Raw genomic sequence first — 56,606 nt, 5'->3', positions numbered from 1 at the left:
CTACAGACTCTACACAGTCCGACAATCCTCTCATACTTTTTGGGAGTAATAAGAATAATTTTCACAAGCAGACGGAAAGAAAATGCAGCTTGGACAAGAAATACATGAGGTATAGATGTTAGCAAATACTGATTATTATTATTATTATTATTATATTTCAGTGTTTCTGTAAAATCACTTTTGTCAGAATCATATTCAGGCTCAATACATGTTTAGGTATAATTGCTCTGCAATCCCTAATAAAATAAAGTATGGCATACAATGGCTTTTCTAGCTGAAATCCATAATCCCCTATGGAAGACATGACCCTTATCTCTCACACAGGGAGTGTGAATTTCAAATGAGAATACCTGAATGGGTGACTCTATTTGAAATCAACACTCCCTGTGTGGAAGATTAAAGCTGTGTCTTCCATTGGGGTGTATGGATATCAACTGGAATTGCCCAATCTCACAGGGTTTATGCCAGCATATGTACAGCTAAATCAGTTCCAAATAACGCTCATTGTACACTTCCACTGTTCAGTATCAGTTCACTTTGTTATGGGCCCTGCCTATTAAAATTTGGAATTGATTCAATTGTTACACCACTGCATTGTTATGTTTTTAACCTTACATGTCATGAAATAATTATTTTCATAAATAAACTATATTAAAACCTTTTGAAACATGCTGGGCTTATCACATACAAGATGAACTCACTTGTCTTTCAAGCAGACTTTGCAAAAATATATATTTTCAATCTGGATATAACCAACATTTTTCTTGCGGTATATTCAATCCCTTTTAAAAGAAATCTCCTAAAAACATCGAATCAAGTCAGGCAAATTTTCCACCTATTTTTGCCATTCTTGTACGCTATGACAACAAAAAAATTACATCTTTCAAAATCCAAAGAACCCAAAGAATAAGTCAAAATAAACATGGAACTCCCTGAAATGGTGCTGAAAATCTCAACTGCATTTTTTGGCATTAAATACTCCTGAAAATCTTAGTCAAATAAGTTGACCCCATGGGCACTACTGAGATTCTTAGAGGATCTCTGATTGGTTAATTACATAATATACCCATCTGAGTAACCAATCAATATAGACGTTTCAAATCTCTTGGCACTTTTAACCTTCCCCTTTAGCCCAATAGACCACTCTTATCATCTCTCTGATTGGCTCAATAGATGATATCGTAACCAATCAAAATAGTTCTTAGAGGCCAATTATCAGCAGATGGTGCCAATGGGGTTATAAAGACAACAAAGAGTGTTGTGTAATTGATCCATATTTTCATACTTCTCAATATCCTTTGCAAAACAAACAACATATCACCACCAGTGAACACGCTGAATGTCACTGCTTAGTCTAAAACTGTCAAGAAATACAACATTAGGCATTGATATAGCATGTACAGAATCTTGAAGAATGTGCACTGGCATTGATATACCACAAAGGTTCGCTTAATGGCACACTTGGGCTCCTATGCCTTGAGGCAAATTCATGTACAAACAGAGAGCTCCCTCCTCTGAAAATCCCAACAAGAATTAAGAGTACAAACATTTATATTTGCTGGGGGATTTTTATGGGAGGGCACTTTTTGTTTGTGACAAAATTCCAGTTATGTCAAGGGAGCCCATGCCGCCATTAGGCAAATCTTTACGGTATAATAGTATCAGTTTCAGGATTTATGAAGTACCAAAATGGCCCAACAATTTAAAACAATTTTAGAAATTGTGCTTCACCGCACTGCATCTTGTTACCGTATTCAACCTAGTAAGTGTCCCTCCCCTAAGAGGCCGGTCGAGTGGTGATCCGTTGGAACACGTTTTTCAATACGGTGTAAATGCTAACCTCATCGTGACATCATCCAAGCAGCAAAGTTCACTTCCCATTGAAAAAGCGTTATCCGACGGATCTGCAGTCGACTATTCTGCTAATAAGCAACCAATGCATTGCTCAAGTGACAACTATTTAAACCCCACCGTTTCAATGCACCTGTGCAACAAAAAATTCCATTAAATGTAAAATAAAATTACATTGAAATCTTCAAGCTTAGGATTATGACGGTTTTTACTTCAGTATGGCTGTTAGTTTCAGGTACTTTTGGGCCTGGGTACACTTTGTAATTTATGGATGGGTGGGTACCCGGTATATAGCCTTAGACTTCAGATACTGTATTTTTCATAATATTTGTGTATTAATTCCCAATTTTGACTTTCATTTTTAAATCATTTTAATAAGCGCTCCAATCCGAGGCACTAATTAGGTTGAATACGATACTCTCAATTTATAGTTCAAGGCACTAGCATATGAAGTGGATGCCAACTGATGGGATACAATACATAGCAAAGTTTTACTCAGAATAGCCATGTTCATAATGCTATGGTAAATCCACCATACCACTGGATTGTCATGCATGGGACCAAAATAGTGCACATCTGGCATCTATCGGCAAAATGCAAAAATTGAGTGGTCACAAGGTTTATGGATAGCATTGTCACTACAAACATAAAAGCACAACTTCAATTCACATTTGGCCGAAGCATGACAAATAATGTGCACTATTTTACCCTCCATACAAGCATATATGCAAACATAGAAAGATTTTCATTTGTAGCTTCATAATGATACATACATACATAATATAGAATACAAGTTACAATTTACTTTGCTTTCTGCAAAAAAATAATCAGGCCCATACATCAAATTGGCTTTGCCTCAGTTTAGTAGCTTATTAAAAAGATACAGTGGTTTATCATTTTGGCACACCCTGTATATTTAGCTCTGCTTATCTGATAAGGGGTATAGGCCTACATGTATATCAAACATGCCACTAACTGGATTATTATATGACAATTTGGGGCTGTTTTGATTATTGTACACATTTTTTTTAGCAAAGCTTGTAAGCACTTAAAAAAATTTACCATACCATATCATCTTAAAAAAGTATTTTGAAAAAAGTCATGAATTTTTCAAGTACAATGGAAGCATATTTAATAGAAATAAATTGAACACATGCAAAAGTACACTCTCTTCCTAAAATATTATGTTTATACTTCATAGGCAGGGCCTGAATCACAATACTTCTGGGCATAGCAAGAAATAAGACGCAACACACAGAGTCTTTTGAGAAGGGTGAGAGGGGTTACTCTCCTGTACGTTGAGTTGCCATGTGTATACATTGGTACGCCCTCTGTTGGTCCAAGTAAAAACAGGCAAAAGGCGCAAAGTCTGCATGGCGGAAGTTGTATTTTTTTGCATTACGGTACATTTGTTTTGAAAGCAAATGATACTGTTTACAGGTGTAGCTACATAATATCACACATTTTTTGTTTTTGCAAGTTGGTTTTTGAAATGATTTTACGTGAGTGGCCTGCCATACACAGTGTGTATTTATTTAGCCTAGTGTGAACCAACAACAGGGCATTCTGAATGCGACTTCATCGGTCAACTCAAATATTGGCTCCCCTTAAGATTTTATGTGAGTGTGATGTTTACCCACAATGCATTTACTGTGTTGGGTTAACTCCAGAGGATTAGGAAAGCATCTGGGGCACAAGTCATGCAATAAAAGTTGTGTGAATTTAAGTCCTGCAATTTGTCAATGCTTACTCTTGCACAAAAACACTTAACTTCTTCAATGGTGCCATTTCTGACAACAACCATTAAAGCAAAGTCTTAATGAAAAGTTGAGCACTGATATAGGATTCATTTTCAAAATTATTCAGGCTTCACATGAATCAACATCTGATTACTGTAAAAGTGACATTTTTGCATCCATTTGAAAATGTAGGCTACTCAAAATTGACAACTGCAAATCAATTTTACAGAAATCTTTCATTCATTTTTGACAAATATGAACCCCTGTTTGCTTATGAAATATAAACATAATTGAAAATTTTTAGTAAATACCTAATGGCAATACTCTTGTATAGATTAATGTTAAGGTTGGACATGGAATCATCACAGAAATAAACTGGTTGCAGGTAACATTGGCTTCTTTAAAGAGTAAATCAGATGATAATTTGCACCCACATCATGCATGAGTGTTACACAACTTGCATGTTACCGTCCATTCTTAGTCGGTGGTAGTGGTCTATTAGTAGACACATAATCTGATTGGACAATCGTATGATTTTGGGTGACGTCTATCAGGCTGTAGACGACCCCACGTCATCATGAGCGTTGATAACGCGTAACACGCTCATAGAGGTGCGCGTATGTATCGCACAGTTATCAAAATAATATATAACTGACTAAGAATGAGAATAAATGATAGGAATTTTTATTTTGACTATCCTCTACCTATGATAGACAACAGACAGGTCCAATATTTTTATCGTAGTGGATGCCGGCTGCGCCGGCATCCACTGCTCAAAATATTGGAGCTGCCTTTTGTCTATCACACGGTAGAGGATAGTCAAAATAAAAATTCCTATCATTTATTCTATAATTCAAGTACCTTCTTTCAAGACTGGTCTATGCCAGCACATGAAAAAAATTCACATTTGTGCACACATTTGTCTTGTCCTGTTCAGCCATTTGGAAGCCCCATGTGCTACTGACTGAGCCAATATGCATGCAACCAGTGAATCTGGGAACAAATGCTTCCTGTACCCAGTGTTAGAAGTAACCCAACAAGCACTATGGACCATAATGGCCTCATCCCAATGGCATAGTTCAATAACCTCAATTAAACAATCATAGTGCAACATTTGACATCATGTTGCAGCCTATGAGTTTTTGTACCCATATTTTCAAAGGTCACTCAATGAATGTGCAAATGTATTGGAGTTAAGGCGATATAATACCCGATTTTCATCAGTACCCCTCTTCTTTTTTTTCTTGCAAATTTATTAAGTACATATATATGTTTATCACCTCATGTCCTGAACTTATAAAATATATCTACATATAAAGTGACTTTCAACCATTTTAGTAAGTAATTTTAGCCCTATATATTTTTTGTTTACTGTAACCTAGTAACTCAGATCTGTGTTTCATAACAAACCATAATTTATTCTTTACAAAATGTTCAAGTAGGGTACATGAATAGAATACATTAAATCCTTTGTTATACTCTCTATAGAAAATCTATAGTGGTGCATGCAAAATACCTACCATGATATAACACTGAATAAATTAAATAAACACTTATACAATAGATGCATAGTCATTAGTTGTTAGGAGAAGAAAAGGCTATTAGGTCACCGTATGTCAGGTTATAGGTCAATTGGTTCAGGTCAAATTTAAGCATCAATTTTGAATACACATGTGAGAGTCTGTGATATCATATGAGGCATAATTTTGATATTCTGTCTTTAACTGGATATATATCGAGAAGTGCATGGTGGATATACTAATATACCTTGGGATGTAAATGGTGAGTACAATTTAGAATGCCTAGTTGAGACGGATTTCACAAATAAATATAAAATAGTTACCAAAATCACAAAAGTAAGCTTACGGAAAACTACCCAATATGGTTGTATAGGTTACAAGAAATACAATTTTTTTCATCATTGCTGTAGTATGGTTGTTGTAACCTGTTACCTATGGCTTAATTAAGTTTCAGTGCAATAATGTCGCAAGTTAAAAATACAAAATATAGCTCAACATTGAAAATAGAAGCATTTTAACCAGTTCCTTTTTGATAGTTGTGGAGCACCAAGTTCATGAAGTCATAAAAGAAATCAGGAACCACTTATTCCCATTTTACATATCAACTTTATTTCCCTAATGTGTTAGCAACACATACCCAAAATTTTAACGAAATCCGTTGATAGTAAGCTTTCCAAAATGAAGTGAATTTAAATCATCAGTGATGTACCTCCTTTTGGCTTCTATCTGTAAAAGCATGTAAGCTACATTGATACCGATACCACCAATAAAAGCGAGAAGATTTGCCCTTCATTTTGCATACCACTTTGTCCAATTTTTTTTGTAATTTCTTCACAAAATGCAAAAAATGCAAAAAAAAATCAATGGGTGTAGTACCCCCTTAAAGAACTGTGCCCTGATAGATGAGCATGTTGTGGATCCTAGTGAAGGTCATGGCTGTATGTGCCCTCTTCAATATTCATGGGGCTTTTTCATCAACATGCAGCAGGTGTTCCTTCTAACACTAATAGCCTCCCTCATTAACCTGTGCAAGAGCACTGCCAGATAACACACAATAATAGTTGAATATCCTGATTTCATTCTTTCTCTCTCATTTTCTTTGTTATAAAACTAAGCACCATAATAAAAATTTTAGAGTCCAAGATTACATACTTACAAAAAGTAGATTATATACAGACTGTAATATGTACAAAATAGTACAGGTGGCAAGGTATATATAGACAATATTTATGTACATATATGTTGTTATTATACTACATGAAAAAATACACACAACTAATCCTCAGCTGTAGGCAACTAATATCATCAAACCAAAAAAATAAATTCAATAAAAAATCAATGAAAAAATAACACATTTTGTCCATGGAGTGATTTCACACAGATTTTTAAACTTGAAATACTTTTGCCAAGTGACTGACTGTTGACCACTAAGATGTTTTTTTTTTTTTTCTTTGGTTTCATTTCATTGGTCAGATTTTGCTCGTAAATGATTTGTTATTGATTTTGATAAAACCAAACAACCCATCTCATTAAGGACAAGTGGAAGCAAGTGTTTATTTTACCAATTAAATGTATTGTTCTGTTAAAGTAACAACAATCTTCCTCAATCCTCATTGGTCAGAATTGCATGGATTGTCTTCACAAAGCAATAACTAACAATCTATCTTATTGGTCGCACTAGAAAGTGACAAGCACTTGATATTTGACCAATCAACTAGTATGTTCTTCCCAAGGCAACAACAGACAATCAATTTCATTGGTCACATTTCATTCCCAGTAACTGATTTTTGACCAATCACCTGGATTCATCTGTTTAAGAAGATCTGGAAACATGATCAAATCTGTGTGAAATCACATCCATAACTTAAATCTGATCAGACTCACCCTAGATATTTCAAGTAATTCTTGACCCTGACGAAACTCTTTGCAAGCTTGTAGATCCCGCACTTATACACAGAAGCAAGCATGTACGCCCGTACATCCGTACAACATGTACGCATCGGGTACCTTCCAGGGGTAGCGTTAACCCCCGATCGGGGGTGAATGACCCCCTAAATTTAACAAATGTTAATTTTTCACCCTCTATATTGGGAATATGTGCAAGCTGGGGGGGTGAACTCTGACCCTCTACTTTTGGACCTTACTCCTACCCCTGACAACACTGCAAAATATTTAATTTTCACCCCATGTATTTGGATTTTCTGCAAGCTCTGGAGTGAAAAACACGGGAAAACGACCCCCGACTTTCGGGCTTTAATGCTACCCCTGGTACCTTCCACCAGAGCCAAGAATTCCATGAAATATCGATAGTGCAGACATCAAATCATGAGGTACATGCGATTCCAATATTTATAGCAAGTATACATACACAAGTATTAAGTAATAATCTCTACATTATCTAGTACAGATTACCAGCATTTTCTCTAATGATTAACAAACAACAGGCGTAGCATTTGTTTCACCTTGTGAGAATCCATTTGGATTCTGGCAACAGCATTTTACAAGAATCTGTAGATTCTTCACCATTACTGTGTAAGCTCAAAATATCTATGAGAATCTCTCCTGATTCACGCATATCAATTTTGGAAAATCTCTACGCTTGAATGGATTCTCAACAAATGCCTGAAAAGTAATACATTTTACTAAATCATTTTTAAAGCCATTTCTCTCAAAATAAAAGAGCTGAAGATGCACTAAGAAGTAGAAACTCACATTTTATTAGTACAATTTGTTGAACTGTTCAGACAATATCTAAAATCCTTTTATCTTTTCGTCCTGCATATTTTTACCCTTTAGTACCAACAAGGTTACATACTTGCTTGTTTTTTATGGAGTTAATCAGTAGTTTAGCCTGCTTGTTGCATCAACAAGCTAAAATATGTCCACAGAATTTGTGGGTAACATGCAAATGTTACAGCGATGCTATTCTTTTTTTAATTTAACCAGGCTGTAAAGTAAATTTTTAAAATCTTCTGTGGTATGTGCTGGTGATTATCGATCATGTTGAATGGGTCGAGCATCTTTTTATCACGACCGCTGGTCAGACAGAGCCAACTGCATGATCTTTTATCCTTCTGCATTCACGCTCGTATATGTTTGACACACAGCACAACCATGTTTGAGAATTATTTTTTTTTACTTACACATGAAAAATCGCGATATTTTGAATGATGGTTGTAATATTCTGCTTTGACACATCACAAGTTGAATAATTAATGCCACTATCTATGTACTGTAATATGAGTTACATTAACTACGGCATACTGCTAGCATATTCTTGAATTATTAAGTAAAACCTGAGGTGGGCTTCAGAATGTGTTTTTTACATCAACCATTCATTAACTTCAAACCATTTATTCAGAAATTGAATTGAACATGCCACTGGATCATTTGTCTTGCTAACTAGCGGTGGAATCTTTGTGGAAAAAATTATAGTGAAAAAAACCTTTCCGTAATTCTATGATGTAAGTGGGTTGCTGACAGAATACATACCATTATGTATGTCATTCAACTTCTGAATAAACACAAACAGTATACACACTCAACAAATCCTCAAAAGACATCATTTCTGTACAAATCAACCATTGTTTCTTAGTTGCAAGCATAATTTGTTGCTGTTCAGGCAAAACCTCGTAACTCAAATAGCTGCTCTTTGTTAAATATAATACAATACAATATAATCATTTTGTATATATTTTACACCTAGCAGCTATTACGAGGTTTTGCCAAAACACCAACAATATTTTGGCAAATCATTTTTTTTAGTTCACATCAAATTTACATCACAGTGGGCAGCAGTCAATGTGTGTGGATATGAAATACTAACAATATAATTTGAGCTGTACTCTTGTATTTTACCCGATCACCAAGTCTTACTTTATTTACTCCATTTCATTTTCTTGGTATTGATTTTGTTCGCATTTTGTGCTTATATGCGCAAGAATGGCTGTACCAGTTTAGCATGCAGCAGCTTTTTAAAAACTATTTACAGCACTGGCTTTGATGCACATGCCATTATCATAACTTATCCCCATGATAACTACCTGCCGATTGGCCAAAAAAGAAGTTTTTGTTATAAACTGGTCCAATCAGCAACATTGTTAGAATAATTTCACCACACAAAAAAATTGGGGTGAATTATTTTCAAAGCTCCAATCTGATTGGTGACTGAAGTGAAGATATCATGTAATTGACCAATCAGAGGCAATGTTAGATTGGCAGGTAGTACTCACAGGGGGGTTAAAACCTCTTTCTTACATTTATATACAAGGTACATATTATGCTTACAAAAAACCTTCACAGCTCAAGTTCCACCATAATATCGCTCTCTCAACATGATTACCCTTGCCATGCTATTAATATCTACAAACAACAAGTATGACATCATACTTCCTTCTTTCAGCTCCTCTTGGGACTCATTCCAAATGTTTCCTTACCAGACAAGGACAAACATTGGGACCCCACAATATGGACCACAATAGCCTCATCCTAATGGCATAGTTGAATAACCTCAATTAAACACTCCTAGTGCAAAAAACGATCTTTCAATGACTGTATAAATGTATTGGGGTTAAAAACTTTGCCCTGATAGATGAGCATGTTGTGGATCCTAGTGCCAGCCTGATGGTGCACACAGAGCTCCATATGCTGGGCACATACAAGACCACACTCCAGTTTGATCACTCCACACATGCAATCGGTATCATGTAGTAAGCTTACATTAAAGTAAGCTTGTCCTTTCAAATTAATCTACACATGTCTAGTTATTATTATGACGATAGGTTAAAAAGAACAGCAATGTTATTACATAACTTTGTTGATTAACATATGGCGGATACAAAAATTTTCTTGATTTCCAGGCCTTATTAGGATTACTACAGGCTCCTTGTACTGGAGGTTTACTACAGGCTCCCTGTACTGCAGGTTTGGAAGATCTACACATATGAGGCAGGCAGCATCCATCCAAAGTAGATTTCTTTCAGATTTTCTACCAAGATTATGCAACAGATTCTTCTCCACCGGCCATGGGTATTTCTCCCGTCACTCCATGATCCATCAAATATTACAAATCACACACAGATTACATGTTGAATTTCATCAGACTTGACTCAGCACATAAACCACTGTCTCGTACGTGACCATCACGATTGCGGTATTGGGGATCTGCCGTACAAGATGCGCGAAGAGTCCTCCGTACAGGGCGAAAAAGCCCTCTTCGACAGCGACTGTCCTTAGTGTTTGCACAAAGCTTCTGTATTTGGTGCCATGCTCTCTTAACCTTGTTCTTGCTACCTCTGTAGAAGAACAAGAAGAAAATAATGTATTAGAGAAAGCGCATATAGGTAGTTAAGCATCACTTCAGTGTGCCTGCAGCACATACATGCATACTTCCTTGAATATGAAATATAAAGAATATATACAAATGCAACATGAATGAGTGAATTTGCAATATCACTTTGTCTTGAAGTTAGTTACTTACAAAATTGCCTCTGATGAATTACACAGACTAAAAAATAATATTTGATTCTATTGAACAATCCTGAAGCAAGACTTATGTAGTATGTAAATATGACTGCACAATTCTGGAAAGAAGGAAAAATATACAAGCAGTAGTTTTCCCCAACTCCATCTGACTTTCACATTTCTGTGATGGTAAACAGCACCAGAAGTCATCATGCTCCAACACTATTCCTCTTAACATCAAGAACTCAGTGTCCCACAGGGGTAGCACTAGGTTTTAAATCCAGGGGTTCTCAGAACCCCTGAACCCCCTGAAAGTGTTAAAAATATGCGCTCAAATCCTAAAATGAGGGGTTCTCTAGTCAAGTATTGAATGCCCGTTTCAATATATCAGTATCAGATTTTGTGATTTTGGTTATGTGTAAATAGTTTATGGCCTGGCAAAAACGCGATCTCCCTTTCACGCCGCGATTCTCGCTATTAAGGCAATGTCATGTAAGGGACCGATCGTTATTTACGGCAGGGGGTAATGGGCGCTTTGGAAAAAATATCGACAAAAATTTCGCGTTCCCCCTCCTGGTTCAACGAAAAATTTTGTGTTCCCCCCCTCAGGCTCAAGACCCAAAAAAATTCGGATTCCCCCTCAAAACGCCCATTACCCCCTGTCGTAAATAACGATCACTCCTAACCAACTATCTGGCTTTTAAAGAAAGTTCCCCACGCAGTGTACTTGCTATAAAAGTGTTGCTTTATGCCATAAAAGTTCGCCGAATTCCATAAAATGCAGTTCAACTTTGGCAAAGTGCAGAATTCAACAGCATTGCAAGTCACATGTGACGAGTGAAAAAGCCATGATTTACTCAATAAAAAATGACATTTCATTGCTAATGAGTTCAAGTTTAGGCCAAATATCATGATATTTATTGAATTACTGGAGTATTTTGACTATAAAACATAATTCAAGGGCAAATTTTGTCACCTTTTCCTTCTCGGCCTCGTATTTCACCGCTGGCATATCTCTACACACCACCCTTGAAGCATTCCTTACCGATCCCTAGAATTAGAAATTACCAACTCACGTGACGTGTCGTCATTCAGTACTGCAATAAAACTCATCAGTGATTCTATACAATATCACAATCTGTATTAAATTACGCTGGAGGTGTGTATTTTATTTTTATTTTAAATTATGTTACAATGCTACGGCGACTTCACATCAACATTTATGTTATTGCATTTTATGTTACATAATTTCTGGACAGGTCGTAAATATTGGAGATCGAAGCTTTTATTTTTCTTTCACATGTTTTCATTTTTCTGCCGCATGAAAACCCCGAACTGGTATGCAAAATGAATAGATGCGCTCAAACTTAAAAAAATGCGCGTGGCGCGCAAGAACGCAACTTAGCGCGACCCCTGGTGTCCCATGTTGCCTATCCTCAAAGCTTTACAGTATTTGTGCTTCATTATTTTGCTTCATTGGTATCCCCTCTTCTTTATATCATTTTCTTTGTGCCTTTTATCTGTCTTCCATTGTCTGCCTTCTTACAGTCCTGGTAGTACTAACCGAACTTCACATTAATACTGCTTCATCAGAATCATCAAAAACCTTATACATTTGTTTCCATTATATGCACTTGATCAATAGTAGCTCTCACTCTTCTTCTCTTTCCTTTCTCTTCCCTTTCCTGTCCCCTCCTCCTTTTCCTTCTCCTCTCATCGATCATCTTTTCCTCTCTCTCCCTTGCTCAGCAACCTAGTCCAGAAAAATAATCCATTTCATTTTATAATTTGTAGAGAATAACTTAAATATAGTTTGTATTCATTTTATCATAGACCATTTAAAAATGCATCTATGCGACGTCTTTAAGCGTGTGCACGACAGTGTTTTGAGCCAACGCTAGGGATTTGAAGCTGGGCCCAATGAAAAGCACACTGACGTCACTGCTACATCAGGGTGAAAAATTGTATAGCATATGCCCATAATTCCAAATACATTGTCTAAATTTGGCCAGCTAGATGTTTATAAATTGTGACCGTCCACGGCGAATGAGCCGTAAATTCCTCCACCGGTCAATTTTGTTTTATTTTGTGGTTAAAAAATAAACATCATAAACTTAAAAATGGTATATCATTTGACTTCAAACGATATCCAGAAGCGGGGTTATGGTTTGTTAAACTTTGCTCCTTCAACAACATTATAGCTTTTTACGTTTTTACATGTGTCTCTTTTTCCACATTGTTGGCAATAAATATCAAACACTCATAATTGGCGGTCATTTCAAATCATCCCCAAGTCAACGAGGTTTAAGAAAGTTCTCTCATTGTTAATTGTTGGTTATGCATACCTGTACAAAATACAATGCCTGGTAACCCACCACTTGAACAGGATTTAGCAATATAAGCAAACAAAGACCAGAGCTATTAAAAGTTATATAGCCATCTAAGGTAGAAGCTTATTATCCACTTCAGCAATTGGATTATTGATTAGATTTTGACTATCGAAATGAGACGGATGTCGGGCCAGCTTAAGGGCTGGGGTATGAACGTTTGGACAGTATTTATTTTGGGACATCAGAGCACATCAGACATATCGAATTGCATTCTGAATACGAAGAATGTAATTCTGATATCAAATAATTTTGATTTTTGAAATTCGCAATTTAATACACATTTTATGGCAAATCATTAAAATTGATATTTTTGATATTTAACAGTACTTGAAGTAAACTTTATAAATCTGATGATTTATACTTAAAGTGTATGTAGGTGGGATGAAAAGCCGACGATCAATTGAAAATTTTGACCTTTCATTATTGAAGATATGGGTTTTTTCCCAAAACACCAAAAAAATTAGGTCTTTTTGGGAAAAAATCCATATCTTCAATATGAAAGGTCAAAATTTTCAATTGACCGTCGGCTTTTCCTCCCTGCTACATACACTTTAAGAATATATCATTAGATTTATATAATTTACCGAGGACTGTTATATATCAAAATTTGAAAAATATCAAATTTTTATAATTTGTCATAAAATTTGTATTATATTGTGATTTTCAAAAAATGAAAATTATTTGATATCAGAAAGACATGCTTCGTATTCAGAATGCAATTCGATAGGTCCGAGGTGCTCTCATGTCCCACAAAAAATACTGTCGAAACGCAATAAACGCTCATTTTAGATCCCTTAAGTTACCGATGAATATGACCTTCGTACACATTTTACACCGTAACTCAGAATACAATTTAGGGAATTTACGGCTCATTTGTGCTGCCGGGTCACAATTATTGTAACATACATTGTTTACAACTTTAAATGGCGGTTGTTTGATTTTTTTTTTCAAATGGTGTTTACTGTGTATGCTGTGTAGCACCACAAAATTAAACATGTAACTAAAAGAATCGGATTAAAAATTTAGTAAAAAATGAAATTGCCCCAGCAGCTTGGATACATCATATTAGAATACAAAAATTAGCCCATACTGGTGGTATATGACTGATATGAGTGGTGGACCCAAGGCAAAAATCATGTTAAATAAGCATATTTTCAGCTAATCTTAACCTCTGAGGCCCCACTAATTTCAAATCCTGGCTCCAGAGTTGTATACCACAGCAAGGGATAAGGCTACAACAATTTTGTTAATAACGTATCTAATATAAAGGAAACCTATCCCATACCTAAAATGTTACTATACCATTATTTCACCCTGATGTGGGCAGTGACGTCAACACGTTGAAGCAGCTGTTTTGCTCGCGCATAAATGTGGCGTCTTTAAGCAGGCATGTGTACACCAGCTGTTTGAGCGAGCGCTAGTGATTTGAGGGCGCACCCAATGAAAAGCGCACTCGCATTACAGCCATATCAGGGTGAAAAATGGTATAGAGAACTTGAAAATAACTGCAGGAGACTCACCGTGTGGATAAGCAAGACATGATGCAGTGGTTTTTGAGATAGCAGCTGCTCCCATGAATGACAAGAAGTCAAGAAAGTTTTTGTGCTCAATGTTATGGTACTTCCTGAATAATTGCTTGAGTTGTTCATAAATCACAAAATGTATGACAGTCTCTGAGATGCCAACATAGGAGGCGCTTACACCTTTGTAGAAGCCCCGCAATCCATCATTTTTGTATGTGTACCTGATGCACTGCCAGGAGTTCCTGTAGGCTCCGTGTCTGTAATCAAATCAAAGGGGTATGCATCAATCAAAGTTACATGTTGCACAAGAACTTTGTAATATGTGATAATTTACACTAATCCTTAGAATTTAATGAGTATTTTGTGCTTCTAGTATCCTATTTCTATGGCATGTTTCAGCAGATATCCACTAAAATGCTTATTCCTAAAATTGTGATTTTATTTCAATTTCGTTCTGTTAACAGAATGCAAATTTGATGATATTTTGCCAAGCTAATGAATCTGCAAGAATTTTTTTTGCACATGAACTTTATGTAGGTAGAGGCTTCCGTTGGTATAAAAATCACAATTTTTTTTTTTTTGTTTTTGAGAAAAGTGGGGGATAAGGTTTTGGATCATGAAATGTCCCTTTACAGATGTTTACTTTGTTATTGTTGGGTTACTTACGTTGTGTCGAGCTGCAACCTTGTTTTTACAAACCATATTGGATTTGTAATTGTACACGCTGTAAAACCTGTGAAAAGGTCAAATTGGGAAAAAAGAAAATCAACTAGATAGTTTCCAAGTCAAATTTCAATATTTGGTGAATTTTGGTAAATAAAGGCCAAAACATGCATTTTCAGGGCATTTTTCATATTATGCTCCGACAATGAAGCCCAAAGACTTGTACAAAGACAACTTAATTTCAAGTTTACCATTCTAATACTTGGAAACATTTTCTAGTCTTAATCATAATTAATAATAACATTAAATATCAAAATTATGAGCTAACTCTTACCCTATACTCAAGATTGTGCTTAGACTTGTGCCAAGTCTTGAAAATTGTGTGACTACTGACTAGTACAATTGTATTAAAACATGCAAAATTGCATGTTTTGGCCCCAATTGCAAAAATATTAAAATTTTATGTTTACTGCCAGTTACAAACTAGGATAGATGTTTCATTTGGCAAAACAGGATATTTTTTTTACTTAGTGCTGTATTTTACTGGAATATGTTGTCTAGGCATTAGACACCTGCATTATTTATGTACATGTATACAGTACAGTACACTAACTGTATCAATATAGCATGGATAGCAGTTCACTGACAAACAACTTCCTACTTGGAAGTTTGACTCACATACTATGCAGGCTTGAACATATTATGATATGGAGGAAATTTGGTTAAGAAGCATTATAAAAATAAGCTGAAAATGGTAACCATCAAATTTTGAGCTACATCTGGATATATAGACACGTTTTCATTCAAGCCTGGAAGTGACTATGTCTGATTTGGAATAGATATAACTATGTGTGCAACATGCAGGCCTCTTGTTTTGTGCTGTACTGGGAATGATTGGGAATTATTCATTACATTTCTTGCTGCTCTGCGTTGCCTGCCAAGAGTTTTAAAATAGCACGCAGCATTTTGCGCAGCTGCACAGGAAATGCACTCATTATGCAAGGCTCACAAGGGTCATTTGTTGTGTGAAATCAAAACAAAACTTATGGTAACACTTGTAAAATTTTGAATTTAGAATCTTGACCTATATTTCAAGTTAACTGCAACAGACACCACATTTTCAAACTGCAAAGGTTGGATTTTCTTGCTTGAAGAAAACCAACCAACAAAAACTTGATTTATCAGATTTAAAATCAACATTTCCCCAATCTAAATTGTTTTATTTGTTTTGTTTTTTCTTTGTTTTTTAAATTCTAACAACCACTATATCCTGTGATAAGGTCAAAGGAGACCGGTGGAATGCTATGAATGCATAATCAGCTATTTACAAAAAAAATGATGAATTTTTAGCAATCAGATATTGTGATTTCAAAAATTGTGCCATCCCTGAAAAAAAAACCCAACCCAACTACAACAATGTTTGAATTCAACAACAAACTATAATAGGTTAACGAAGGTGTTTTCCCTTTTTCACTATCAGGCCTGGAAAAGGTAGGAAATTTGGAAATCTCATTTCTGGAAAATCTGGTTTCTAAATGGCAGGAAATTTAAGGCTACAAAATAACGAAATACATAAAATTGAAGCGAAATCCTTATCTTCTTGGAGGGAATTTTGAGTTTATAAATTACATGTAAATTCCCAGTAAATTTCATTTTTGAGTCAAATTGATAAAGCTCTTTCCTATAGTACCAAAGCCATGGTTGTTTTTCTTCCTAAATATATTTTGTGCATTTTGCCCAGCAACTATCCTCTTACATTTGCTCACACATTATAACTTGTACACAACATAATCATGTTACTTGTCCACTTGGACACATCAGCCCACAGGACACAATATTTTACATTTCAAGTTTAGTCCGACAAGTAAGGCCCGATTTTTTTAGCCACAGTCCATCTATAATATTATATTGAGCAATTGATATTACACTTTTATAGATGGTCTGTGTCCTACTCGTTGGACTATCAAGTTGAGGCCTTAGCAATGACCGATCTGTAATGCTGAAGTACATTTTTCATCAAGAGATAAATGTGGGACTCCATGATGAGTGATAAACATCTGACCAGGAGCTTGGATTCTTATTACTTTACTAAGCATTACTAGTAGCGATTAAAGGAGGTACCCAGATGACCTGCTTTCTTGACCTGGTTTAAGAATGACCTTTTAACCTTTAACATAATGTGAGTACCTGACCCGTTTTGCTATGCTGTAATTAAATCTTCCTTGTGGTATCAGGGTGGGATATCACTGGTGTTTGCCAAGGTCCAGAGAAGGTTACTCACAAATGCTAGAAATATTACATAGAGACATACATGTACTCTATTTACAAAAAGCTGAATATTGAAGTAATTGATTATAAATATTGGCAAGACTTTAAAGGATTAGGTTTTAATGAAAGTATTAGGTTTTATGGTAAAGATTAGGGTTATGTACTTTTTTAGGGTTACTTAAAAGCGGTTAGGGTCCTGAATCTGCATACTCGGCAGTCCACGCTTTTTAATGCGTGCCGGTTCGAAATTCTGAAAATTGGTAAAAGCGTGGAGGTTTAAACTTTTTGGGTAAAAAGAGTGGAATGGTATAAAGCGTGGGAATAAAATAAAAAGCGTGGGCTTGTTTCAGCTTGCAGTATATGTTTATTGAATGTTAAAACAATCATAATTCAAAGAAAAATCGCCAAACCTGCGCAAGATAAAATTCCATTTGATGCAGGCCCAGCGCCTGTTTACGTGAGTCCAGACCAGCACAATATCCTCCCCGGAAGCCCTTCCGTGATATGCAAATGTCTGATTTTTTCCATGACGTGTTACGATGTGTGGTAGTTAATTCTTTACATCGATCGTATGTGTGAGTGACGTCATTAATCATATGCATAATTGATTGAGCGAAGAAGGGTAGGATATAAGTCACAGAGCGCACGCGAGATCTGAATCAGTTCATGACAAGAACAACATTTGGGCGTAAAAAAGTACAGTTATGCATTAAAATGTTTATTGTACAGTACAGTAGTAGCTTTTCACATAAAATTTGCATTGTTCACATAATGTATCAACTTCATGGAGAGAAAAACATCGGACTAGCACGTGTGAAATAGGTGCAGAATTCGGCATACTTGATTTACTTCGAAATGCGTGTGACTTCATCAATGGATACAAAAAGTGGTGGGGTCAGGAATTTTCAGTATAAAGGGTGCCTCAGTAAAAAGGGTGGGGGTAAAATAAAAAGGGTGTGGGTCAAACCCCACTGCCGAGTATGATCTGATCAGTCATTCACGGCCAGGGTGTTAGCTAGCCACCCTCCTCCTCACATAATTTTGGACATGTATGCAATTTGTTCCTGTTACATGCAAATTAATGGCTGTGATGTGCTAAATTCTAAAAAATAATGCTTAGAATAAGAATAAGTTCTGTGAACTCAAAACAAAACCAGACTAATAAATGAAGGCTATAGCAATAGCTATTTGAATTGATTGAACCCCAGATGGGGCAGATGACTGGTTTATGTTTTCAGGGTCACATTTTGGACAGGCAGAAATTTGGTGAAAATGATGGGCACTTATCAAATCCTAGCCAAGACCCTGTTCACAGCACTAGTTACACTTGGGCTCAAACAACCTACATTTTTTATCGGGTTTAAGAGATGCTCAACCTCTAGATTTCAATCTGAGTGAAAATAAATCCAAATGTGTTCACACTGGCTGATCCTCTTGACTGAATCCTCTCAAGAGGTTGGGACCTTCCGTGTGGAGTGGATGTGACTACTAACCTGCAAATCCAGCAGAGCAAAGATGTACTTGTGGTGATTCTGGTTTAAACGTGCTATTGAAGAATGACTTGCCTCGGGCATATGCCCCAAAATATATGGCCCTGGGAAAAAAACAACAGAAATAAGAAACTTTTTTATAAAGTGTTTTAGCCATAAATATGTCACACTGAATGTGATATTCAGTGCAAAGATTGTCCAGCTGTTGCAGAGGTTTTTAATTTTGAAAGTTCCTGGGCATCATTTGGTAAAACTTTAATCCAAATATCAGGTCCATAAGTTGGGGCCAATAACTTTTGTAATTCCCTGCCTAACTGGCAAAGTGTAAGAAAAGGTTATGATAATTACAATATGAAGGTGAAAAACAAACAAACAAACAAACAAACAATGAGATAAGAGTGACCTCATAAAAATATTATTTATTATCATCATCATTGTTATACTTTATCATTAAGGCCGCTACAGACTCAGATTATTAGTATATTCAATGTAACATGTCTTTGTTATTTATTCTATTTCCAGTAATGTTCAAGATCTAACATCATGTTTATAAAATCGATGTTATAATAGAATATCTGGTGGAAATTTAGGGATTCAATCATGTTTTACGTTGTTCATCACCGTTTAACAACGATGCGGCGCGTCGTCTGCGTGGTTTTTTCGCGAGGGCAGCTTTAGCTGCCCCGACGTAAACCACGCGCGGCCGCATCGTTGTTAAACGGTGATGAACAACGGTGAAACATGATTGAATCCCTTTCAACAACGAAAAGAAGCTAAAGACCGTATAATTCACGATTATTTCACGGGGAAATGTCAGTTAATCATTGTCACTAAGCCTTACAAAAACTTCGATGATTTCTCTGTTAATATCATCAATAAAACTACAGAATAAAACGGCAAAATTTAGCCGCTATCTGAAAATACTGAATTCAACTTGTAAGCTTGCATACGCACAAAGGTTCCAGGCATGATGAATTTTACGGCGCTCTCGCGTAACGCTGTAGTCTCGCTCGCGTTAGCGTATACACTACAGTAAAAGTGTGGATTCATCACGGATTAACAACGGTTGGCTCCTGTACAAAGGTATAGGAGGAGTTGTTGAATATATTATTGATTTTAAGTCAAACATTTGTTTAAAAATAGCATTTAAAAAATTCTGGAAATAGACAATTAACAAAGACATGTTTCATTGAATATTCTAACAATCTGTAGTGAGCTTTAATTTGAAAGTTGTCCTCTTTGTTGGTAAACATTGCTATTTGACCCCCTGTTGAAAACTTTCTATACAAAGTTTGTGGGTGAACTCTCAAATATTTTCATTCACAATAAACCTATTGAAAGTCAGACCCAATTCTAATCATGTGACCGTGAAATATACTCCACATGACAATGGACACTTCAAGCATGAGTGAGAATTTTGCGTAAATTTATTTTACACTTCATATTCAATGCATTTGACTTTGTTGTACAAATAAATGAGTTGCCCAAGCCTAGATCCATGCATGTGTAAGTGCAAATGAAAACAAATAAATGGTGTAATTTTGTTTGAATCATATTGAATGAATGATATTGCTTGAAATATCCCGAGTAGTCTTTGACATAGACCAGACAAAGACTAGACAGAAGTAAACCTGATGATCACTCTTAAAATTATTTCACAAGATTCTCTATACAAAATATAAAATATGAGTTCCTGTTGGTTTTTTTGTTTGCTTTGAAACAGGCACAATGATGACCACCAAATGATAATACAATGGGTTTGACCTGTCAGATGGCACAGTCACATGATGGCATATTAAAACTACTATGGTAAAATGGTGATTCAACTGTCCAAAACTGACAATAAATTTGTTGTTGGAAATAATACTGGACATCTATCCTTGACCATATCTTGACCTGCCTTTACATACATGTATTTTAAAATTGATCTTGAACCCAATCTTGATGAAAACAAAATTGTTGGGGTGGATTTTTCTGTGTGTGTTTATAGAATAGTGCCATGTTAATGAATAGGAGATGTTCTATGCAATAATGTATCAGAAATTGTTAGAAGTCTTACATCCCAGGTTTTTGCTACTCAGGAGTGCAAAAGAGGGGGGTCTGAGTAAATTTCAAGAGGTCGTATCTGCAGGGTGCTAATTGGTTGAATACTGGCCCCTGAGGTTCACAATGATACACTTGCATTCTAGGTAATCCCCATTCTTCAGTAACTTCTTTTCATCCTCAACAGTATAGTACCAGGCACTCACTGCCTACTGCTACTCACTGCTCTTTCCATAGGTCAGCATGCTCATACATAATCATATAGGCTTTTTAGCCTAGTTTGAGCATTTTCTTTGAGCCTGGTCCCATCAGGACCCAAGTATGTCTTTCCACGGAGTGACCGTAAACAAACAAACAAACAACGAAACAAACATTTATATTATAATATACAATGTTGTCTGAATATGTACTGTATTGTATATGGATCACAGGACTCGCACATACTGTGCAACAGTAATTAAATGTGTGTAGTGACACTATCAGCTGATGCAACCTGAAACCAGATTCCAACCCAGGCAACTTTCCAGCTAACATGCCATCATGCATGTTCATTGCCAAGTTTACAAGCTGACACTGGTTGACCCTGTAGTGTCAAGCCATGGAAAAACACTCCAACTGAGTGCTCAAACACAATATGGTATTGACCTCATCCTAATTTGCTCTCACCATGATCTCCTAGGACTTTGACCCCAATATGCTTGGGGAATGGGGAGTACTGTACTACACAACTCTCATACCCCACATATTTAGGTCAAGTTTTGAAACACTGACATTGTTGAATAAAGTTATTGAACTATGTAATATGACCGAGGCTATTTCTAAGGAATTTTTGTATGTTGCACGCCCTACATCTTCTAGGATGTCAAATTCATAGGTATAGTATATGTGTGGGTGTCATTTGTCTCTGTGGATGTGGATGTTTACTTTTATATTTTCTAGTGAATATGATCCACTTCACATTTTGACTGACTCTACCTCCACCATCTGGTATCAGGCAAATGGTGACGTCAACAATTGGATATCAATGGAGATAACTATTAAAGACAGACCTGGATAAGTGTACATACAGTTATTACATATCATTCAAGTGTTGACTTGTTTTGTTTAATTTAAATATTTCCTACATGTCAAGTAAGCCTCAAGTCTATACTTAATATTTGCTATAAACACTGGTGCAATTAATGGGATCCATCAATTCATGTATAAATTTGTAATTAGTTTTCCACCTTGCAAGGCACTAGACCCAGGATTATTTTAAACCCCATGAATTCAATTTTCTGTCATTTGGGAGGCCCAACTTTGGGGTTGTTACCTCGCAAGATCTTTCAGTGAAGGAAATGTGCAGGCAAGCTATACATCACTAAGTGGTAATGAGGATAATTCTTGAGCATGTTTTCAACAGATTAATTGAGTAGGGGAAACCCCCACCTTAATGTGAGTAGCCAGCCTTACCTTGAAGGGGCGATCCCTAGTAAGTTGGGTCCAAGACCTCTGAATAAAGCACCAATACCTTCTGACTTGACTATATGGCTGCAAAGAAACCAAAATATTAATTGTACATCATGGATGCAAAATGCTACATGTATGTTCAACATTTTACAGGTATATATATTGCAGACTGCAAACACTATGTAACACACACCACGGACTCTCTCATGAATTTATCAAAAATACCTTGCTTGCCCCATGGAATGAAAGGGTACTTGATGTGGTCACAGGTCACAAATATTTATCTTCTGTCTTTAAATTTATTTCTAGAGTGACATTATACTGAGACACCAAATCCAAAAATGGGGAACTCTACAATTTCTGAATTTTAAAAGTGCATAGTAAAATAACTGTAGATTATTTTCAGTATCTGTAATAATTCCTATTCAGTCTTGTTTTAAGCAGAAACTAATCAGCCCATTTCTCAGAATGAGGCAAAAGTTACCAAGGTTTCATTTTTAAAAGCTTATTTGTCAAGTGCTTATAATCTTAAGGTGGCACTACACCCTTTGATAAATTTGTGACCATTTTTGCATTTTTCTCAAAAAATATTAACACACTGGTAACATAAGTTATGTATATTATTTAAAGGGGCAAGGAATCCAGTTACTACACTGAAATTTCATTGATTCAAGACAAGTGGTACGTTAGGCAAAAAAAAAAAAAAGGTTTGTCTCAAATAGGGGTGTGATTTTCGGGTAAATTTTTTTTCAAAGTTTTTTTTTCGGTTTTGTAGTGTCTCTGGACCTAGACCTAAATGCTAGGATCATTCATGGTTGACCTAAAAAAAAAAAAAAAAAATTAAAGATGTTTTGTATTTTTAACATGAAAATTGATAATTTGTATTCATGTCATACTCTGTTAATGATTTCAAAATGCATTCAAATTCAATTTCTTTTTTTTTTTTTAGGTCAACCATGAATGATCCTAGCATTTAGGTCTAGGTCCAGAGACACTACAAAACCGAAAAAAAACTTCGACCAAAAAAATTTATTTATTTATTTATTTTTTTAAATTTCGGGTACCCGGGCAAGGAATTTCCTGCCCGGGTAATAGAATTCTCGGGCGGGACTCGAATTCCCGGGACTCACTCACACCCTTAGTCTCAAAGCTCACAAGAAATTTAAAAACAAATGCGAAATAAAAAAAATTTCCGCATTTGTTTATTGTCAAATCGTGGGATTTTACAAACGCGCGCGCAAGCTTTGAGACAAACTTTTTTTTGTTGCCTTACATGATAAGAAAAGAGGTAGTACCGCTAGAATGTACCTCATTTCTTAACATAAATAATGAACCACTTGTCTTGAATCACTGAACTTACAGTGAAATAATTGGATTCCTTGTCCCTATACACAGTTTTTGTTACCAGTGTGTAGTTATTTTTTGAGAAAAATGCAAAATTAGTCACAAAATTAATCAGGGGGTGTAGTACCACCTTAAAATCATGAAATGTCAGAACTTTGATTTGTTCCTGGTTTTGTGAGACAGGGTAATACATAATGTGTACCAACTTTGATTTCTTTTTAAAGTCATGATGAATGGTAGGAAGCAAGAATTAATAATAATTTTGTTTCTGTATGCCCTGCTTCTGGCAATGGGGCCTGGCCCAGGCTTCATTTGGAAGGCATCAGTGGAAATTGGGAGTGATCAAAGCAGAGTCTTTGTCCTTCTTTCCAGGATCTGTGCTCTGACCATTGAGATTCAAACACATTTTAAAGTACCTGATCCCTTCACTTACATTAGGGGGAAAATAACTAGAGGCACAGAAGGCAATTGCCTTGGGTGCCCCATGCCTTTGCCTTGGTGCCCCTCAAAATGTGTAACGGATGCATTCTGTAGCATGTGATTGCCTTGGTGCCCCTGCAGGCCTTAGCATAATTGTCTGACTGTCCTCCCAAATGCTAAAATGGACTTTTTGCCTGTTTACATCATGGACAAACTTACCGTAATGCAAAAATGACACCTGCTGACCTCTTACTGCCAGAAACTTTTGCTAATTTAGCTCTACTTGTGGAAGCCTGCAATCGAGTTTTGACCACTTCAAGTGGACAAGTAATTAAAGCACCTACGGTTCCACCAGTTCTGTAGGGAGATACAAAAACATAGATTAGGTCTGAGGAAAGTTTACAACAAGTATATAGTTCAAAGCTTGTTCTTGAAGTCATATCACCTTTTGAACATTTGAAGGGTTCATAAATTATTTAAAAACTGATGTACATTTTGTATGATTCCATTTTCAAACCATTTGAGTCATGGCCATCAACATTACCCTAATAATGCTGGCTTTATTTAACCCTCCTCTTCTGGAGTCATTGTTTGTAACACATCATTTACCGAAGGGGGGTTTGCAACCCGCCTATGAATTTTCTGTACTGAAAGTGACAAAGAGTTGATCCTAACTTATATGATGGGTCTCCTCTATTCAACGAGACCAAAATAGGCACCAACAGTCTCCATATTTTGTCAGGGGGTTATAACATCATATTATGAGTGTGCCCTCAAGAAATAAGGAAAACCTATGTTGTACTAGTGTATTAAAAATAGGCCAACATTGAAGTACCATATGTACATCCTTGATAAGAAGGTGATTTCAGTATTTTGACAATGTTGGTAAAAAATACTTTGTAACAGAAATAGCTTGTGACAACAATAGTTTTTCCCAAATTCGATCACTGACACTGATATTCTTCTCCTACTATAATGGAAATATCCATCACAAGGTAGACAAACAAGGACTTTTCAAAAATAAAGGGCAAAAGCAGTTATTTGAACTCAAAAACTTGAGTTTTCTACCAGTACCACTGGAAACTTAGACAATGTAATGTATAGGCCTACATGTATGTGTGGTTATTAATTTTATTAAAATTATGATTGAATGTTTTTGCTTCTCCTTGGAATAAAAGATAAAGAAGATACAGACCATATGAGACACATATATGATATGACATTTTAAATGAGATGATTCACACAATGCCATATTGGCCTGACCAGGGAAGTGGCCGGACATTGTTTTAGACGTTCACATAATGGCAGGGAAATCCTACCGGTTTCCTCATGGTGGGACTTGGGATTGCTGGAAGTTATATAATATTCTACATGTTTATTTAGCCTAGGTATGCACTTGAAGTTGGAGGTCAAAAGGGTTTCCTTATTGGCCCGGGATATCTGGTATCAAGTTCCAAAATCTATATCAAAGGAAAATTTCAGGTGGTGGTAATCCTGCAGTGCAATATGTGACCCCTCGGCACAACTGAGCCCGGATGTCGCCAGTGCCACTATTGAGATATGCTCCATCGAACTTAATAATAAACAATAGGAAACAAAGGATTTATTGACTGTTTTATTGATTTTTCGCTACTTAAATGTCAAGTACTATAGACATGATATACATCATTTTAAAGCTAATTTCAAGCAGAATATTTTGGTTGAATATCTCAAAAATGATGATTGGCGACTTCAGGGCTCAGTTGTGCCGAGGGGTCACATATAAACAAAAAACAAACATTGCATGCAATACATATGCACAAGTTAAAAGTCACTTCTACATGTGCAGTACACGGTAACACCATGCATGATGCAATTTGCCATCTACCTTGCAGTAGCACCAATCCACAGCACCATGCACCACTTCGGAAATATTTATGCCACAGATGTTGAGTAACATTTCCAAAAGCAATTAGCCTGTAATGTAGCACAAAAACTTGGGCACACAAAATTCGAGTGTACAATGCATGATAGTCGAGTTTTGTACTCAGCACTAGTTATGCCCATCTAACATATGTAAGAACTGTGTCTAGATGAGAAATGTTTATTTAAGATCCCATCATGGCCATGCTATCTATCCTTCCTGCATTGTAGGGATTTGTGATCCATGTACATGCATGTATAGGGCCTACATATTGACATTACACATGTATGCACATGTAGGCCTGCGTGTGTACATGTGCCAAGGAAGCAACTTTGACCAGTTTGTGATAACAAATTTGATAACATTAATAATATTGTTAGTGTTTGGACCTTGAACGGGACACCATGCACAAATACGTCAAAGTTGCATGTAGGCCCGGCATGTAGTAAGCCCCTATAAATTATTTATCTTTTGACGACCATATATTATTTTCCTTGAGTTGGTCAAGGCCAGGGATATTTATAGTGGAGAATCTGTAGGCCTACTCGAAAAATGTGAGAATACAATGTAAGAGGAATACTGGATGTGGGCTATACTAGTATCGGTATTTACATGCATCATATTCAGAACTAGCCCAATAGGCCTACTGTTCAACATGCAAAGGCCTAATGCAAAATCTAACTGATATTCCCCAAGAGCCCCCAACCACATTCCTGGTAAGCAAATTTATGTAGTTGAACCATGGAGGTATATAAACTCAAACAAATTTAATATAAATCTGAAAAGTTAAACTAGTAGTAGTACTACATGTAGTTCTAACTTCTAGTAGAATCATTGACACCATTTTCATATCAGAAATGGGATAACAATAACGACATTTATGATGTAAATGTACTTATGATTTACATGTAGTTTGGATGGGCTCAATCTGAAACATGTACACTCTTCCAACATTGAACTTGAAAGGGGTGTGTGTGGGGTGTGTGAGAGGTGTGTCACACAACCATGCGCGCACATGATGCACATGTATCATTCATGGACATGGTATTTTCTTACCTTGTTCAAGTAGTAATATCTAGATCATATGCAAAGATAGCTAGCTCAGGATAAACTGGGTGGTTTTATACAGTCATTGGAAATTCAATATGCAGGCATATAAATGGTCATGGGGATTATAATAAATCAATCAATAAATCAATGGTTTTAAATTTTATAAAAATGGAATAATCCATGTATCACGATTCATTCTATTTTTAGAATTCGAGCTGTTGACGTTGTACATGACATGACAGGCTCAAGTGCAATCAGATTTAGGAGGCATATTGATAGAAATTATTGAAACACGCAACTAAAATTACGCAAAAACGCAGGTATCGAGAAGTCAAGGAGCTTGAGTAATAAAACTTGCTGAAACTGCGGCCTTGGTCTGCATCCCCAGCCCCTTCGCATACGCCTGCAATGATGACGACAACGCAAATGCAAAATTGAATGTGTTTGTTTACAAACTAAAACAGCTTTGTTTAGCTCATTTTTACGAAATATATATAAATTAAATAATCTTAATTAATAACATGACTTACCCTCCAGCTATGACGTGTGTCATATGAGCCGAAATTGTTTGATGATGCATGTTTTTCGTAACTTTTACAGAATTGTTTTCGCTGCGATCCATTCACTGCAAAATACTCAACCCATTCTCGAATTTATATCAACCAGTTTGTGAAATCACGCTTTCATGTCATGAAAACATTGTACCTCGTGCTTTGATTGTGTCTGATTGGTCCAAATTATCACTGGAAGTTCAACTTTGACCTAGCACGTGCTTACTGCTTTCTGATTGGTTCATAAGGATGACTCAGACGTCTGAACGCTAATGCATATTCATACAGTCAAAGGTGAAAGGGTAGAGGTCACATTTTGGTGCATAGCAAAACATGCATGCAGGCTGGATATATGCTTGATTTGTGATGAAGTGTCTTTTGTGGATAAACATTGAAATTGTACACAGATTTTGACGAAACTGTGTTATTTTGAAGAAATTTCGAAACGTGGTCGGCTCTGCTATTCTTTAAAGAAGAGAGTGGTAAGTTTCTGGTAAAATTAATGAACAGTGAAGCTTTCAGATATGCATGTAATTTTCAGTGTTTTGTCATCACTAAAGTCTTATTCAGATTCCCTTTTACAAATTAAGCGTACTGCTAGCCGTCCAGCGCGTATTATTACAAGCCGTTCAAACCCAAGGGAACGTCCATATATATGAGCAAGTTATATGGAAGTCACCACTTGACTTCGATTATTCCGTGGTATCAAAAGCCACAAGTACTTGAGTACCATCACCCACGGTCAGCTGACATTATTTTAGCAGATTTAAAAATAAATAAAAATACATTTATTATAAATGAAAATGAATCATGATTATATGATTAAAAAAAAAAAAAAAAAAAATGTTTATTAGGCCGTGTAAAATTAATATTTTGGTTCTCGTCCCCTCCTCCTCAATTTCTGGGATTTGTCAGATTTTTTTTTTTTTTTTTTAGATTTTTCAATTTTTTAGACTTTGGAATGATTTATGAAATCTTCATACATATAAATAAGTTTATTAGAGAACAAGCATCACTTCCAAGTCTTTTTGTGGTACTCTAGGGGTTTATCCTCGACCCTCAGAATATCACATTTGAAAAAAAAAAAAAAAGGCCTCATCGTTTCCTCGAGCACTGTTGGAGAAGACCGAAAACTACTGACAATGCTAATTTTACATTGGAAAAAGAAAAAAAAAACACCTCCCTCCCTCATCAATTCATAAAAAATCCTCTGGACGAGAACCAAAACATTAATTTTATACGGCCTTAGTACTAAAGATTTATTAGTACTAAAGATTTATCATGTAAAATAATAAACAAAGTCGTCATTTTAAGAAATCATGACAAACTTAATAAATTAAAATCATGCTACTATGACTCTGAGTACTATGCTAGCCTACAGTGCCATCTAAATAAATTTAAATTAATTCATGAATGATAAATAAATGAAAGTTACCTGAAGAAATAAGAACATAAACAAATAAGAACATAAACAAATAATATATTATACTTAGCTGTACAAATAAACAAAATGGCCTATAAAAAGAAAAAGATAAAGAAAAAATCTGAAATGAATTCAGTGTAGGCCTATAGGCCTACATTTTAATTGTATTTTTACAAATTCAAAAATAAGATAGTGATATTAAATAATAAATAGTAATATTAGGTCTAGTAATAATAATAAATAATAATTTAATAATATAATATACATGTAGGCCTAGTAATAAATAAAAATAACAATAATAGATAATATAAATAAATAATAAAATAAATAATAAATAGTAGTATAATATTTAAAAATAATATTGATTACAAAAAAAACCATTAAAAAAACCAACATTCATCGTGTTATTTTTAATAATATTATCAAACTTATTTCTCCACTGAAAATTATAAAATAACTGAAAACAATTATAACTAAATATATTATAACTAAATATTAATTGAGTGACAGCCAATCGATCAAAACCCATCATATAAAACATCCAGGCATCCATTGCCAAGACGGCGTAAGAGGATTAGGTAAATAACAAAGAACTAGTATTATAATAATAAAGGACGTTCCCTTGGGTTTGAACGGTTTGTGTATTATTTGCGCAAGGTCCAATGCACACGCTTGACGTCGCGCGCGTATACGCGATGGTTAAGCTGTCAGATGATATCTGAATAAGACTTTATTTATGCAATGATATGATGCATGATCATCCATGGACATATGATTTGAGAGTCAATGTTTGAAGTAACAAAGGCGGTAAAGCCGGATAATAGCGCTCTTGTTAAGGTGGCTGTGTACTCTCAGACATGCATGTAGTAAAAGTGCAATAACTTTGTAATTATTCGCATAAGACATATAAAAGTATACATTTTTATAAAGGCAAGACATCAATAAATCTTAATATAAATACAGATTTGGGGTAAAAACAACAATTATGAAGAAAATCACAAAAAGTGAGTTTTTGGCAATATTTGTTAGGTACATCATAACAAAAAACACTCTTTCCAAAATATTTTATTTTGTTTTTAGCTCAATCTTGAGGCTCCATTCCAAAAGCGGTTTTTTTATTTTTTTGATATTGGCCTTATTTTTTGAGATATTGACCATATAAGGCATCAAATTGAACTTTTTAAAATTCACAAGCGCCTATTTGCACAAAATGATGCCTAAAATCGGAAATAGACCAAAATATAAAAAAATGAGAAAACCGTTTCTTGAGTCGATCATGCTTTTTACGATGATCATATTTGCTTACCTATAGATGCTGTATTTATTGAGTTATCGTGTACCTAAATCGTCATTTTACCGAGAAAATGAACATTGAAATAATGGCCGTTAAAGTTTAAAGTGGTCACATTTTGCCCTTTCATCGAATCTCACAAGAGAATGCGGCAGTTTTCGTTTTTCTACCTTATATTATGTGAACATCGGGTAAATCCACAGCCCGTTGAGAAGTTTGAGCGAAATCCATTCATAACTTGATATTCAAATCGAGGAAAAGAACTTGAAAAAACCCACATTTTATCAGCTAAAACGGAGCCATTTGACCACTTGAAATTAGTGTTTCCAAAGGATGCGCCACGCATGCAGATAAGCGTCGGCGTGTCGCGTAGCGTATCTGTGCGTTAACAAATTGCGCGACACATGGCGCGATGCGTTGTTGCTTGCGCGTGTCACCCCCGCTGATACAACAAAGATTTTCTCTCTTTTAAAATTGCAAACACGAATGAAATAGTGAAATAAAATCCATAAAATAGCGCAGTTGGAGTTTATAAATCTGGATTTTCTTTCCTTGTATTTATAAAAAACATAACAAAGTAACACATATCAAAAAGCTCAATTTTGCGAAAGAAACAACGTCTTGAGTACACAGCCGCGTTAATATCCTGGACAGATTATAAGAGATTAAATTGTTGACCATCGATCTTTGAGCTTGAGTCCCTCTCGCCCCGGGCCGGGCCGGGGGTCACTCCCATTGTGGCCTGTCATGCCTGTACATGTACACCATCCGCGATCATAAGGCCCTTCACAATTGAGTTTACTGTTCAAGATTTAAAAAATAGGATGAGGTGACTTTTAATTATTAATTATTGATTATCTATTATTTTCTTTATTTAGTATTCACAACCAATTGTCAACCCGTTTTGACTGGAGCCGGCATTTAATTATTACTATGCTTACTTTTACACATACCGTATTTCGTCAAATAGTCGCCCCCCCCTCAAATAAACGCCCCCCACCACTTTTTTCAACCAAGATGTTTCAAAAATGCCGATATTTCCATGCTATCTTATGTAGTAAGCTTATCAAGTTGCCCACATGGTCGATAATAGCGTCAATAATTGGCGAAAATCTGGATTGGAAACCCGGAAGTGAACCAGAAGTCAGTGTTTCTAGTTCATAGTTCGTCATTTTAGCATGAGTTTTAAGTTTACCTAATGATTTTAACAGGAATTATCATTGTAAAATTGACCTTGAATAAATGCCCCCCCCCTTGGGAAAATGTAACGCCTCGGGGGTGTTTATTTGACGGAATACAGTAGTATAAGGTACATTGTACAGTTATATGCTGTTTGTTTATTCATCATTATTGTTGATATGATACATGTTAGAAAGTAGCAATTAAAAGTCATTAAAAGCGATTTTAAAGGACAAAATGCAAAATATAAATAAAATAATTAAATATTTTGCAATTTTCAATTTTGGACGCGGGCGGTTAACAGTAAACTAACTTAACTAAGAATTGATTGTGAAGAGCCTAATCAACTTTTGAAAAGTACCCTAAACAAGGATTTAACCCTTGGGTAATACGATACCCTAAACAGGTAACACGCGCCAGTCGCGCCTGTTTTCACACCCTAAACAGGGATTTTATTCCTTGCATCAAATATCATACCTTAAATTCCATTTCTGCGTATTAGGAATTACAATTTTGCTACCCTTTTTTCCAATTTTTCATGTCTTTGACACCCTAAACACAATACACACGTATCGTGCCTACCCATGAAAAACTACCCTTTTTACACGTTTTTATGGGAGTGACCCCCCCTCTCCCAGGCCCTCTCGGCTCTTGACTGTGTGAAAGAGGCATTTCACTGTGTGACGATGCGCTACCTATTTTATTCGACCATAACTAGAAAGTTCACACATTTATTTCATTTTTGGTAGTAAAATACATAAGCTAAAAATGGGCAAAACAAAGAAAATTGTTATTTAGTTCCAGCACCTATGTTTCTAATGTGCATCACTCCGTCAAACATGACTGAATGTATGTACAGTCTTATGAATATTAATGATGGGACAAGTCATTTTATTATTGAATAAATAATAATAATACATTGTAATATCAGATTGTGTCATAAATACAGTACGGTACAAAAGCCTTCATTCATTTTTGCAGGGTAGGGATGATTCAAGTTCATACAAACTCTGAATTTTGAAAAACAAGTAGACAGGATTGGTGGGTGCACAATGCTGTCGATGGTTTTCTTGTTTACCAATGCAAGTTGGACGATTACATGGTAAACTACACAGATCAAATCTGCCAAGGGGCAGTGGCGGCGCCAATGGGGGGGGAACAAATGTCCCCAGTCAGAGAACTCTTTCCCCCCTGTTGCCCCCCAGAAAAAAAACCACAATTATGAGAATTTCCACTTTTTGTGGTAATTTTGCGCAAAATTTGTTGATTTTGCCCCCCCTAATATTCACTTTGCCCCCCCCCCCCCCCCTGAAAAAAATTCCTGGCGCCGCCACTGTCAAGGAGATATCCAGTCCACAGTCTAGCGTTGGTGCAAAGTTGTGTGTGTACGCTGTGTGTACAGAGGCGTTCAAGGTCAATGCACAATGCATACATTACCACACAACACACTAAGCAGGGATGTATGGAAGAGGGTATGGTTTTTCCTATGGTACAATGGCATTTTGTAACCAATCAAATTCCTTTTTTTTAGAGAGTAGAATCTGGCAAAGTATTTCTAGGAAATACCATTTGAGCCAAGTCAATCGGACTTTCTATTATCAAGTGAGGGTCGTCTATAGCACGCTACTTTAATGACACGGGGTGCATGTCAGTGTATTACGCCGTAAATCGAGTGAGATTTTGGGAATACCTTGCGGTTTTAGTGCTCATGTACGACAAGGTCTTTCATCAGATTTCCTTGAAAATCGGGGAAAGTAACGTTTAATATATACACGAGACAATTAAGAGTGAGCCAAAAAATAAAAGACTTTCCCTTTGTAATAATTGAAGTTGAAAGTGAAAAAAGACAATTTTCTCCCATTGCTTAACTGTGGGACCCCTTTTATTTGAGCAAAAGAGACTACTTTTCCATATGTATTTCAGGCATATAAATTCACCTGATACCAAGTCTGCATTTTGATGGTGAGGGGGATGAGGTTGTCAATTGGGTCACACTCACTCACACACCATTAGGCCCAAGGAGGATAGCTAGAAAGGAGAAGAAATAGATTATGTAATGCTTTGTTCCTTTGATGCCGATTAGAGATTGCGACAGGCTATTCATAAAAGTGGTACCATTGTTTTGAACAAAGGGCAGTGAATGGGTTCCGCCATTAAATTGGTCACTGATCCGGCATCATATTAACGCTTTACCCAACAGGCGAGTATAAATAAGTGACCACAATACAGTCATGTGTAAGGGCAGTCATGTGTAAAGTGGTACCATTGTACTCACGTATCCCAAATGTGCGCTTGTGCGGGCCTGAAGTCTATAATGGAGGCTTAAGTTGTCGATATAATCTTTTTTATCACCCACCTGACTTTAGACGCTTCATTTAAATAAATTGAATGCCCCTGCGGATCGACTACACATCAGAATGTATTAGCTGCCAGGTTCACATTTCTATAGTATTCTATAATGGTAATCGCTGCGTATACATGTACGCGTATAAGTATAGGCCTATAAAGGTTTTTTTTCACAAATGTCCATTTATCTTTTATTTTAAGAAGGAGATTGGCATAGAAATAGCGGCGGTGGAAGGGGTGGGGGCAGATTCTTCCCTGTGAGAAGTCTTGAGAGGGGATATGAGGGAGGAAAAGGGGAGGAGGGATATGGAAGAATGAGGGGGCCTACAGGAAGGGAGAAAGAGGACAAATGAAGAGAAAGAAATAATGAGAAGTAAATAAAATAATAGAAAGATAAGGACATATTTATATTGGAATGACAGGGAGAGTGAGAGAGGAAAAAAAAGAAAAGAAAGAGGGGGAAGAAGGCAAGAGAGAAAAGGATAGCGAGGGAGTGATAAAGTTAGTGTAGGCCTAGGAAAGAATAAATACAGAGAAAGAAAATAAAGGAAAATAAATGTAATAATAATTATTATAAAACTTAACACATAACAGCACTAAGCAGCCATTCGATGATATCAATGCCGTTGTGCGTTACGTAATTAATGAGCCCAGTCAGATGTATTTCGCACCCGCCAAGCACAAGTCACCCAATTTCGAAAACTGGATGTTAAATGTACACTCTCATGAATATTGATTGGCAACATTTTCCAATATGTCAGCGCTCTAATCGGAAACAATAGAACAATAGACCCTGCAGAGTGTTGATTTACCAGTTTGCTGGAAATCAAGTTTCAACTAGATTTAACCAAACAAACACTTTCAACAATCCAGTTCAAAAGGTACTGGTTGAGAGTGACCAGCTAAACTGCCTGCCAGATTAAGTTGTTACTATTTTAATAGTGAACTTGTTAGTAGTGGAAATGGAATTTGGTCAGTCACCTTTCCACAAGAGTTTGACTGAAGGGGAATATGCCTCCTGCCTGCATGTGACCATGGAAGATGGGACTGTATTATGATAATCCTGATAATAAAGTCAGTTTGACAGGGCCTGAGCGTCAGAGGTCATAGGGGTCATCCAGGGTAGTAGGTAGATTGTTTACATTCTTGTTTACCAGGCCATAATATTGATTGCCACAAGTTTGTTTATTTGTTTACAAGTTGTTACACCATAGACTTCAGAGTCTATGGTTACACTCAGAATACCATTAGCTGAAAGGCTTATTTGCCTACTATACAGGGTGTAACAATAAAATTTGCACAATTTTGAAAATAGAATGACACAAGTATGCCGCTTATTTTTTGGTTTGATATTTATATGTCTATCAAGATAATTTCTTTAGCCACCAGCTAAGCTTTGTTTCAATAAAATTGACGGTATATAAGTGAAGATATGGCCAATTATGTAACCTAGTCTTAAAACCGCTTGGGCCACTTTTGTCTAAGTGTTACAAAAGTGACTGAATAGAGTTGAACCATGGACCAGTTGGACGATGCTCTTATGATAGGCCGTTTTTAAACAATGAGGTATTGAAGTGGTAAAAATGATTACATAATGGAATATCTCCTTGAGTTTTTGAAAGTCACAACTAAGCACTGACATATCAACCTCATTTACTAGAAATCGTGGCTGCAGCTCAACAACTTCAACCCCAATTCACGTTGGAAGAGCGTATTTTTATGGTTGTGAGATTCGGTAGCACATGGAGTCAAGGAGAAACCATAAGATTGTTTATAGCTCATTTTCCAAACTCATGTCTTCCATCAAGGCATACAATTACATATAACTAGATAAGAAGTATGTAGAATTTGTTAACAGAGATGCTGGCAATAGTGGTCACCCCAGAACAGATAGATGCCCAGCTGAACTTAATTTCAAAATCTTATTGTTTTGTACGTATGCATGTTATGGATGCAAACACTGTTTTACTAATGATATCTCAGGGATATGAGAAATTACTTTATTTATAAGATAATTTGAAAGAAATTTCATGACTTCATTTTGGAAAAAAAAAAAAAAATCATATTATTGTTAAGTTCATGTTAATTATATGAAGAAACACCACTTATAATTCTTTTGTGTCAGGCCTTCGCTGTTTAGTGCACAATAAGCATATCTACGCTGGTTCAAATTTGATATGCGCAAACATGGCAAAAGTGGCCCAACATGTTTTCTGGATGATTTAATTCATCGGACATAACTTTTGAACCCAAGCTAGTAAAGAAACCAACTAAACGTCTATTTTTAGCCAAGATATTACTAATTGCATTGCATATAACATTTGTGCCATAACGCTTTCAGTTTTTTCCTTAGAAGTCAAAATGCAATTGTACAACTTTTATTGTTACACCCTGTACATACTCAAGCAATTAAACATTTATCAACTCACAGTGCGAATTTCCCAGGAATTTTCATTTGATTGTTGTGAATTGTAATACAGTCAGCACAAAAAATAATGTAGCAGTTCATGAAACATGACTTACAGCCAAAGTGAGGATCAAAATCATGGTAATCATATTGACTGCAAGGATGTTTTCTTTAATTTGAGATATCAGTGATAGAAAATGATGCAAAAATATTAGTTACTAGATGCAAGATGTTGTAATAGACCACAAACCTAGCTGGGACGTGTTCAGTGCTGTACGGTGCAAAAACTGATTGATATTATGAGCCAATGACTCCTGTAAACGTTATAAATTTAGGCACCCAAATTTTGCTCCCAATTAAAAAAACCGAGGCGCCAACTCGTCGTATTCCAACCGCTCGAAGTCATTCTGCCACAATAGTTTAAATCTACAATTTTAAGTTTTTTAGGCTACTAGCTTCATTTAGAGTATAGCTGTTGGATTCCTTGATTTTATTGTTTCATCCTCTTTCTCCTTGTTCCTAGGATTCGCCAGCAAAATCTAAAAAAGTGATAAATGTTTCACTTTTTCTAAAACTAATTATTAAGTACATGTAGCAAACAAACAATTATTTCCTGACTGTAATAAGGTCAGATTTTGAAAAATTAAAGGCATGAGGTTTCATTGCTCACAAGTCACTAAAATATGTCATATTAAATTGAAAACTGTTTCATTTTTGTCTCACCTGAACTTTGTTCAGGATGGGACTTAAGGTCCGTTCATACTACCACCGCCTTTGCGGTGCTTTGCTTTGCGATGCCGATATATCGATTACTTTTTGCCGCAACTCAACGCAGCTCGTCGCATTTCCAAGTTAAAATGTATTTAAGTTCATTGCGATATCGCAATGCAGTAGTTTGCAGTATGATGCAGTGCGGCACCGCATCGCAAAGCAACACATCGCAAATGCGGTGTTAGTATGAACTATTTAGTAATCACTATTTCTGTCTGTACGTGGGGGTGTGTGTGTGTGGGGGTGGGTGTGTGTGTTGTGTGGATGGATGGATGTATGTGTGTCTGTCCGGAGCTGTATCTGGGGAACCGTAAGACTTACGGCAACGCTACTTGGTGGGAGGAAGGGTATCCAAGTTTGCTCCGTAACCTATGTTTTCGGTGAAAAATATGCAAATTAACATAGCTAATTTGCATAATTATGCAAAAATCAGCGCAAATTGATAGCGGAGTTTGTGGACAGCTATGATACACATCTGCTGATCACCTGATTAGTTTTTCGGCGAAAAGTATGCGCATTTAGTTGTTAATTTGCATAATTTATGCTGAACGCTTCTACAAATATGGTTGGAAATCCGCCTTGTGGAGCTGTATCTGGGGATCTGTAAGAACCCTAAGCGCTATGATGATGAAACTTGGTAGGGGGTAGCATGACCAGAGGATCTCGACCTGATTTTATTTTCAGCGCAAAATATGGTAATTAAGTACCTAATTTGCATAATTTATGCATAAAATGCAAAAACCTATTTTCTCAGAGACTAGGAGTCGCACGTTCTTCAAACTTGGTGGGTGGGTGCATCTTCACCCATGACCCCAGACAGAACGAGTTTGTATTGGTTAGTTGGTCAAGGCCACCCGAGGTCATCTAGGGGTCATCTGAGGTCAAATTAGTAAACACTGTCGTATGGGCATTAAACTTGGTGGGTACAGTCAACATTTAGAGTCAAATTTTCGGAAAGTTATTTCAGGGTCATCCGAGGTCACCCAGGGGTCATCCGAACGGGCATTAAGATCAGAAGAGCGGCGTGTAGGGGAAGAGTGGAGAGCACGGTCGAACATTTAGAGCCAAATTTGCGGAAGGTTATTTCGGGGTCATCCGAGGTCACCCAGGGGTCATCTGAGGTCAAATTACTAAAAACTGTCGTATGGGCATGAAACTTGGTGGGTATAGTCGACATTTAGAGCCAAATTTTGGAAGGTCATTTCAGGGTCATCCAAGGTCACCCAGGGGTCATCTGAGGTCAAATTACATAAAACTCATATGGGCATGACACTTGGTGGTTACAGTCAACATTTAGAGTCAAATTTTTGGAAGGTCATTTCAAGGTCATCTGAGGTCACCCATGGGTCATCTGAGGTCAAATTACTAAAAACTGTCACATGGGCATGAAACTTGGTGGGTACAGTCATCATTTAGAGCCAAATTTTTAGACAGTCATTGCAAGGTCATCTGAGGTCACTCAGGCGTCATCTGAGGTCAACTCACTAAAAACTTTCGTATGGGCATGAAACTTGATGGGTACAATCAACAGTTAGAGCCCAATTTTTGGAAGGTCATTTTGGGGGCACTAGGGGTCATCTGGGGTCAAATTAGTAAAAACTGTCGGATGGGCATGAGACTTGGTGGGTACAGTCACCATCAGCCTGGTAATTGTGCCCAGCCGAGACCCACCAAAATTTAGGGGTCAAAGGTCAAATTTCAATATTGGTCCAATCAAGCTCAAATTGAACAGTAATCGCAAAAGCAGGCGGTCGCGAAAGCAGGTGAGACTCGTGGTTCGAGAACCGCCTTGTTAGGACTTGATGAGACAAAAAAATGTGTTGAATGATCCATTAAAGTTATGTGTTACTGTTTATGAGCTTTCTGTGTTACTTTTTAATATTTGGCTGACTATATTATGAGTTTTTTTGCCAAAAGGTTTCAAAGCCAAACCCTGCTTGTTCCCAAAAAGCTCATTAAATTCTTTTTAACTTTGACACCATCTTGAGTACTTAAAAACTATCAAAACTTTTGACCTATCCTATCCTATTTGCTGGCGATTAAAAAGTTCAACAGTTGGTCGCCATTGGCTCCAGGGATTGAAGGTTTAGTCACATCAGAAAAAATCAAGTCGCCAATGCGACTAAAATGGTCACATCGTACAACACTGGACGAATGGACGTGTTTGTGTTTTGGAGCTATGACCTTTGACCTGACCCCAACACTGAGGTTTATTGTCACTGAGTTTGAGGCCCGTACTCCTTACAGATGTCCAGATCATGAAATTCTAAGATTTGACCCCAGATGACTGCAGGGATATTCTGATTCCATAGGTATTATTTTGTCCCCGATTTGTGGACCATTTTGCCGAAAACTGTCCGTCGTAAATTGGTGATTGATTTGCATGTTAAAGCTACATGGAGAGACTGACACTGCCAAACCACACTACATTGTACACTGCCTTTGTGTGTACATTTCTTATTGGTAGGGTGCAGGCCTTATTAAGTATGCCAGTGTAAAATATAAGACACACCAGGAGCCAAAATTGTGCAACCATGGGGTAAATAAAGCCTGGGTGCCTGCTAATAATATAAGCCTTCCATCCCCTAAAAAACCCATATTTTCAATGAAAATACACACCAAAGCAATATTGTAGAAAACTTGGAGATAAAAAGGACATAAAGAAGAAGAATGAAAAAAAAACGCTGAAAAAAACCCCAGTATATGCCTGCTAAAGTTTTGTAATAAAACTGGAGATCTCTTGTTTTATTCACTGTGTTCATGTCTCATGCATGTGTATTATTGAATCATTGATGCATAAAACTGTGTGTATATGCCGCTATTCATGACACATCTTATTTATAAGTCAGTGGCGTAACTAGGAGGGGGGGCAATGTGCCTGGCGCCACCTTAGGGGGGCGTAAATTGACCAATTCAGCATCAATTCTCGCGCCTCAAGCGATGAAAGTCAAAAGTTTCATGCGCATACAAAATCAATTAAAAGAACATTTCAAGACCGATATTCAACTTCCAGTAACCAAAATTAATTAGTGGTAGGCCTTACTTGTCCAAAATTTTTTTATACTTAAAATTTGCTATTTCATTCCACCGCCTATAATTACCTTCAATGCGTGTATTAGCGCACCAATTGTTTTAATATTGAGCAGAGCTTCACACGGTCATTTAGGACTAGGAGATTTTTTATGCTTAAAATTTGCTATTTCATTCCAGCGCCTATAATTATCTTCAATGCGTGTATTAGCGCACCAATTGTTTTAATATTGAGCTTCACACGGTCATTTAGGACTAGGATCCCAAGGACGGACTTCCGCGTTTGCGATTGGCTAATCTGATATGTCGTCAGCAATAATTGGCCTTATATGGCAAATTTCGTCATGACTTGATTTTATAACATCTAAAAATAGGAAAGGAATCCTCATTTGCCGTAAAAGTGATGTCTCGGCAGTATTTTGTCAACTTTTCACATGATTTACATCATAAATTTACCTTGGGAAATTAGCTCGTTTTATCCATCATAAAAACAATAGAAAACAAAAGCTTTGACTGACAGCAAGTGCTCGTATTATCGGATTTCGTGTTATTTACCTCGTATTAAGGGGGTACTACACCCCTCGATAAATTTGTGTCTATTTTTGCATTTTTCTCAAAAACTAATAACACAGTGGTAACAAAAGTTATGTATATTATAGGGGCAAGGACTACACTTACTACACTGGAATTTCAGTGACCCAAGACAAGTGGTTTGTAATTTATGATAAGAAATAAGGTACCGCTAGCACGTACCACATTTCCTATCATATATACTGAACTGTTTGTCTTGAGTCACTGAAATTTCAGTGTAGTAATTGGATTCCTTGCCCCAATAATATACATAATTTTTATTACCAGTGTGTTATTATTTTTTGAGAAAAATGCAAAAATAGTCACAAATTTACCACAGGGGTGTAGTACCCCCTTAAACAGTTTATTTTGTACAGTAAATAATAGGGGAAAATCGGGACCACGAGTTTCTGTTCGTAGTAAGCGGTTTCTTGCATTAAGCGATCTCGTATTAACGAGTTTCCACTGTAATTAGTTTGAAAAGCAACTCATTAGCTATGGCCGAGGTCTGAGTGAATGTGTCAATGGTTTAGCTTGTAATAATAAGCTTCGTTCGATCTTCATTAATTTTCATAAAATGTGTACAGTGCAATGTCTTCATTTGATCTTTGTTTAGTAATAATAAGCTTCGTTCGATCTTCATTAATTTTCATAAAATGTGTACAGTGCAATGTCTTCATTTGATCTTCGTTTAGCGTAATGTGTATGCATGCTTAATTAGTTAATCAAGATTTACTAATCTTCGTCGAAGCAAGAAATGTTCTAATGTGAACAGGGTCCATGTGAGTGTAACCTCGAGCTTGATCCCTGACCCCCGGCGGTGACCTCGCTATTTAAGTCTTAGTAATTTTGAATTGAAATAGTATTCTTGGCCGCAATTTTGATAGAAATTTGTGCATTGCAAATTTATTGAATATTATGTAATCTTTATTTCTTCACAATATCATCAAAACGTAATTTCAAAAATATATGTCTACGGAAAAAAATATTTATCTACGGAAACTCTTACCATATTAAATATTTATATTACTTATTTTGCAAATACATTGGAAGACCACCCGCTGTTCTCGGGGTCACATTCCATAATGCTAATATGTCTGCGCCCATGGGTGTCACTCACGTGTCCAGAAAATTTTTCCGTGAAAATTTACCTATTAATTTTGACTGTTCTATCTTTCTAGGTAGTACTAGAACTAGTTCTAGTTCCTCGAGGGGAAGGGACTGGGGGGTGCGCGCAAAGCGTGCATGGTCAACGAGGTGCTTGCGCTGAGGACTGGTGGATTTTGTAATGTCAGAGAGGGGTTGTCATGGTCCCATACAGGCACTGAACTAGACTGCTCTGCATTCCCCCTTTTTTTGATAAACAATTCATACCTAATTCCATGCATAAAACATAATACATCTCCAGTGACTGCCCTGCCCAGAGAAAAGAGGCACTTTTCTCATGGATGGTCGAGCTGTTGGATCAGAACAGGATTGATTTTCCATGGTCAGAGGGAGGGGATGATAAATTAAAGTGGTCTACTACAGTAGACTAGCACTGAACAAGTGCTAGGTAGTACTGAAAGTAGTGCTCCTACATATTTTGTTCTATACACCTGGACACCACTATCATCTCCTGTTGTACCATGGACTGTAGACAGTCCATGGTTGTACACAATCTATAGGAACATGGTTGAGTGTTGACTTACAGGAATTGACTGGAGGGGAATTCTTTACAGAGTGAGCAGCACTGGCTGGTACTATAAAACATGCTGCCCTCCAATTCCCACAATGCATCTCCATATCTGGGGAGAGGGGCTGAACTTTGGTTTTGGTAGTTAGGTACCTGGTCATATGTCGTGAATTGGTACATCAAATAAGGTGGAATACACAAATATTTTAATCAAGTAAAGTTGGGAGTACTGAACCTATTGCCTGAAGTAAGGCATTGTTCATGTGTACATGATGTTCGTGTGTACAGTGCACAATGGCAGATTTTGTATCCACTCTTGTATCTAAGGTCTTTGATATTGATCAATCAAATCGATCATGCAGGCCGCATAACAGCAAAACCATATTGAGCAACCTGTTCTCTCCCTAACCAAAAGCAGTTGTGCAGTTCTCCTGCAGGCCTACAACTATCTACTAATCGTCTTTAAACAACATTGGTGACTGCTATAATACACATATTAACAGAAAATAAGAGAAAGCATGTATTCATGTTCTTTTGCAGCTTCTGAGAGCTTCTTAGGAAGGGATTATATCATAGATACTGGGTTGCCCAGGGTTGCCCATTGGATTAAGTCATTAATTAAACCTGCAGCATAATTACTTCCTGTATGAGTGACACAGACTCACCTGGTTTGTGTTGTCTTGATTAGTGACAAGTACGGGGAAATGAAATGTTCTTTGGTGCTTTATTTGGAGTCTGTGCTAGGTTTTTTTTTCAATTTGAAAACAATATTTAGGCTATAGTGGCAAGTTTTCTGTGATTTAAAAACACCAAATTCTGTGATTTCCCTTGCGTAGTTTTGAATACTAAATTCCATGATTTTTCGTGATGTAATTTCAAGGATGGAATGCCATTGTGCTAGGTAGGCCTACAGAGGATGCGCACCGCTAAAAATCAGGGTAAAAAGAAGTTACTTGCATTATCTTTTTAGTTGTTTTAAGGTTGATATTTTTGAATTTGAAGACAGACTTCATTTTCATTATTTTTACCTCACATTCTCATTATTTTGTCTTCATTTTTATTTTTCTCAAGGAAAAACATGTTTTCTGTGTTTTCCGTTTTTCTGTGACACGGAAAACTTGCCACTTTAAAATCTAGGCATTAACAACTAAAATCCGGGGATAACGCACAAGTGTCTTGGTGAAGAGAGTCATATCACTTAAGGCTGTGACCTATCGGGTAATGACGTATTGGTACCGAGGTAAATTTCAGGCGGGTAACGGGTACCGAAATTGCAAAAAAACAAAAAACAAAAACAAAATTTTTTTTTTTTTTCAAAGTTTTTTTTTCGGTTTTGTAGTGTTTATGGACCTAGACCTAAATGCTAGGATCATGGTTGACCTAAAAAAAAAAAAAAAATTGAATTTTGCACATTGTTTTGTAATTTTAATATGTAAATTGATACATAGTTTTCATGTCATACTCTATTAATGATATCAAAATGCATTGAATTTGAATGCATTTTTTTTTTTAATTCGGGTAATCCGTAAATGGAATTTGTATCCGGGTAGGGAAAAAACGGGCGGGTACCCGAATATCCGGGCTTGAGTCACTGCCTTATTATCACTGTAGATAGCGGGTTCTCGGAGCGGGTTCGGGGAATTTTTACAGGATGGGCAAGTGTAGCCAACAATCGGGCCTATTGCCCGGAGCGGAAAAATTTGTAACAAGCTCTTTTATTATGGTTCATATGCCCTTCCTTTACCAGATGAGTCACAGGGAGAGCATTTTTTTCTTGCAGGGATTTGAACCTGGGACCTCTTGCACCAAAGGCAAAGATCTTAACCAGTGTGCTACACTGCTTCCAAATGATTGTATAGGCTTAGCAATGCAGTAGGTTTGTTGGAGATTATAACATCTTATAGCGTACGTCATAATACTAATTGTAGAGAATTTGTCCATCCGTCCGTCTGTCTGCAGGGGCATTTGCTTCAGGGTGCACAATAGTAATAAATTTCCCTATACTTTGTGTACAAAATGGCCTCTATTCAAATGGCACTACCTACCTTACGAAGCGACTCGATTTTTCAAAGTGATGTTTTCCTGACTGACAAACAAACAAGCAAGTAAACAAACTAAATTAAATATATTGGTGACCATTGAATTTTCGAGCTACCGGACCACAAATGCAATACATTTTTTTCACCCAATTTTCAAAATAGAAGCACTTGTGATTTTACCTAGAAGCAGCCGGTTTGAGAAATACATGAAAAATCTGAATAAAAGCGTGGAATCTTTTCCAATCTTGGCAGATGCTTAGATTCAAGCCTACATTTATTACCTGGCACAAAATTTTTCCCAAAATCTGCACAATTTTTTTGGTTTTTAATATTGATTTATAGGTGGGTAACTTTTACCGAAATGTAAAAACACCGCAGATCAGGACGGAATCCCACAAGAGACATTATTTGGTGATGTGAAATCTTCACGGACCTCAAGATGTTTGATTTTATAATTTCCTAAGAGTTTTAATACTAATTAACATTATATAACTTCACTTTGAGTGACCGATCACAAGTTGACATTTTTGGGGCCAAATTCAACTTGGCGCCAAATTCAAATAATGTGCTATCTACTGTAGATAGCACATGTATTGGAACAAATTAAAATCAATTTATTTTGACAATGTTGATCCCCATCTGTAGGCCTATAATGTCTGAGACATGAAATTAATTTGGTAATGCACACAAACATTGGCAAACAAACAAACATAAAGGCTGCTGGAGCTCATGACACAGGCCCTGGATTAGGGCGTGTGTGTGTGTGTGGGGGGGTAGGCAGGCTAAACTTATGACAGGCAGCAAGACGGACACACAGATATGACAGAAGCAGGGAAAACATGACCACAAAGGCAATGCATGAATTATGCAAGTGTTGAATTACATGGGTCTTTGATCATGTTGGTGAAATCATAAGCTTAGCCTACCCCCCCCCAATCCAGGCAGTTTCATAACAGTGCCACCATACCGATGTTTTCTCCTTCTCCAATTTGGCTGCCTGTCATAATTAAGCTTAGCCTACCCTCTCCCACACACACACCCCCACCCACAAAAGGTAAGCTTACCTGTTCAGGTATTGACCTAACATTGCCTCTATACTGATATTTCTCCAAGTCTCCAATTTCGGGCCATAACTCACCTTAGCACTGGTAGCCTAGTAAATGTTGCTTTTTCTGCAATTTTAGCTATAAATTATATTAATTACAACCAAAAACACCTCATCAGTCAATATGCAAATGCTAATCAAAACTTGTTTGGCACAGGTCTAACTTGCTGAATCAAAACGTCTTCCGTATAGGCTCACACACATACTCTCCCTTGAGGGTGCACAATAGTAATAAATTTCCCTATACTTTGTGTACAAAATGGCCTCTATTCAAATGGCTCTACCTACCTTACGAAGCGACTCAATTTTTCAAAGTGATGTTTTCCTGACTGACAAACAAACAAGCAAGTAAACAAACTAAATTAAATATATTGGTGACCATTGAATTTTCGAGCTACCGGACCACGAATGCAATACACTTTTTTCACCCAATTTTCAAAATAGAAGCACTTGTGATTTTACCTAGAAGCAGCCGGTTTGAGAAATACATGAAAAATCTGAATAAAAGCGTGGAATCTTTTCCAATCTTGGCAGATGCTTAGATTCAAGCCTATATTTATTACCTGGCACAAATTTTTCCCAAAATCTGCACAATTTTTTTTGGTTTTTAATATTGATTTATAGGTGGGTAACTTTTACCGAAATGTAAAAACACCGCAGATCAGGACGGAATCCCACAAGAGACATTATTTGGTGATGTGAAATCTTCAGCACCATGTGCGTAATGTGCACTACGCCATGTGCATAATGCACGCTGCACCATCGTCTGTGTAAATGATGCAAAGCCAACCACTTACATGCCACACAGGGTTATGATAACTGGTAGCACGCACAGGATTATGATAACTGGTATCAGAAATTGGCAGATGAAAAAGATGAAACATCCACTCTGAAGGATGGAGTACTTTCATGGTTCATTTACCCAATTTTAAATACACAATTGCATGGGGAGAGCAGTCAAGTCTAAATTTAATCTACAGATATTGCCAATGAAATTAGATTTTTTCCAAGCAAATATCCTAGTAAATTGCCACTGCCAGGAATTGAGCCCATGATCTCACACTTCAATCAAAGATAACCATTAGGCCACAATCCCCCCCCCCCCTCCCGACACACATTTCCCCAACCCTTACAAAGATGGTTTCAGTGTCTTTTGAAGGTGAATCTTATAGCAGGAGCTACATATTTCCAGTTTTACCATTTAACTCAAAATCTGCAGTATCCTTCTTAAATTTAATAAATTATCTATTAGAAAATGAATCAACAAAGTCAATAATCACATATTTCTATAGGTTTTGCTGTTCGTGAGTTAAAGCCATTTATCAAAATGAAAGTTTTGGGCATTTTCCTCCTCCTGAGGACAATTTTGCTCATGGAGCTGAGTATGGAGTGAAAATGGCACACCTTATATCAAGCCATGGCATCTCCTTATAGAACACATACCATTCCTCTTTTGTGGCAGCTTTATTTGTCTAAATATTTGAGTGAAACACCGCTAGGGCTTGTGCCCATCCAACTCATCGTAAGCTGTGTAATTCAAGTAAATTTTGATGCATGTTATTATTTTTATATTTTTCAGGAATAACACTAGCAATATGTGAAGGGTACTTGTTGCAGTAGCTGTTTACAGGACTCATGGTGAAGAGTTTCAACTCACATGGAAGCATTTAGATAGACATAGAATTATGTGTTCTGTGTAGTCTCTCACACAGTTCCACCCATCAGAAACATGGTAAGAAGACTATCAGTGAGTTAGTCTAAAGAGTAGACCAGTGTTTTTCTTAGTTACCAGACTACAGTTTGACCACTAATGTAAGAAGCAGTACTTAAAATAAGTAAGATTTAATCTTTTCCTTTCCAAAGGACTTTTCTAGGGAAAGATTTTAATCTTACTCATGTTTACCGACCTAGAGTACCAAGTAATTTAAAACCGTAGTATTCCTTAATATTTGTGGGGATTTTTAAAAACTGAAGGTTTAAAAAAAAAGAAGATAATCAAGCGACCGACCCAACTTTTCCATTTTCCCACACAACAATTTTTTTTGGGCCTAATATCACCACCTTATATTTCAACATAAAGAGCTGATTATCAGGTAATTTGAACTGCAGTTTCCTTTGACACCAAATAAATGAAGTGTAGAATTTCCTTTTCTTTACAATGATTTGTTTCATTTTTATTTCAGATTCTTAACTGATAAGTGATATGAGAGACATTAACCTAATCCTGGTTAAAACCAACTCACTTGATGTGCAACTCATGTTAACACTATACCAAACCAGGTTTACATTGTACGGCAATGGGATGTAGGAGACAGAGCTCACATTGTGCCAAACCAGGTTTAAGTACTGCAGTGAGATGTATAAGGCAAGGTTAACTCTGTAACCAGGTTTATCACTGTGAAATGTGCAAGATAAACCTGGTTAGCTGCAATATGTGGTCTTTCAGGAGGCGATATCTGTTCTTGTTGACAGGAGTGCTCATTGGATTAGCTGTACTCTGTAAGTAGCATTACTTTGTACATAACCAGTTATGCAATCCCAAGATAGGAGCTTCTTGATATTTATACTAGGAATTTCAATTGAATGAACACAGCCTGAAGTAGCATGACAGTTGCAACTGTGCGTGCGTAACGCAGAAGTGAATCCAATCATGCCAACGCACTCATAATTGGTTAGTATCGTACCCAAGGTCGTGCGTTCGTGTTGTAGTTTGAAATGCGCGATATACATTTGTGGTTAGATCATGTACAGCTGTTGAAATCTGTGTTCATTTAATTGCAGGCATGAGAATTTTTAGGCTTAAGCCTGAATTTAGGCTTTTTTTTGGTCCAAATTTCCGCACTTTCTTTTAATTTCAGCCCGTTCTTGGCCTTTTAGCCTAATTTCACACGCTTTTCAGGCTTTTTCAAACTTTTCAGGTTTTTTCATGGATGATCATTCTAATGCCTGCAATAATGTAATTCCCAGTATAAGTGGGTAGGTTTTCATTTTCCATTCAAGTGTGCTGAAATTGATCAGTTACAAGACCAAAATAAAAAGGAATGTCCTATAGGATCCAAATAGGATTCAAGGCATTCAAAATCTCATTAATTTTCTTCGAGCACTGTTGGAAAAGACAGAAAACTTCTAACAATGCTAATTTTACATTGAAGGGGGAAAAACAAAACAAACAAAAAACCTACCTTCCTCTTCAATTCATGAAAATCCTCAGGACAAGAACCAAAACATGAATTTTATCAATTATATGGCCTTATGGGAATTTTGTTTTTTATTTTTATTTTTATTTTTGATACTCCTACGGTATTTTGGCGGAATTTATGTGGGCGTGTTTAGACAAGTTGAGATTTCCATACCCATATTGTTGTTTGCAAGTCTTGACTGGGGATATTGTCTGTTCAAAGCAGTTCTACTAAAGTTTGTTCAACTTATATAAGGTGGAAAATTAAGACTCGTAAATACCATGTATTATTTAATATAGAATGGCATAGAACATAATTGGGTGCAATGCTTAGGCTAGTTGTGCATTGCGTAATATGGTACTGGGGCACGTTTATGTGAATTTACGTGAGTATGAGGTGGGACTTTATTGATGTGTACAGTAACAAAAGCTGAATAATTTCCGCCTTATCTAAGCTGAACAAACTTTAGAAGAGTCCGCACTCTGTCCAATTTGTCCCCTATGGAGAGCAAAACAGTGTACCTCCCTGGGACCTGGCCCCTCCCAATTGTTTCATAATGAACCTGGTAAATTAAGTCTGTGCTACAGACTGAATCCACAGGGAAAGAAAATACTGGGTACCACACACTCACAGAAACCAGGGTGGGTTGTGCTGTCAAATTGCCGCCAGTTTTACATATTCAAGTAATTTTCTTGCCATTTTGGGCTATTCCATTTGAAATCCACACTACCCCTGTGGAAGATTTAGCTTAAGTCTTCCACAGAGGGAGTATAAGTTTGTAATAGAATAGACTATTGGGTAACTTCCATTTGAAATACTCACTCCATTTGTGGAAGATATAGGTATAAAATCCATAATATAGGGGGAGAATGGGTTTCAAAATGATTAACTCTGACCAATTACATTTAAAAAACATACTCCCCCTGTGGAAGATATTTCCAAAATCTTCCACAGGGGTAGTGGGGATTTCAACTGGAATAGCCCATTTGCATACAGTTCTTTAATATATGCAATTCATTATTGTACATCTAATTTCAACTTTATTGTTCATTTACTTTCAAATTGTATTTTATTTTAAATTATTTTACCTGATCTGCAGATTTTGCCAGGGACCACCAACCAGTATTACCATCTCAGGAACGTGTCAAAGGTCATCATGACCAGCCAATCAAGGGCATAGTTCCAGTTATACCACTCAGGGAAGAAACCTATAAGCTTATTAACGATGAGATCCAAAATACAGAATTGATAGATGATAGTCTGCAAAACAAAGACCAACATCTAGATGTAGAGTTGAAGACTATAGAGATATCTGTACCCAAGGGAGAAGAAGTACACAAACAAGACACCAGTGAAATTGATTATGGTGCACACATCCAACATGACCCTGAAGTAGATAGGCCTGTTAGCAATGCCACTGAGTCAACCGCTAAAAAACATGAAACAAATAGTATCACGTATGTAGTACGAAAGGACAACTCAACTGGGAAATACAAAGAGCAGCAGCTGCATACAAAGGTTGGAAAACCAAACCATATTGGGAACTTGAATAGCACTCAGCCCAAGGTTCGCATCTTCCACGTAGAGCAAGGCAGTGGTGGTTTGGATGATGATGACTTACAGCAGGGGGTGCAGGACAGGAGTCAGGGGAGCCCCAGTTTTTGGCGCAGAGTGGATGAGTACTGTAATATACCAAATAAACCTGTAGTAGGAGAAGAAGGTTTGTACTAAGTCTGGGTTTAATATGGGTCAATTGTAAAGAAACTGGTTTCAAGTTCTGTTTAATTTGAGGAGAAAGAATAGTTCAGAAGTGTTTCAGCTGCAAGTTATGAATCATTAATAACCATCTGAATATACAGCGTGTCCCAAAAGTAACTTAACATTGTGAATTTGCTATATCTCAAATATTTCCTACTTCATACCAAAATGGAGAACATATTCACGTAGATTGATCTTTTAGAATTATTCTGATACCAAAAACAGCATTATTGATGACCCCTTGACCTTTTTGTGCGACTGTATATATGTGTGTATCATACCCACAAAAGCAAGATCATTATAATTATGTTCTTTTGTTCAAGCACATGAATGATGTGCTTCTCTGAACAATAGAGTTGGTTCACTCACTGCACACGCTACATTTAGGTAAGAAAATTCATGGATTACATGTCCTAACGTAAGCATGGTAAGCGTGAATGCTGATTTAGATTATAATTAGGATTATATTGACAATATTAAACTTTAAGTGAAGATGAATTTCCTATAGATCAACGGATTCAGATGGTATGGTTCTTTGCCGAGACGACGTCAGACAAACTCATTCAAGCGAAGTTTAAGCAACATTTTAATGTAAATTAACCAGCCGAAATACAATCAAGCAACTAGTGCAGAAATTCCTATCAACTGGATCTGTTCATGATCTATCTCGGGCAGGACGTGGAAAAACAGGAAGATCGGCTACAGACATCGATATCATACGAAGAGCGGTGGCGAAAAGCCCAAGACGATCAGTACGTCGACTTTTAATGGAAAACAACGTACCGCGTACAACTGTTCACCGAATCCTCAGAAAAGATCTTAAGCAGTTTCCAAATAAAATCCAGATAAAGAGAAAATGAAGATTACGCATTGAAAACAAACAAACAAACAAACAAATAATCAAACAAACACAGCAAAATTAAACAAAACAGATTTTAAAACAATAACACGTTATATCGTGTTATCACGTCTCAAATGCGAGACTTATTTTGCGTTTATAAAAGTGGGTTTTACTGCATGCGGTAGATATCCGTTAATTTCATGCCAAAGGGTCATGTGAACTAAAAGAATTATCTACATACTGTGCAATTTTTTTAACAACACTATTAACCCAACGCAAGTTATGGCAAATTCACAATGTTAAGTTACTTTTGGGACACCCGGTACCTGGTGTTCAAAACTGCCATCAAGGCTTAATATAAAGAATTTCATCTGATCAAGGCCAGTCAAAACTTATGTTTTTCTAGACGTTTCATCAAATATCGGTTGACTTCATCAGCAGTGTTGCTGTTTTGAAGTGCTGTGTGATATTGAACTGGCAACTCCAGAAGTTGGAGCAACATCAACCGCTGTGTCAAAGTTCTTCTGCAACACAGGATCGTACAGATGTGAAAATTGGTAGGCCCCCTCATCACTGTTTAGGAGCTTGCCGCTGTTCCTCCAGATCCAGATTGCTTCTTTGATCCATCTTGTCTTGCTGTTTGTTTTGATCAGATGAAATTCTTTTTGTTATGGGTAATCTACAGACCTGATGAATTTATTCAATGCCATCAAGGTTACTCTCACCAGTTATTCAAGTAAATCATAGGTAACAGAAGCACAAAATACATCTCCCATTTGACCCATTCCAATCTGAGGTCAGTACCTACACAAGAAAAAAACTATACCAATATTGAGAGTTAGGGAGTATTTGCATGGTGAAACTGGCAGTAAATGTCAAACTGTAATATTTGTTAAATTTCTAATTAAATATGGCCAAAAACATACATTTTGGGTTTCATTTGTATGCTGTAACAATCAATGCTCTCTGATGCTTAGCAAACACATCCTCTATTCTATAACCAATTATTTAAATTAACATCAAGTAGTAAGATTTTAACCTATACTCAAGATCTTGAATGCCAAAGCTTTTAATTTTGTGACTGCGATCTTATGAAAACATGCAATATTGCTGGTTTTGCGCCCTTTCCCCCAGTTGCCAAATATTGAATTTTTCTTTTTATCGCCAGTTAGATCTAACTAAATGATCAGGATTGTAGTGTGTTTCATTTAGTAAAACAGAATATAATAAGAAATGTTTGTTCCCAAATGGAATCGGGAGTTGGAATCTGAACTTGCCTGACAGAAGCATGTTCTTATGATAGAAACCATTGTATGTTCTTCATAATATACTTGCATCATTTTGATTTGTTTGATTTTCATTCATTGCAGGTCGTGTTCCATCAGGTGACTACCATCTTCATTCTGTTCACATGGTGATGCGTCATGGCGACAGAACACCTATGGGTGAAATTAAATTCCCATGGCTCAAATGGAACCCAAAATGGAAATGCGATTTACAAGAAGCCAGTAAGAAACAGTCGTTCTCTCAGCTTGCAGATTTCATAGCAGCCGCATCAGCGGGCCCATCATCTGGCGAGGCACCTAGTCCAAAAGTAGCGATATATCTGCAACGTTTACCAGTCGGTGCAGAATCAAGAGCGTGTGCTAGAGCGCAACTGACACCCCAGGGCTGGATGCAGCAGATACTGCTTGGTCAACACATGAGGGAAGCATACTCAGGGGTGCTGTTTCCTAAAACGGCAACATGGAGAGATCCGGTGGTACCTGTACAGGTTCACAGTACTATTAATGCAAGAACACAGCAAAGTGCATTTGCTTTCATGTATGGGTTACTGCCTGATTTGCAGTACCAAGATGGCGCTCGCATTCAGCGAGTCTGGAACATCAATTTCTGCCGTGGGATTAAGTGCAGCTGTCCTTCATTGACTGAGTTAGGTGATGTGAAAGACAAAATCCAAGGAAAGCAACGAAGAGATTACGAGTCCCTCAAAGAAGTACACAAGGAAATCAAAAATATTTTAATGCCGTCTTTATCGAAAAAAGAACAGAAACTTTATAAACTCCCTGGTGTGAGCGAGTTGCAGGAAATATTCTTTGCAGCACTCTGCCACAACAAATCTCTACCTTGCAGAGGTCCAGAATGCGTAACAGTAGACCACTTTAACAGTATCGTAAAAGGTATGGATGATGTAGCGGAGGAATTGCGCGCCAGTGAGGACAGTCCTCACATCCAATATGGCCGCTTGTATATGCATCCATTTCTGTCTGTCGTATCGGGAGATATGAAAAATGCAGGCAATAAAACCACAAAACCACCACAGTTTAATCTATTTTCCGGACACGATTTGACGATATTAGCGCTTCTTGATGCATTAGGCCTACCCGACCACCGGTGGCGTATTATGCATCACATGTGGTGTTTGAATTATGGACGGATAGATTCTTTCAGCACTATGTGCGTATTTTGTATAACGGGAGGACCAAACAAAGCATGTACGTTTCTGTCGCGCTAAGAGTTAACAAGGACGGGCTGTGTCCTTTGCCGTATTTCTTGTCTTTCATTAAACAAGATAATATGCAGTACTTTAAGACCAATAGCTATGCTGAAAGTTGTCAGTTACAGTTTAAAGATTTAGGATGATACAACCACCAACCGCCTCAACAGGTAAAATCCCAGCATCACCTGTTAAGGAGAGCCAAATCGCAGCCAATCATTCCATGAAGTGTGAGTGATAAACTGCTACACACATACTGCATATTTTACGTTCTTTCGCAGTAACTTGAAGATATGCAATGCTCTATCGCGTAATATGAAGTCACTCAACACTGGCATGATTTGTTGGACATGCTCGATCAGGCCCATGGCTCATGAATATGCGAGAATTCACAGCATACAAAGCATGGGGACTTTGCCTGTTGGAGGATGGTCTATATTTCTTGTCTGTGATCCTGATTATGTCATATTGAGGCTTAAAAAAAACCAAGTTTGTTTCCTGTGAGTTTTGTTGAGGTTACTGGCAACTCATCACATCAGACTGTAGGCCCCTCGTCCTTGTTTAGAGTGTCATGTCCTTTTCTGCAGATCCAAATGGCTTCTTTCAGGCACCTGGTAGTCTTATCAGCTTCACGACTTTAGAGTGATCAGCGATCAATGACGTTAGACTTTAGACTTGATCATGAAGCTGATCAGGTGGCTGAAAGAAAGCCATTTGGATGGGCAGAAAAGGCATGCACTCTAAACAAGGATGAGGGAGCCTACGCACTCAACAACATCTTTAACCAACTCTTCACACCCTACATGTATATATATTATAAGAAGGCTGGGACTTTGTGCATTTTATTTTTGTGGAGAGGTACATTCAACTGACCATATCTCAAAATGTAAACTTTAATTTGCATCATCCATCCAATCACCAAGCTGCTTTCACTTGTGCTTTTCAACCTACAATCATTGATAGGTATAAATACTTAGTTTCTAATACTTACTGCCATGACATTTTATTCATTAACCCCATGAGAACTACCTGCCGATTGGACAAAAAGAAGTTTTCATTATCAATTGGACCAATCAGCAACATTGTTAGAATAATTTCATCACACAAAAAATTGGGGTGAATTATTTGCAAAGCTCCATTCTGATTGGTGATTAAAGTGAAAATATCATGTTAATGACCAATCAAAGGCAATGTTACATCAGCAGGTAGTGCTCAGTGGGTTAACATTACCAGGACATGTATGTAACTTAACCCTCAGGGTGGTTTGACTTTTTGATAAATCCATAAACTTCGTCATTTCGAGGGTTGACAATCAGAAAGCCTTAACTCACAAAGGAATCCTTTGTGAGTTAAGGCTTTCTGATTATCAACCCTCGATTTGACGTCATGCTGACTTGCAATGTGCAGAAACGATGTTCGGTAAACGATGTGCGCATTGGCGTGACGTCAAATGATGACATCTCAGGTGTACTCGCAAAGGCTTATGGGATTTACCGAAAAGGATTAATTGAAGATAGCTTATCTGTGTCCTCGCTCCTCATCCCCACTCCAGGAAAGCACCCATTCTTTGGCCTTTTGCAGTGTTTAGTAGGGGTTCTGGTTTAGTTATGAGAGTTATTGGAGTAGAGCTGAATTGAAGTGATCCAATTATTTTTGGAAGTAGTGGTTGTATTGCAAATGGATCGGTACAAATCTGTTTTTTATAATTGCCTTATATATAGTGGTATGGTTGAAATTTGTGAAAGTTTTGTAACATTTGAGGAAACTAATATTTTATGCCTATGTGTCAATTCTAGCTATTAGCAATAAAGGCGCCGCCAGCGTTTTTGCGATGTAATCGTGATGTATCATGGGAAAAGGTCGACATCAAGTCCGCATAATCTGAATATTACCATGCTATTACATAGGAACATGTGATAATATTTTTTTAGTTTGTCAAAATAAAGGTGTTACACGCTAATCGATACTCAATAATACTTAATAATGTGATTTGAAATGTGCACAATTAATTTTTTTCTCTATCGATTTGCGTGTAATACCGTTATATTGACAAACTAAAAAATATTGTCACGTGTTCCTATGTAATAGCATGGTAATATTCAGACATGGACTTGATGTCTAACCTTTTCCCATGATACATCACGATTTTCCCATGATACATCATTTATTACATCGCAAACCGCTGGCGGCGCCCTTATTGCGAATAGCGAGAATTATTTAGCATATTAATCTGATCCCAATGGCATAGCTCATGACCTCCATTAAACAAGCAAAGCTCAAATGTTGACCTCAAGTTGAGGAACATGAGATTTTGTAACCAACTCATCCAAAGGTCATTAATTGATTGTAGAAGTATATTGGGGTTAAGGAACTGTGTCCTAGAGATTGTCATGTATGATATCCTAGTGTTAAGTTCAAGTGATAAAACCCTATTGAACTCAACAATAGGAATTTGTCTCTTGGAAATTTGTAGGCATTGTATACTGTAAAACCTCGTCTACAAGCTTATAGATCGTTTTTGATGAAAGCTAAGTTAATACGAAGCAGCTGTAAATTATGCCAATGCAATAGATTGGTCTCACAATAGTACTTGTTGGTATATGTTTGTATCGATAAGTTATTTGCTCAAGCCACATAATGTTATAATTTTGTCAATGGATGGCGCCTGGATTAATTTAGCTTTCATGAAAAGCACTATATATGCGTGTAGACGAGGTTTTACGGTATTTATTTGCTCAATACATGTAGCTATGATCTGTCAAATTCATGTAGCCTAATTGTGGAGTATATAATAAGCAGTAAATGGATGCAGATTCTTACAGAAAATG

General features: G+C 36.8%; 2 protein-coding genes across 3 annotated transcripts; one reads left to right on the top strand and one right to left on the bottom strand.

The window, feature by feature from the left end:
- Positions 1–8,828: 8,828 nt before the first annotated feature.
- LOC140157381 (solute carrier family 25 member 36-A-like) lies at positions 8,829–27,786 on the bottom strand. 2 transcript variants are annotated; one of them, XM_072180557.1, is made up of 7 exons: positions 27,647–27,786; positions 24,383–24,520; positions 22,403–22,480; positions 18,911–19,011; positions 15,153–15,219; positions 14,484–14,743; positions 8,829–10,404 (listed from the first exon to the last, which is right to left on the bottom strand). In XM_072180557.1, exons 1-7 carry the CDS (start codon positions 27,736–27,738, stop codon positions 10,208–10,210), a joined length of 933 nt encoding a protein of 310 aa, XP_072036658.1. In that variant the 5' UTR covers positions 27,739–27,786; the 3' UTR covers positions 8,829–10,207. The 2 variants fall into 2 exon arrangements, with proteins under 2 accessions (XP_072036658.1, XP_072036660.1); XM_072180559.1 differs by lacking the exon at positions 27,647–27,786 and adding an exon at positions 26,031–26,277.
- Positions 27,787–27,978: 192 nt separating this feature from the next.
- Positions 27,979–54,407, top strand: LOC140157380 (2-phosphoxylose phosphatase 1-like). The gene is given in 6 exon segments (XM_072180556.1): positions 27,979–28,149; positions 47,083–47,235; positions 47,687–48,002; positions 49,782–50,402; positions 52,652–53,680; positions 53,683–54,407. Coding segments are annotated over 4 exon segments (1,989 nt in total). The 5' UTR covers positions 27,979–28,149; positions 47,083–47,235; positions 47,687–47,905; the 3' UTR covers positions 53,925–54,407.
- The last annotated feature ends 2,199 nt before the right edge of the window (positions 54,408–56,606 follow it).

This window comes from Amphiura filiformis, chromosome 7 (genome assembly GCF_039555335.1).
Source record: "Amphiura filiformis chromosome 7, Afil_fr2py, whole genome shotgun sequence".
In the NCBI taxonomy this organism is placed as follows: domain Eukaryota; kingdom Metazoa; phylum Echinodermata; class Ophiuroidea; order Amphilepidida; family Amphiuridae; genus Amphiura; species Amphiura filiformis.
This window is presented reverse-complemented; position numbering and strand designations above follow the sequence as displayed.

Coding starts and splice junctions, on each gene's coding strand:
- LOC140157381 (XM_072180557.1), bottom strand. CDS start 27,738: ATGGATCGCAGCGAAAACAATTCTGTAAAAGTTACGAAAAACATGCAT. Junction 24,521..27,646: donor ACACACGTCATAGCTGGAGG/GTAAGTCATGTT, acceptor ATCTCCCTACAG/AACTGGTGGAACCGTAGGTG. Junction 19,012..22,402: donor CTAGGGATCGCCCCTTCAAG/GTAAGGCTGGCT, acceptor TTTTTTTCCCAG/GGCCATATATTTTGGGGCAT.